General features: G+C 43.4%; 4 protein-coding genes across 4 annotated transcripts; all 4 read left to right on the forward strand.

The window, feature by feature from the left end:
* The first annotated feature begins 17331 nt into the window (after window positions 1-17331).
* foxl2l (forkhead box L2-like) lies at window positions 17332-18090 on the forward strand. Its single transcript, XM_068752517.1, has one exon. It carries the CDS (start codon window positions 17332-17334, stop codon window positions 18088-18090), a length of 759 nt encoding a protein of 252 aa, XP_068608618.1.
* Window positions 18091-19413: 1323 nt separating this feature from the next.
* On the forward strand, window positions 19414-26851 carry tmem201 (transmembrane protein 201). Its single transcript, XM_068751837.1, has 11 exons — window positions 19414-19523; window positions 19923-20043; window positions 20176-20370; window positions 20458-20637; window positions 21559-21923; window positions 22034-22234; window positions 25562-25782; window positions 25897-25959; window positions 26059-26334; window positions 26493-26618; window positions 26754-26851. The coding sequence occupies exons 1-11, from the start codon at window positions 19414-19416 to the stop codon at window positions 26849-26851; spliced, it is 1956 nt and encodes a 651-aa protein (XP_068607938.1).
* A 3604-nt stretch (window positions 26852-30455) lies between these two features.
* On the forward strand, window positions 30456-44777 carry pik3cd (phosphatidylinositol-4,5-bisphosphate 3-kinase, catalytic subunit delta). The gene is made up of 22 exons (XM_068743659.1): window positions 30456-30596; window positions 30913-31141; window positions 31406-31638; window positions 31849-32025; window positions 33957-34112; window positions 34585-34674; window positions 35675-35896; window positions 37501-37597; window positions 37872-38002; window positions 38083-38133; window positions 38277-38444; window positions 39464-39585; window positions 39691-39834; window positions 39911-40010; window positions 40092-40258; window positions 40717-40826; window positions 41071-41149; window positions 41248-41415; window positions 41919-42042; window positions 42176-42321; window positions 42418-42550; window positions 42647-44777. The coding sequence occupies exons 1-22, from the start codon at window positions 30456-30458 to the stop codon at window positions 42782-42784; spliced, it is 3126 nt and encodes a 1041-aa protein (XP_068599760.1). The 3' UTR covers window positions 42785-44777.
* A 786-nt stretch (window positions 44778-45563) lies between these two features.
* On the forward strand, window positions 45564-59408 carry ctnnbip1 (catenin, beta interacting protein 1). The gene is made up of 4 exons (XM_068752296.1): window positions 45564-45605; window positions 52268-52382; window positions 53250-53340; window positions 59350-59408. Exons 2-4 carry the CDS (start codon window positions 52287-52289, stop codon window positions 59406-59408), a joined length of 246 nt encoding a protein of 81 aa, XP_068608397.1. The 5' UTR covers window positions 45564-45605; window positions 52268-52286.
* The last annotated feature ends 11510 nt before the right edge of the window (window positions 59409-70918 follow it).

A 70918-nucleotide genomic window follows, 5' to 3' on the forward strand; every position in this document is an offset into this window, starting at 1 on the left:
GCTGTCCGACAAAGTTGGCGTCGGACCCCTCCCCATAGGAGGGGTTGCCATCGCCATGGCAACAGCGTAAAAACAACATGGTTACGATTGTGTTTTTTGATCGGGACCACACGAGGGACTTTTCTGGTAAGTTTCAATCATTTCTGGCAAAGTATTTTTTTAATTCCCATTCAATTTTTGTTATCGTTCTCTAGGGGGCGCTGTAAGGCTGATTGTCAAAGTTTCCCTAGTGTCCAGGTAGGAAGGGTCAATAAGTGTTTAATGTCTGGTTTGGATTGGAGTGTGTGTGTGCAAACGCTGACTCAGCAGTTTTTAAGTTTCAATCCAATATGGCCGCCTTCCTGTGTGTTTCGGGGCGTGGCCATAATATTATTTTTTTTTTGCACCGACTTGACGCATGTGTGTACCAAATTTCGTGTCTGTCCGACAAAGTTGGCGTCGGACCCCCCATAGGCACAATGCATTGTGATTTTTGTAGGTGGCGCTAGCGCGCCACTTTTTCATGCCCAATTTCAAAACACATAAAATAATTAATTTTTCGCCGGTTCTGAGCTTGGTTCAAAGTTTGGTGAGTTTTCGAGCATGTTCAGGGGGTCAAATTGCCGTTTAAACAGCAGAACAAAGAAGAAAAAGAAAAAGAAAAATAAAGAAGAATAAAGAATTTTTGCAAAAACAATATAACTTTTTTTCTGAGTGTGCGATTTCTACACAAAATACATTTTCGGAATGGTCTCGACGAGGGCTACGCGTCTGTGGGGGCACACAAACACGAGTTGACGAGCTTCGCTCGTCAACTCGTGTTTGTGTGTGTGTGTGTGTGTCTGTGTGTCTGTGTTGTTTAGTGTCGGGGTGTGTGTGTGTGTGCTGTTGAGTGTCGTGGGTGTGGGCGTGGGTGTGTTGGTCGCCCGATGGTTGACTCGCTGCGCTCGTCAACCATCGGAAGACAGTTACAAACACGAGTTGACTCGCTGCGCTCGTCAACTCGTGTTTGTGGATCTCTGTGTGTGTGCATTTGTGTTGTTTAGTGTCGGGGTGTGTGTGTGTGCTGTTGAGTGTCGGTGTGTGTGTGCGTGAGTGTGTTGGTCGTCCTCAACAGCATGGCAAAGTTGGATGCCGAGGGTTGACGAGCTGCGCTCGTCAACTTTGTCGAGGGTTGACTCGCTACGCTCGTCAACTTGTCTTCTGCGTTGCAAAAGCAATAGCCCCTTACGCCTAGAATAGGCGCTCGGGCCTAATTAAAGCCGCAAGCGGCGTTGTAGGCCCTCGCCGGCCGACAGGCCGTTGAGCTGACCCGCCGACGCACGCCGCTTTTGTCCTGAGTGCTTCGCAAGTGTTTAGATTTTAGCTGCATTAGTAGCTCACAGTTTAGTCAAATCGTTATTTGGATTATATGGCCATCTGCCGTCAGGAGTTTTTAAGTTTCAATCCAATATGGCCGCCTTCCTGTGTGTCTGGGGGCGTGGCCATAATACTTTTTTTTTTTGCCCTGACATGACGCACGTCTGTACCGAATTTCGTGGCTGTCCGACAAAGTTGGCGTCGGACCCCTCCCCATAGGAGGGGTTGCCATCGCCACGGCAACACCGTAAAAACAACAACGTGGTTACGATTGTGTTTTTTGATCGGGACCACATGAGGGACTTTTCTGGTAAGTTTCAATCATTTCTGGCAAAGTATTTTTTTAATTCCCGTTCAATTTTTGTTATTGTTCTCTAGGGGGCGCTGTAAGGCTGATTGTCAAAGTTTCCCTTTTAAAGTGTCCAGGTAGGAAGGGTCAATAAGTGTTTAAAATTTGGTTTGGATTGGAGTGTGTGTGCAAACGCTGACTCTGCAGTTTTTAAAATTATATCCAATATGGCCGCCTTCCTGTGTGTTTGGGGGCGTGGCCATAATTTTTTTTTTTTTTTGCCCTGACTTGACGCATGTGTGTACCGAATTTCGTGGCTGTCCGACAAAGTTGGCGTCGGACCCCCCATAGGCACAATGCATTGTGATTTTTGTAGGTGGCGCTAGCGCGCCACTTTTTCATGCCCAATTTTAAAACACATAAAATAATTAATTTTTCGCCGGTTCTGAGCTTGGTTCAAAGTTTGGTGAGTTTTCGAGCATGTTCAGGGGGTCAAATTGCCGTTTAAACAGCAGAACAAAGAAAAAGAAAAAGAATTAAAGCCGCAAGCGGCGTTGTAGGCCCTCGCCGGCCGACAGGCCGTTGAGCTGACCCGCCGACGCACGCCGCTTTTGTCCTGAGTGCTTCGCAAGTGTTTAGATTTGAGCTGCATGAGTAGCTCACAGTTTAGTCAAATCGTTATTTGGATTATATGGCCATCTGCCATCAGGAGTTTCAATCCAATATGGCCGCCTTCCTGTGTGTCTGGGGGCGTGGCCACAATACATTTTTTTTTTGCCCTGACATGACGCATGTCTGTACCGAATTTCGTGGCTGTCCGACAAAGTTGGCGTCGGACCCTTCCCCATAGGAGGGGTTTCCATCGCCATGGCAACAGCGTAAAAACAACAACGTGGTTACGATTGTGTTTTTTGATCGGGACCACATGAGGGACTTTTCTGGTAAGTTTCAATCATTTCTGGCAAAGTGTTTTTTTAATTCCCATTCAATTTTTGTTATCGTTCTCTAGGGGGCGCTGTAAGGCTGATTGTCAAAGTTTCCCTTTTAAAGTGTCCAGGTAGGAAGGGTCAATAAGTGTTTAAAATTTGGTTTGGATTGGAGTGTGTGTGTGTGCAAACGCTGACTCAGCAGTTTTTAAAATTATATCCAATATGGCCGCCTTCCTGTGTGTCTGGGGGCGTGGCCATAATACTTTTTTTTTTTGCCCTGACTTGACGCATGTGTGTACCGAATTTCGTGGCTGTCCGACAAAGTTGGCGTCGGACCCCCCATAGGCACAATGCATTGTGATTTTTGTAGGTGGCGCTAGCGCGCCACTTTTTCATGCCCAATTTCAAAACACATAAAATAATTAATTTTTCGCCGGTTCTGAGCTTGGTTCAAAGTTTGGTGAGTTTTCGAGCATGTTCAGGGGGTCAAATTGCCGTTTAAACAGCAGAACAAAGAAAAAGAAAAAGAAAAAGAAAAAGAATTAAAGCCGCAAGCGGCGTTGTAGGCCCTCGCCGGCCGACAGGCCGTTGAGCTGACCCGCCGATGCACGCCGCTTTTGTCCTGAGTGCTTTGCAAGTGTTTAGATTTGAGCTGCATGAGTAGCTCACAGTTTAGTCAAATCGTTATTTGGATTATATGGCCATCTGCCATCAGGAGTTTCAATCCAATATGGCCGCCTTCCTGTGTGTCTGGGGGCGTGGCCATAATACTTTATTTTTTTGCCCTGACATGACGCACGTCTGTACCGAATTTCGTGGCTGTCCGACAAAGTTGGCGTCGGACCCCTCCCCATAGGAGGGGTTGCCATCGCCACGGCAACACCGTAAAAACAACAACATGATTATGATTGTGTTTTTTGATCGGGACCACATGAGGGACTTTTCTGGTAAGTTTCAATCATTTCTGGCAAAGTATTTTTTAAATTCCCATTCAATTTTTGTTATCGTTCTCTAGGGGGCGCTGTAAGGCTGATTGTCAAAGTTTCCCTTTTAAAGTGTCCAGGTAGGAAGGGTCAATAAGTGTTTAAAATTTGGTTTGGATTGGAGTGTGTGTGTGTGCAAACGCTGACTCTGCAGTTTTTAAAATTATATCCAATATGGCCGCCTTCCTGTGTGTTTGGGGGCGTGGCCATAATTTTATTTTTTTTTTGCCCTGACTTGACGCATGTGTGTACCGAATTTCGTGGCTGTCCGACAAAGTTGGCGTCGGACCCCCCATAGGCACAATGCATTGTGATTTTTGTAGGTGGCGCTAGCGCGCCACTTTTTCATGCCCAATTTTAAAACACATAAAATAATTAATTTTTCGCCGGTTCTGAGCTTGGTTCAAAGTTTGGTGAGTTTTCGAGCATGTTCAGGGGGTCAAATTGCCGTTTAAACAGCAGAACAAAGAAGAATTAAAGCCGCAAGCGGCGTTGTAGGCCCTCGCCGGCCGACAGGCCGTTGAGCTGACCCGCCGACGCACGCCGCGTTTGTCCTGAGTGCTTCGCAAGTGTTTAGATTTAAGCTGCATTGGTAGCTCACAGTTTAGTCCAATCGTTATTTGGATTATATGGCCATCTGCCATCAGGAGTTTCAATCCAATATGGCCGCCTTCCTGTGTGTCTGGGGGCGTGGCCATAATATATATATTTTTTGCCCTGACATGACGCATGTCTGTACCGAATTTCGTGGCTGTCCAACAAAGTTGCCGTCGGACCGCTCCCCATAGGAGGGGTTGCCATCGCCACGGCAACACCGTAAAAACAACAACATGGTTACGATTGTGTTTTTTGATCGGTACCACATGAGGGACTTTTCTGGTAAATTTCAATCATTTCTGGCAAAGTATTTTTTTAATTCCCTTTCAATTTTTGTTATCGTTCTCTAGGGGGCGCTGTAAGGCTGATTGTCAAAGTTTCCCTTTTAAAGTGTCCAGGTAGAAAGGGTCAATAAGTGTTTAAAATTTGGTTTGGATTGGAGTGTGTGTGTGTGCAAACGCTGACTCTGCAGTTTTTAAAATTATATCCAATATGGCCGCCTTCCTGTGTGTTTGGGGGCGTGGCCATAATATTTTTTTTTTTTTGCCCTGACTTGACGCATGTGTGTACCGAATTTCGTGGCTGTCCGACAATGTTGGCGTCGGACCCCCCATAGGCACAATGCATTGTGATTTTTGTAGGTGGCGCTAGCGCGCCACTTTTTCATGCCCAATTTTAAAACACATAAAATAATTAATTTTTCGCCGGTTCTGAGCTTGGTTCAAAGTTTGGTGAGTTTTCGAGCATGTTCAGGGGGTCAAATTGCCGTTTAAACAGCAGAACAAAGAAAAAGAAAAAGAAAAAGAAAAAGAAAAAGAAAAAGAATAAAGAATTTTTGCAAAAACAATATAACTTTTTTTCTGAGTGTGCGATTTCTACACAAAATACGTTTTTGGAATGGTCTCGACGAGGGCTACGCGCCTGTGGGGGCACACAAACACGAGTTGACGAGCTTCGCTCGTCAACTCGTGTTTGTGTGTGTCTGTGTGTCTGTGTGTCTGTGTTGTTTAGTGTCGGGGTGTGTGTGTGTGTGCTGTTGAGTGTCGTGGGTGTGGGCGTGGGTGTGTTGGTCGCCCGATGGTTGACTCGCTGCGCTCGTCAACCATCGGAAGACAGTTACAAACACGAGTTGACTCGCTGCGCTCGTCAACTCGTGTTTGTGGATCTCTGTGTGTGTGCGTTTGTGTTGTTTAGTGTCGGTGTGTGTGTGTGTGCTGTTGAGTGTCGGTGTGTGTGTGCGTGAGTGTGTTGGATGCCGAGGGTTGACGAGCTGCGCTCGTCAACTTTGTCGAGGGTTGACGAGCTGCGCTCGTCAACTTTGTCGAGAGTTGACGAGCTGCGCTCGTCAACTTGTCATCTTCTGCGTTGCAAAAGCAATAGCCCCTTACGCCTAGAATAGGCGCTCGGGCCTAATTAAAGCCGCAAGCGGCGTTGTAGGCCCTCGCCGGCCGACAGGCCGTTGAGCTGACCCGCCGATGCACGCCGCTTTTGTCCTGAGTGCTTTGCAAGTGTTTAGATTTGAGCTGCATGAGTAGCTCACAGTTTAGTCAAATCGTTATTTGGATTATATGGCCATCTGCCATCAGGAGTTTCAATCCAATATGGCCGCCTTCCTGTGTGTCTGGGGGCGTGGCCATAATACTTTATTTTTTTGCCCTGACATGACGCACGTCTGTACCGAATTTCGTGGCTGTCCGACAAAGTTGGCGTCGGACCCCTCCCCATAGGAGGGGTTGCCATCGCCACGGCAACACCGTAAAAACAACAACATGATTATGATTGTGTTTTTTGATCGGGACCACATGAGGGACTTTTCTGGTAAGTTTCAATCATTTCTGGCAAAGTATTTTTTAAATTCCCATTCAATTTTTGTTATCGTTCTCTAGGGGGCGCTGTAAGGCTGATTGTCAAAGTTTCCCTTTTAAAGTGTCCAGGTAGGAAGGGTCAATAAGTGTTTAAAATTTGGTTTGGATTGGAGTGTGTGTGTGTGCAAACGCTGACTCTGCAGTTTTTAAAATTATATCCAATATGGCCGCCTTCCTGTGTGTTTGGGGGCGTGGCCATAATTTTATTTTTTTTTTGCCCTGACTTGACGCATGTGTGTACCGAATTTCGTGGCTGTCCGACAAAGTTGGCGTCGGACCCCCCATAGGCACAATGCATTGTGATTTTTGTAGGTGGCGCTAGCGCGCCACTTTTTCATGCCCAATTTTAAAACACATAAAATAATTAATTTTTCGCCGGTTCTGAGCTTGGTTCAAAGTTTGGTGAGTTTTCGAGCATGTTCAGGGGGTCAAATTGCCGTTTAAACAGCAGAACAAAGAAGAATTAAAGCCGCAAGCGGCGTTGTAGGCCCTCGCCGGCCGACAGGCCGTTGAGCTGACCCGCCGACGCACGCCGCGTTTGTCCTGAGTGCTTCGCAAGTGTTTAGATTTAAGCTGCATTGGTAGCTCACAGTTTAGTCCAATCGTTATTTGGATTATATGGCCATCTGCCATCAGGAGTTTCAATCCAATATGGCCGCCTTCCTGTGTGTCTGGGGGCGTGGCCATAATATATATATTTTTTGCCCTGACATGACGCATGTCTGTACCGAATTTCGTGGCTGTCCAACAAAGTTGCCGTCGGACCGCTCCCCATAGGAGGGGTTGCCATCGCCACGGCAACACCGTAAAAACAACAACATGGTTACGATTGTGTTTTTTGATCGGTACCACATGAGGGACTTTTCTGGTAAATTTCAATCATTTCTGGCAAAGTATTTTTTTAATTCCCTTTCAATTTTTGTTATCGTTCTCTAGGGGGCGCTGTAAGGCTGATTGTCAAAGTTTCCCTTTTAAAGTGTCCAGGTAGAAAGGGTCAATAAGTGTTTAAAATTTGGTTTGGATTGGAGTGTGTGTGTGTGCAAACGCTGACTCTGCAGTTTTTAAAATTATATCCAATATGGCCGCCTTCCTGTGTGTTTGGGGGCGTGGCCATAATATTTTTTTTTTTTTGCCCTGACTTGACGCATGTGTGTACCGAATTTCGTGGCTGTCCGACAATGTTGGCGTCGGACCCCCCATAGGCACAATGCATTGTGATTTTTGTAGGTGGCGCTAGCGCGCCACTTTTTCATGCCCAATTTTAAAACACATAAAATAATTAATTTTTCGCCGGTTCTGAGCTTGGTTCAAAGTTTGGTGAGTTTTCGAGCATGTTCAGGGGGTCAAATTGCCGTTTAAACAGCAGAACAAAGAAAAAGAAAAAGAAAAAGAAAAAGAAAAAGAAAAAGAATAAAGAATTTTTGCAAAAACAATATAACTTTTTTTCTGAGTGTGCGATTTCTACACAAAATACGTTTTTGGAATGGTCTCGACGAGGGCTACGCGCCTGTGGGGGCACACAAACACGAGTTGACGAGCTTCGCTCGTCAACTCGTGTTTGTGTGTGTCTGTGTGTCTGTGTGTCTGTGTTGTTTAGTGTCGGGGTGTGTGTGTGTGTGCTGTTGAGTGTCGTGGGTGTGGGCGTGGGTGTGTTGGTCGCCCGATGGTTGACTCGCTGCGCTCGTCAACCATCGGAAGACAGTTACAAACACGAGTTGACTCGCTGCGCTCGTCAACTCGTGTTTGTGGATCTCTGTGTGTGTGCGTTTGTGTTGTTTAGTGTCGGTGTGTGTGTGTGTGCTGTTGAGTGTCGGTGTGTGTGTGCGTGAGTGTGTTGGATGCCGAGGGTTGACGAGCTGCGCTCGTCAACTTTGTCGAGGGTTGACGAGCTGCGCTCGTCAACTTTGTCGAGAGTTGACGAGCTGCGCTCGTCAACTTGTCATCTTCTGCGTTGCAAAAGCAATAGCCCCTTACGCCTAGAATAGGCGCTCGGGCCTAATAAAGAATTTTTGCAAAAACAATATAACTTTTTTTCTGAGTGTGCGATTTCTACACAAAATACGTTTTTGGAATGGTCTCGACGAGGGCTACGCGCCTGTGGGGGCACACAAACACGAGTTGACGAGCTTCGCTCGTCAACTCGTGTTTGTGTGTGTCTGTGTGTCTGTGTGTCTGTGTTGTTTAGTGTCGGGGTGTGTGTGTGTGTGCTGTTGAGTGTCGTGGGTGTGGGCGTGGGTGTGTTGGTCGCCCGATGGTTGACTCGCTGCGCTCGTCAACCATCGGAAGACAGTTACAAACACGAGTTGACTCGCTGCGCTCGTCAACTCGTGTTTGTGGATCTCTGTGTGTGTGCGTTTGTGTTGTTTAGTGTCGGTGTGTGTGTGTGTGCTGTTGAGTGTCGGTGTGTGTGTGCGTGAGTGTGTTGGATGCCGAGGGTTGACGAGCTGCGCTCGTCAACTTTGTCGAGGGTTGACGAGCTGCGCTCGTCAACTTTGTCGAGAGTTGACGAGCTGCGCTCGTCAACTTGTCATCTTCTGCGTTGCAAAAGCAATAGCCCCTTACGCCTAGAATAGGCGCTCGGGCCTAAAAAGAATAAAGAATTTTTGCAAAAACAATATAACTTTTTTTCTGAGTGTGCGATTTCTACACAAAATACGTTTTTGGAATGGTCTCGACGAGGGCTACGCGCCTGTGGGGGCACACAAACACGAGTTGACGAGCTTCGCTCGTCAACTCGTGTTTGTGTGTGTGTCTGTGTGTCTGTGTGTCTGTGTGTCTGTGTTGTTTAGTGTCGGGGTGTGTGTGTGTGTGCTGTTGAGTGTCGTGGGTGTGGGCGTGGGTGTGTTGGTCGCCCGATGGTTGACTCGCTGCGCTCGTCAACCATCGGAAGACAGTTACAAACACGAGTTGACTCGCTGCGCTCGTCAACTCGTGTTTGTGGATCTCTGTGTGTGTGCGTTTGTGTTGTTTAGTGTCGGTGTGTGTGTGCGTGAGTGTGTTGGATGCCGAGGGTTGACGAGCTGCGCTCGTCAACTTTGTCGAGGGTTGACGAGCTGCGCTCGTCAACTTTGTCGAGAGTTGACGAGCTGCGCTCGTCAACTTGTCATCTTCTGCGTTGCAAAAGCAATAGCCCCTTACGCCTAGAATAGGCGCTCGGGCCTAATTAAAGCCGCAAGCGGCGTTGTAGGCCCTCGCCGGCCGACAGACCGTTGAGCTGACCCGCCGACGCACGCCGCTTTTGTCCTGAGTGCTTCGCAAGTGTTTAGATTTGAGCTGCATTAGTAGCTTACAGTTTAGTCAAATCGTTATTTGGATTATCTGCCATCAGGAGTTTCAATCCAATATGGCCGCCTTCCTGTGTGTCTGGGGGCGTGGCCACAATACATTTTTTTTTTGCCCTGACATGACGCATGTCTGTACCGAATTTCGTGGCTGTCCGACAAAGTTGGCGTCGGACCCCTCCCCATAGGAGGGGTTGCCATCGCCATGGCAACAGCGTAAAAACAACAACGTGGTTACAATTGTGTTTTTTGATCGGGACCACATGAGGGACTTTTCTGGTAAGTTTCAATCATTTCTGGCAAAGTATTTTTTTAATTCCCATTCAATTTTTGTTAATGTTCGCTAGGGGGCGCTGTAAGGCTGATTGTCAAAGTTTCACTTTTAAAATGTCCAGGTAGGAAGGGTCAAAAAGTGTTTAAAATTTGGTTTGGATTGGAGTGTGTGTGTGTGCAAACGCTGACTCAGCAGTTTTTAAGTTTCAACCCAATATGGCCGCCTTCCTGTGTGTTTGGGGGCGTGGCCATATTTTTTTTTTTTTTTTGCCCTGACTTGACGCATGTGTGTACCGAATTTCGTGGCTGTCCGACAAAGTTGGCGTCGGACCCCCCATAGGCACAATGCATTGTGATTTTTGTAGGTGGCGCTAGCGCGCCACTTTTTCATGCCCAATTTCAAAACACATAAAATAATTAATTTTTCGCCGGTTCTGAGCTTGGTTCAAAGTTTGGTGAGTTTTCGAGCATGTTCAGGGGGTCAAATTGCCGTTTAAACAGCAGAACAAAGAAAAAGAAAAAGAAAAAGAAAAAGAAAAAGAAAAAGAATAAAGAATTTTTGCAAAAACAATATAACTTTTTTTCTGAGTGTGCGATTTCTACACAAAATACATTTTCGGAATGGTCTCGACGAGGGCTACGCGTCTGTGGGGGCACACAAACACGAGTTGACGAGCTTCGCTCGTCAACTCGTGTTTGTGTGTGTCTGTGTTGTTTAGTGTCGGGGTGTGTGTGTGTGTGCTGTTGAGTGTCGTGGGTGTGGGCGTGGGTGTGTTGGTCGCCCGATGGTTGACTCGCTGCGCTCGTCAACCATCGGAAGACAGTTACAAACACAGTTGACTCGCTGCGCTCGTCAACTGTGTTTGTCGATGTCTGTGTGTGTGCGTGTGTGTTGTTTAGTGTCGGTGTGTGTGTGTGTGTGCTGTTGAGTGTCGGTGTGTGTGTGTGCGTGAGTGTGTTGGATGCCGAGGGTTGACGAGCTGCGCTCGTCAACTTTGTCGAGGGTTGACGAGCTGCGCTCGTCAACTTTGTCGAGAGTTGACGAGCTGCGCTCGTCAACTTGTCGTCTTCTGCGTTGCAAAAGCAATAGCCCCTTACGCCTAGAATAGGCGCTCGGGCCTAATTAAAGCCGCAAGCGGCGTTGTAGGCCCTCGCCGGCCGACAGGCCGTTGAGCTGACCCGCCGACGCACGCCGCTTTTGTCCTGAGTGCTTCGCAAGTGTTTAGATTTGAGCTGCATGAGTAGCTCACAGTTTAGTCAGATCGTTATTTGGATTATATGGCCATCTGCCGTCAGGAGTTTCAATCCAATATGGCCGCCTTCCTGTGTGTCTGGGGGCGTGGCCACAATACATTTTTTTTTCCCCCTGACATGACGCATGTCTGTACCGAATTTCGTGGCTGTCCGACAAAGTTGGCGTAGGACCCCTCCCCATAGGAGGGGTCGCCATCGCCACGGCAACACCGTAAAACCAACAACATGGTTACGATTGTGTTTTTTGATCGGGACAACATTAGGGACTTTTCTGGTAAGTTTCAATCATTTCTGGCAAAGTATTTTTTTAATTCCCTTTCAATTTTTGTTATCGTTCTCTAGGGGGCGCTGTAAGGCTGATTGTCAAAGTTTCCCTTTTAAAGTGTCCAGGTAGGAAGGGTCAATTAGTGTTTAAAATTTGGTTTGGATTGGAGTGTGTGTGTGTGCAAACGCTGACTCAGCAGTTTTTAAAATTCAATCCAATATGGCCGCCTTCCTGTGTGTCTGGGGGCGTGGCCTTAATTTTTTTTTTTTTTTGCCCTGACTTGACGCATGTGTGTACCGAATTTCGTGGCTGTCCGACAAAGTTGGCGTCGGACCCCCCATAGGCACAATGCATTGTGATTTTTGTAGGTGGCGCTAGCGCGCCACTTTTTCATGCCCAATTTTAAAACACATAAAATAATTAATTTTTCGCCGGTTCTGAGCTTGGTTCAAAGTTTGGTGAGTTTTCGAGCATGTTCAGGGGGTCAAATTGCCGTTTAAACAGCAGAACAAAGAAGAATAAAGAAGATTAAAGAATAAAGAATAAAGAATTAAAGCCGCAAGCGGCGTTGTAGGCCCTCGCCGGCCGACAGGCCGTTGAGCTGACCCGCCGACGCGCGCCGCTTTTGTCCTGAGTGCTTCGCAAGTGTTTAGATTTGAGCTGCATGAGTAGCTCACAGTTTAGTCAAATCGTTATTTGGATTATATGGCCATCTGCCGTCAGGAGTTTCAATCCAATATGGCCGCCTTCCTGTGTGTCTGGGGGCGTGGCCACAATACATTTTTTTTTTGCCCTGACATGACGCATGTCTGTACCGAATTTCGTGGCTGTCCGACAAAGTTGGCGTCGGACCCCTCACCATAGGCGGGGTTGCCATCGCCACGGCAACACCGTAAAAACAACAACATGGTTACGGCTGTGTTTTTTGATCGGGACCACATGAGGGACTTTTCTGGTAAGTTTCAATCATTTCTGGCAAAGTATTTTTTTAATTCCCATTCAATTTTTGTTATCGTTCTCTAGGGGGCGCTGTAAGGCCGATTGTCAAAGTTTCACTTTTAAAATGTCCAGGTAGGAAGGGTCAATAAGTGTTTAAAATTTGGTTTGGATTGGAGTGTGTGTGTGTGCAAACGCTGACTCAGCAGTTTTTAAAATTCAATCCAATATGGCCGCCTTCCTGTGTGTTTGGGGGCGTGGCCATAATTTTTTTTTTTTTTTGCCCTGACTTGACGCATGTGTGTACCGAATTTCGTGGCTGTCCGACAAAGTTGGCGTCGGACCCCCCATAGGCACAATGCATTGTGATTTTTGTAGGTGGCGCTAGCGCGCCACTTTTTCATGCCCAATTTTAAAACACATAAAATAATTAATTTTTCGCCGGTTCTGAGCTTGGTTCAAAGTTTGGTGAGTTTTCGAGCATGTTCAGGGGGTCAAATTGCCGTTTAAACAGCAGAACAAAGAAGAAAAATAAAGAATAAAGAAGAATAAAGAATTTTTGCAAAAACAATATAACTTTTTTTCTGAGTGTGCGATTTCTACACAAAATACATTTTCGGAATGGTCTCGACGAGGGCTACGCGTCTGTGGGGGCACACAAACACGAGTTGACGAGCTTCGCTCGTCAACTCGTGTTTGTGTGTGTGTGTGTGTGTGTGTGTCTGTGTGTCTGTGTTGTTTAGTGTCGGGGTGTGTGTGTGTGTGCTGTTGAGTGTCGTGGGTGTGGGCGTGGGTGTGTTGGTCGCCCGATGGTTGACTCGCTGCGCTCGTCAACCATCGGAAGACAGTTACAAACACGAGTTGACTCGCTGCGCTCGTCAACTCGTGTTTGTGGATCTCTGTGTGTGTGCATTTGTGTTGTTTAGTGTCGGTGTGTGTGTGTGTGTGCTGTTGAGTGTCGGTGTGTGTGTGCGTGAGTGTGTTGGTCGTCCTCAACAGCATGGCAAAGTTGGATGCCGAGGGTTGACGAGCTGCGCTCGTCAACTTTGTCGAGGGTTGACTCGCTACGCTCGTCAACTTGTCTTCTGCGTTGCAAAAGCAATAGCCCCTTACGCCTAGGATAGGCGCTCGGGCCTAATAAAGAAGAATAAAGAATTTTTGCAAAAACAATATAACTTTTTTTCTGAGTGTGCGATTTCTACACAAAATACATTTTCGGAATGGTCTCGACGAGGGCTACGCGTCTGTGGGGGCACACAAACACGAGTTGACGAGCTTCGCTCGTCAACTCGTGTTTGTGTGTGTGTGTGTGTGTCTGTGTGTCTGTGTTGTTTAGTGTCGGGGTGTGTGTGTGTGTGCTGTTGAGTGTCGTGGGTGTGGGCGTGGGTGTGTTGGTCGCCCGATGGTTGACTCGCTGCGCTCGTCAACCATCGGAAGACAGTTACAAACACGAGTTGACTCGCTGCGCTCGTCAACTCGTGTTTGTGGATCTCTGTGTGTGTGCATTTGTGTTGTTTAGTGTCGGTGTGTGTGTGTGTGTGCTGTTGAGTGTCGTGGGTGTGGGCGTGGGTGTGTTGGTCGCCCGATGGTTGACTCGCTGCGCTCGTCAACCATCGGAAGACAGTTACAAACACAGTTGACTCGCTGCGCTCGTCAACTGTGTTTGTCGATTCTGTGTGTGTGCGTGTGTGTTGTTGAGTGTCGGTGTGTGTGTGTGTGTGCTGTTGAGTGTCGGTGTGTGTGTGCGTGAGTGTGTTGGATGCCGAGGGTTGACGAGCTGCGCTCGTCAACTTTGTCGAGGGTTGACGAGCTGCGCTCGTCAACTTTGTCGAGAGTTGACGAGCTGCGCTCGTCAACTTGTCGTCTTCTGCGTTGCAAAAGCAATAGCCCCTTACGCCTAGTATAGGCGCTCGGGCCTAAAAAGAAAAAAGAATAAAGAATTTTTGCAAAAACAATATAACTTTTTTTCTGAGTGTGCGATTTCTACACAAAATACGTTTTTGGAATGGTCTCGACGAGGGCTACGCGTCTGTGGGGGCACACAAACACGAGTTGACGAGCTTCGCTCGTCAACTCGTGTTTGTGTGTGTGTCCGTGCGTCTGTGTGTCTGTGTTGTTTAGTGTCGGGGTGTGTGTGTGTGTGCTGTTGAGTGTCGTGGGTGTGGGCGTGGGTGTGTTGGTCGCCCGATGGTTGACTCGCTGCGCTCGTCAACCATCGGAAGACAGTTACAAACACAGTTGACTCGCTGCGCTCGTCAACTGTGTTTGTCGATGTCTGTGTGTGTGCGTGTGTGTTGTTGAGTGTCGGTGTGTGTGTGTGTGTGCTGTTGAGTGTCGGTGTGTGTGTGTGTGAGTGTGTTGGATGCCGAGGGTTGACGAGCTGCGCTCGTCAACTTTGTCGAGGGTTGACGAGCTGCGCTCGTCAACTTTGTCGAGAGTTGACGAGCTGCGCTCGTCAACTTGTCGTCTTCTGCGTTGCAAAAGCAATAGCCCCTTACGCCTAGAATAGGCGCTCGGGCCTAAAAAGAAAAAGAATAAAGAATTTTTGCAAAAACAATATAACTTTTTTTCTGAGTATGCGATTTCTACACAAAATACGTTTTTGGAATGGTCTCGACGAGGGCTACGCGTCTGTGGGGGCACACAAACACGAGTTGACGAGCTTCGCTCGTCAACTCGTGTTTGTGTGTGTGTGTGTGTGTCTGTGTGTCTGTGTTGTTTAGTGTCGGGGTGTGTGTGTGTGTGCTGTTGAGTGTCGTGGGTGTGGGCGTGGGTGTGTTGGTCGCCCGATGGTTGACTCGCTGCGCTCGTCAACCATCGGAAGACAGTTACAAACACAGTTGACTCGCTGCGCTCGTCAACTGTGTTTGTCGATGTCTGTGTGTGTGCGTGTGTGTTGTTGAGTGTCGGGGTGTGTGTGTGTGTGCTGTTGAGTGTCGTGGGTGTGGGCGTGGGTGTGTTGGTCGCCCGATGGTTGACTCGCTGCGCTCGTCAACCATCGGAAGACAGTTACAAACACAGTTGACTCGCTGCGCTCGTCAACTGTGTTTGTCGATGTCTGTGTGTGTGCGTGTGTGTTGTTGAGTGTCAGTGTGTGTGTGTGTGTGCTGTTGAGTGTCGGTGTGTGTGTGCGTGAGTGTGTTGGATGCCGAGGGTTGACGAGCTGCGCTCGTCAACTTTGTCGAGGGTTGACGAGCTGCGCTCGTCAACTTTGTCGAGAGTTGACGAGCTGCGCTCGTCAACTTGTCGTCTTCTGCGTTGCAAAAGCAATAGCCCCTTACGCCTAGAATAGGCGCTCGGGCCTAAATATGGAGACACTAGTTAAATATTTTTTATTTATGCATCTTAGTGGAACAAAGAAATTGTACTAAATATTTCAGTATTTAAATAAATGTACCAAGTTATACTTTCTGTATCTACCAGGAGACATGATAAATGAATGTTCTCAAATAAATTAGGATATATATATATTAATGCACACACACAGGCACCCCACTTTCTTCATATGACAAGAGATAAATCTACCTTTCTCTGTGAGGAAGAGACAGAGGGTTTATTTAGCATTTTCATTAGTTATTAAAGAGAAATAAAAGATGGGAGTTCATGAGGGCAGATAGAATGAATGAGCCCATTCTCATTACCCCCCAGTGAAAGTGGATCGTTGAGCCCAGAGAAAGCAACTCCTTGACCGTCCCTGCAGGCCAAGAAGATTGGATTCTCTATGAAGTCCTGAACACGGAGACGATAAATCCGGTGACTGACTGATTTCGAGTTGATTTACATTCACAAGTCAGGCTGCACATTGTCATTTATTTAGATTTGAAGTTCAGGATTGTCTGAAATGTTCTTACACTGACATTATTTAGCATACAGAATCCTTAATTTATTCATCATGCCTAAACTTAAGTCGTTGTTATTACATAAAAATGTGCCATTGATGTGTTTTCACCCATTTTTTAAAAACATAGTAGTGTTTTATATATATATATATTTATATAAGTTGATGGTGTATAAATGTAATTACATTTATGGAAGATGGGGTGAAATATTTAAATCTTATGACACATTTAATACACATTTCTCTGTAATGTGATATTAGAAGGGTCCTGTTATGTTGGACACTATGAGATTTACAATCAAATAATTTGTATTAAAATGTGATGCAATTGCAATTTCTTTATAAAATATATATACGCCTACCTAACTCCAACTGATAACAACGCAGCGATTACAAAGAGCCACATGATATGTCCTCTATCTTTTGCCAAAGCTGTCTTTCCCTATCAGCTCGTGGGAGACAGACTGTCTGGTGAGCACAGGTGATCGTTATCTGGCCACAGCAGGTCTGCTGTTCTGTTCATTCCCCGCTGCATGTGGGTTCTGGTACCTGCAAACCTTAAGGATGGCTGGATATACTACAGGCAATCTGCAAATCCCCTCCCAGGAAATCCCTCCCCATCAGTGTAATAAACTATTTAAAAAAACACACACACACACACACACAGAGCACAGGGGTAGAAATAATTTGAGGTATTTGGGGTGGGTTTTTTCCAAGTGCCTGCATGGATTGAGTGCTTTAAAATACTGTTACTCCTGTGTCGAATACTTTGTTTAAGTTTCTTAAATATTAAGCCATGCAAGTCAAAGTAAAATATGAGTGAGTGATTTATTTAAAAAGTGATTGGTATAAAGAAATGCACAAAAATACACGGAATAACTTGTTGGGTTTGTTATCAACACAGAAAAAAAACATTTTTAAGGATTGTGTGGTCGCTGACGATTAAAACGGTTTTTATTTTCGTGTAAACAAAACAAGCGTCACTTTTTCAATGCTTAAAGTGGAATCTAATTTCTAAGGGTGAAATAATCGCGCATATACGCACAACAAAACGCAGATGTAACCCGTCTGTGTTTGATTCCCTCTGCGTTGCGTTCCACGTTCTGCATCTGCTACACAGACCATCACCACCACCAATAATAATAAATGATTTGTATAAGAATCAAACGCCGTGGACGCACCTGAACATTAAACACGATGTATTGTGGGGGGGGGGAACTTTTGACTTTGATCGGCCGCCTCAAAGAGGAATATTACAGCTATCTCTGAAACACAGTCGTGTGACCCCTGATTCAACTTCATTACACTCACGGAGAGTGGATTTAACTGCGTGGGAAAACCGAGCAGATGAAAGAAGGCTCTTTGCACCTGTGGGTGGAGTGTGCGCGCACCTGCGGGACAAAGTCAAGTCTGCCCCGACTCTGCGGCAGACTGTCTTTCACTGTCCCAGCAGGACAAGCACGCAGATCCACCTGGAGCCCGCATGGACGCAGAAGCGAAGACCCGCAGCGGCGAGCAGGGGCTGCAGCTCCGGGGCATCAGCTCCAACTCCCCGCCCGCGGAGCCCGCGGAGCCCGACCCCCCGGGGGGGAAGCCGCCCTACTCCTACGTGGCTCTCATCGCCATGGCCATCAAAGAGAGCCACGACAAGAGGCTCGCCCTGAGAGGAATATACCGCTACATCGTCTCCAAGTTCCCGTACTACGAGAAGAACCAGAAAGGCTGGCAGAACAGCATCAGGCACAACCTGTCGCTCAACGAGTGCTTCGTCAAGGTGCCCCGGCAGGACGGCGGGGACAAGAAGGGCAACTACTGGACGCTCGACCCGGCGTTCGAGGACATGTTCGACAAGGGGAACTACCGGCGGCGGAGGAGGGTGAGGAGGCCGCGCAGAGAGCATCCCGAGCCGCTGTTCCCGCAGCCGTGCGTGAACCCCTGGGGAGCAGCGGGCCAGCCCGGCTCGTCCCCGGGGGGTGGATACCCAGCAGCATACCCAGCAGTGACCCCCAGCGGCCCGGTGAGCTCCTACTACGCCCCGCCTCGCTTCCACCACCCTGCCTACGGCGTCTACCACCGCCAGGCGCCAGTGGTCGTCTCCCACGCCCACGACGGGTGTCCCTACGGCGGGGGGACGCAGCCCATGAGCGCCGAGGGAGGCGCCGCGTCTCTGGGCTGCAGCTACGCGCAGCTGGGCTCCTTTTACGCATCTACTGCGCTGCTCGGTCACTCGTTTGACCAGTAAGCGTTTTAAAGGATATACTCTTGACCTTTGGAACCAGTTCTCGGACTCAATGTTCGTCTGTTTAACCATTTCAGTTCGACTGTTTTTTTGTTTTACAAGTTATATAGTTCCTGAAAGAACAATAATGGTTCTTGTTGTTGGTTTTATTTGATAGATTACTGTGTAAAATGCATATTGCTGTATCTTATTATTATAAGCATTATTTGAAGCGTTTTGCTTGAGAAACCGGACCGATGAAATGCGAACTTACATGAAGACAAGCGGATTGAAGTGTGAAGATTATTTTTTTTGCCTCATTTGTTGGACAATTATATTGAAACCAAATCATCTTATTTTTCTTGGTGTTTTTTTTAAAATATTTTCTACAATTACTTATTGTATTATTTTTGATAAGCTTGTGCTTTTGTATTTCTGTTATTTATTTTTTATTCTCTCTTGTCTTTTCCCCGAGCTGCTACATGCAAAAGATGCTTATACGGATACGTTTTCTTATTCGATTCTGAATGTTTACATGATGTAAAATACATCATATTTGTTCAAATAAAATTGTATTTTTACAACAACTGCTGTCATTAATTTTTATTTTATTCACTAACTGTCGGGTCTGTAGTCAAAGATCTCACAATAAATCAGTTATCCCAAGCTAATGATGCCTCCAGAAGGCTGAGCGGAGCAGTGCATAGGAGAGAAACTCTTCACTGATCAGGTGATCAGCTGGGTGAGAGCAGCTGCCTGCAGCATGCACTCCTAGGATTCGAACCCAGTACCTTCTTGCAGTAAGACGACAATGCTTTTGTCATGGTTATGATATTGAGTGTGATAAATAGATGGATATTTCTTAAAGTAATAATACATTAATGTGATGAGATTAAAATATGGTTCATGATTGTCCACGTTATATAATTCATTTATACAATTGATAAAGATGAATAGTGGTTAATTGTCCTTATGTGTTTGAGTGAGAAGTTAAAATGATGATTGATCATTTGTTCTGTGTTTGACAGCTTTTATTTGGCAGGTAGGTGAATAACAACAGAAACAGTTACAGATCAAATAGTTTTAGTTTATATTATATTTTGCTATCTCATATTTATGAGATAGTAAGTCAAAATTATGAGTTTGTATTTCATAATTATGAATAAAGATTGGAATGCGTCCTAACTCCAACGTCACTTCCGTTTCCGGCACATGGGCGTAAACAAAAGGAGCACATTTACCCGCGTGCGGCTTTCTGGTCGTGTCATGACTTACATTCATAATATTAGCTAAATTTGCCTGTTTGTTTTGGGGTTTTTTGCGCATTTGCTGCTAGATTCTGTGGAAATGGAGATGTTCAACCAGCTCGTATCGGGGTATCCCGCTTTAATATACAGAGGAGTGGGAGCAACGGCGTTAGTCGCCGGTGGGGCGCTAATATACAAATGTGCTACCAGGTAACTCCATGTTTTTAGCTAAAGCTAGTTCGGCGTTCCGCATGTTGGCAAACTCTTTAATATTTCCATGTGGTGTTTCGGAATTATGACATTCATATGTGTCGTAATTCTTAAGTGCGGTTTATTTATTCAAAGTCATTTTATTTATTGACGCTAGTCCTGCTGTTAGCTAGCTAGCCGTGGTGCTAACTAACGCGATGCTAAATAGTTTCGTTATTGTGAATGAGTATTGTTGCTGTATGAATACACGTTTGTGTTTGTTTTGTCTGCTGTCTGCGCGCGTATCTAAATTGTTTAGTGCTCATATCCCATATCTAAATAACCCCAAAGTTTTGCCCAAGGACTTCAAATCTCAGTGTTTTCCTTTTGCGTCTTGTAAAGATTCCCTTTCATTCACAGAAGAAAGCCTTCCCATGCAAAGGTAAACTGCTGGTTCTGCAGTGAGAACACTGTGGTTCCTTATGGGAACAGAAACTGCTGGGACTGTCCCAACTGTGATCAGTACAATGGTTTTCAGGAGGTAAGCTTCCAAAAGTGCTTGAGTCTAGTTCTTCTCTCTTTTTTGCCGTTCAGTGAACTTGAGCTTGTTTTTTTTTTTTTAGTACTGTATGATATGTATGTTGTTCTTATGGTTGATCTGTCTTGTCTTCAGAATGGAGATTACAACAAACCTATCCCGGCTCAGTATATGGAGCATTTAAACCATGGAGTATCTGGTGGCCTTACTTTATCCGAGGCACCAAAGACACTGCAGTGGGTCAATTGTCAGATGCTGTTGTGCAGGAAATGCAATAACAACCAGACTGTAAAGATCAAACAGTTGGCCTCATTTATTGCGAGGGATGATGTATGTACCCAGTTCTCTTTCATTCTGCTAGCAAGCTATACTGTTTCCTTGACTGATGACCTTAAAGGCAGGTTTCTTTTTTTGCAGGACAATTTTGATAAAGAAATTGAAGCCTACAAACACCACGTGGAGCAGACCTATAAGTTATGCAGGCCGTGTCAGACCGCGGTGGAGTGCTACATAAAGTATCAAAACCGACAGCTTCGAATGGAGCTCCTAAACCATCAGCTTCGACGCAGCAGAGAATCCGACAAGGCCTTTGTAAAGGTCGGTGCAAATTAAACTGCAGCCATATAATAAGTGAAGTGTGTGAAGTTAAAACGTAATTATTTGACACGTAACACAGCTCGATACCGTTGTTTCTGTATAAAAAGCTTCTGCATTTCAGTCAAAGTGCAAATCAGATTATTAAATCCCAAATAAATAAATGCATTTGTCACACAATTCATGTTTTGGTGAAAAATGGACCATGTCGAGGAGTGGCCTGTAATATAAATTAAACTTCTGTCAGATTATTGCTGTCACTGTGGAACTAAAACTTATATTTAGTTCATTTGAAGTGCTCAGTTTGGGTGTCAACTTGCAGGCAGTTATGTACCGCATCCTTCCATTACTAATAAGGACTTTGAATATTTAAAATACTTATGACCAGGTTACATTGTTGTCTCCATCACTCTCTGCTGCTTTGTGAGTTGAAGGCCTTGGTAGAAACACACACACAGAGTTATGGTGGACTGGATGTACACACAATCCACACCTTGCAGCAAATGTTGCATCTTGTGTAGGTTTATTCAAAGGTGTGGTGATGTTTCAATATGAAACGTCCAGAAAACAGTTTCCTTATTTAAATTTAGTGGTTTAACTTTAATGCTTCTTCCTCTTTCCCTTCACTAGTGTGCTCACTCGACTGTCACTGCTCTAGTAACGGCAAATGACCTGTTATTGACCTTTTATTATTATAGTTTCATGGAATGCTAGAATGCGTTTGATTCGGATTTTCAGTCAGACCAGTGACTGGTTTAATTGGGTTTTGCTCCCATGATGCCATCTTTTGAACGAAGTGAAACTGTCTACTGTGCTTTGTTCCCTGCTGTTATCATATAAGAAATATCTTTTCATAGCTTATCAGTGTTCATGTTGTAAATATAATGGGATATACATTGAAAATGTTTTCTCTCTCTCTCACAGACCTCCAATTCTGTGCCCTCTTCCATGACTGTCATCCTCTTAAGGGCCCTTGCCTTTTTGATATGCGCTTTCCTACTTGCTACATCTTTCTTTATACTGCCAGACCGGCTCACTTCTCCCAGTGGCTCTCAGACAATAAGTGTTGGAGTGATTCCGTCAAATCCAAAACCGTCCAACAAATCTACCCTCAACAATGAAAGCGGTGGAGTCATGCATCTATGGCAGGGCCTGCTGGAGATGATCCCAGACGAGGTCTTTGCGCACAGCACGTTGGCGTGGCAACATGGAAGGGACAACCAGCTTGCTGTAGTCTCCGCGGGTCTGTTGACTTGTCTCACTGGTGTCTTCTTAGCCGGACGTGTGAGGTAACCACTCACCAGTTTTAGTTTTTTTTCACGTTTCCACGTGAAAAGCAATATTGGACGAGATTAATTCGAGCCAAATCAAACTGGACTCACCGTTGCTGAATTTTCAGGTTGAGGAGGATCGACGCTGTGGCCTCTGTCTTGTGGTTTGTCGTCCTTTGCCTCCACCTGGTTGAGCACTACGTGACGGACGCCCCGGACTGGATCGACACAGCCAAGCTCTGCACCATCTCCCTCTGTTGCCTCGTCAACTTTGCTGCTGCCGTGGCAACTCGAAAATCACTCGGTCCAAGAAGAGCCAGATATCGAAGGTCAGAGTGCGAGTAGTATTGTTGAAATTATTCCAACGTCAGACTTTCTGAACTTTCCAGAAGCATGTTATCAAAAAAGGAATTAAGTGACCATCACAAATGTTTATTAACACTTTAATATTCAAGTACACAACGCGTGCACATTTTGCATCCAACTTTGCACCCGAGTGCTTCACTGTGTTTTGAAGGCACTAATGTGTTTATTAACACCTATTGTAGCTGCTTTTTATTTTAGAATTGTTTACTACAGCTCCATTAAATACAAATTTCTGACATCTCTGCACACCATACCATAATATGAGCATCACATCTGTTTCTCCTGCATTCCTTTTGTACAATATTAAATCAAAGCTTGACCCAGGATATTTTCTAAAGTGTGTTCATCACTCCTCTGAAGCAATTTTATATAAATAGCTACAGTCTGACTGAAAACAGAATTAGTGCTGAGGACAGCTGATCAATGGGAAGAGGAGGGATTTGTTTGATGTGCGGTTATGATTGGAGTGAAGTAAATGCCATTGCCCTTTTGTCTTGGCGGCCCATTATTGCATGAATTACGTTGCGCAAATCTTGATCGGTATATCTATTGGCTTTAGTGTTTCCTGTTGAGTGTTGGACTGATTCATGTTCGAGTGTCTGGGAAAAGCCGTCACCAGTTATCCGCTCAAGCATTTTGCTTTGCAGTTCTGTTGTTTTTCATTTCATGCCTCGGTTGTTCCCCCTCTGGCGTGAAACAATGTAAGACCTTCAGTCAAAGCCTGTAATCCCCGAAACACGCCTTTTACTTTATATAATGAAGTTGTATAATGATTTAGGAGTAATCCATAATCTAAACCCTTTCTCTCAATTTTTAAAATGCCTTATTATTGGCAAACCTGAAATAACCAATGATTATTTTTCTTTTTGTGCCATTTAAATGAAATATACTATTAAGGCTATTTTGTTTTAAACACATGGCCCTCATCTGTTCTTGTACCCTGTGTTACGATGTTGGGAACCATCTGTCCAAATTGCCTGAGGTGATTTGATCTGGCGGGCTAAACGTTCTATACTTCTGCTCTTGTTGTAAAGATCTGCATGTCGGGTGAGGATTTGTAAGGACATTGAATAAACACTAAATTTACGTGTAGTAATGATTATGAAAGTGGTGCATGGCCTATCGTAACATTTATTTCAGGTCATTATATGTGACTTTTACTTTTCTGTGTCTTCACCGTATCAGAGCTTGAACACATGAATCTTTTGAACTGTTCTAATCGCCTATTGAATATGAACCTTGGTTGATAAGGTTGAAAGTTAGTGCACTGCTGAGCACCAGAATCTGGGTCTTGAGGGGAGTTTTCCTCCTGGTACTTGTACTACTAATGGCACTACTCCCTCCTGCCATAGTAGCAGATCACACTCCACCAGTCACCCACTGTGTGTAATTGTTCCCATTGTTCTCGAGGTATCTAATCGTCTGTTTCACGACACTAAATCCTATTACTACCATTTTTAGCTCAAATATTCTTAAGTCCATCTGTCCTGCATTTTAATAGAGATGTTTGATGTGAAAACACATTTCCAGTGTTTTTAGATTTGAAATGTTGCTTTAACATTTACAGCTGAATAGTTGCTGTCCCGTCTGCCCCCCCCCCCTGGTCAACTGTAGTAATATTGCATTTTCTTTCATTGAAAGTCTGACATGAATGCATTTAACACACTGGATGTACTCATTATATGCTCTTTACATTGCATTACTTACTGCTAAAATGTTTGTTTTTATAGAATGTATTTATTGAAGGCGCATATTGTTTGCCGTTAATGTAAAATGATATTCCAAACTAGTGGCTTTGGAGTTTTTACAAGTAGTTTTACTGTATTTGGTGTGGACATTTTAAATTGCTTGTTGTGCTGTTCTGAAGGTTGTAAGTTGCTTGAAATCATGAATTTTAAATTAAAGATGACATTTGTAGGTTATGAGGAAAATATAAACTTTCTATTTTATTTATTTAATCGTATAATGATTCCATAGTGGTTCCAAATGTGGCTCTAAAACAATCCTGCAAACATAACGGCTACGCTATATAGTGCATTAAGGTTAATCAATAGTAACTGATAGTAAATGATAGAATTGCCAGCATCTTTACCTTTTGTGTGACAAACTGCATCATATAGTCTTTACAAAGGTTGTATTTAAAATAAAACTCTCCTCCAGGAGACCCTGTAGCCGAATTTACTGGAGAAAATTTGTTGAACAGATTTGAATTTTGCTTGATCTGTATTTGAACTATTAGTCTGGACCTTGCTGTGTATTTGATCACTTATCAATATTTAGTTTTTCTTGGTTTGCACATGTAAGCTGCATCTTGTACTGTATTTCCTGTAGCCTGTGTGGGTTTGGAAGAATTCCTGTCTCAACCCAATCCGTCGGTCGGGCTTCCTTTGTGTCGACCATTTAACCCATGTTAGCTTTATTATCGCTACAGAAATATGAACTTTGTCCAGTGTTTAATAGTGATAGCTGTGAAACCTCTTCTAGCTTAAAATGACATGTTATTCACTCGCTGTTACTAAGGAAGTCTAGTCTATAGTATCCAAATGTGATTGTTGAATATGTTACAGGTCACGTGTGTGTTTTTATTGTAAAATTCTGACACAGCCTCAAAAGTGCAGCTCTGTCCACGTGTCCTGCAGCTTGAAGGAGCGGACATTTATTGTTTTGGGTGTTCTGAATTGCATGCGTTTTGGTTTTTAATGCGAGGCTCCGGTTTGAAGACTTTTTGTAGGAATGCTTGTCGTACATGGAATGTAATAAACAACTCATGAAAGGAACCACCTGCTTGTTTGTTTTCAACATAAACACGCAATCTTGTTTTCTTGTGTGTTTGCTCTTCTGAGTTTTTATTTTGAAAGAGCCACTGAAAAAGGAAAGCTGCATAATGCTAGCAAGTTTCTAGCCGGGACTGTTTCTGCTGAAAGGTTGCTTTGATAGCTGCTGAACAGAAACGGCATGCGTCTGTGTTGCTGGTCTTTGTGCCTTGTGGGTCCTCACAGCTGTTGGGTTTTGTCCCGACAGTTGTGAGGACGGCCTTATCTGAGCTGCCATTATTAAATAGTTCCAATGGACAGTTTGCGCACTGGTTTAATTTCAAACACTATATATATAAATAAATAATGAAAGGTAACTATTTACCAGTTGTGGATCAGATGTCACACTGAAAACTTGCATATTAAACCAGAAATTGTTTTTTATGTCATTGTGCAGTAATTCTATGTAACGATTCTTCCACGATTTTGTTTCAGGCTCTGGACGTTCAGTCGTGTCACGTTGCTCTTGTGTTGCAGATACCTTTCAGGTAGTTCTGCGGCCCCGCCCCTCGGCAGCCAGCCCCCTTTGCTCTGTCCTGAAATGTCAGACTCATTCATCCCCACCCCGCCCCCCAACCTTTCCAAGTTCCTCAAACGCACACAAGGCGCTCATGAGCGCAATGCGTCCCCCTCCTCTCTGCCTGGTCGACTCAGCAGGGTCCTCTCTCTCGGCACCATCCCACCCCTCAGCAAAACAGGTAACATTAGTACAAATAGTTTCTTGTTACAAGTTACATTTTAATAGGGGTTGCAACTGTTCCATTAATCAATCAGTTGACCGGATTTATATATTGTATTTATCACTTGTCCAGGTTCTGGTTACCTGTTCAGTGGAAGCAGGCCTTCCTCAGAATACAAAGACTCTCCTCCTTCAGGTATTAAAACGTTCAGGTAGTGTCATGTCAATGCAGGCCTTTATTTTGTTCAACTCTTCATTTTACATTTTCCTGCTTTTTTTTGCCCCCCCCCCACAGACTATTTTTCACTGAAATCCACAAGCCGCCCTTCATCCCCAGGCCCCTCTCCACCCCCTTCAGTTGCAGGGTCGGTTGCATCCAGTTCAGGCTCTGCCAGACACCGGCGGCCCCTCATCAGCCCCGCCCGCCTCAACATCAGCGGCCGGAAACTCTGCCTGTTTTCACCGGAGCAAGAAGCCACGCCGCTCATGTCCCCACCCGTGTCTCCGTCACGCTGCCTCGTGGAGCAGAACTGCAGCATTTACACTGGCTGCTTTTCTCACAGCCAGAATGGTTAGTGCAGCGAGTCCGTTTTAGTTGACCCCTGTGCGATTATTGAAGCGGCCACTAGATGGCGAAGTTAAACGTTCTCAAAGGAGAAGAGATTTCACATTCCTTAGCATCGTAGTTTTGTTTATGGCTTCCTGAGCTGCCTGCCTCTCTTGTTGCAGATGTGAGTTCTCTGTTAAAGGACGGCTCTTTGATCGAGGAGGAAGAGAAGCGCGTCAGCTCTTCGGGGTCTTCCACGTGCTTGGTGGGCACCACCACGCAGGGGCTGGAGAGCAGCCCTCCGAAAGGTTAGGCCGTGCCTACTATCTGTCAGACGTATTGAAATGTGTGCTCCCGCGCTTTGAACCCTGTTTGTGCCATTATCAATGATGCACAGTGATGCCGACGAGGTCGTTTATTTGCCTTCTCTGTGACGTCTGCAGGTTTTGTGAGGCGTCTCATCTGGCCGGGTCTTTTATTAGCCAGCCTGACTGCCAACCTGTTGTTCGCTGGCCTCTATACGTACCACAGATGGGGTTGAACTGCTGGAGAGTCTGCTGCTATTCGCTTCGTGACGGAGTGAGTCGGCTTCAGTTTCGCCTGGAGGTGATTCTGCAACGCCAGAAATGATCTTCCAGACACCTGGCTCTGTGGGAACGCATGCCAGCTGACAGATATTCTGCAGCGCACTTCCCGTCTGATTGGAGTTTTGAAACAGTTGTGCGGTGACATATAAGTGATTCATGACTACTTGTTATAATTTGGCTTGAGTGATCTGGGCTAGTTGATGTTTTGCTTGTCAGTGTTCCACCTACACGGACGAACAGGTCTATGTCTGATCCATTTGAAAGTTATGCTTGACGACTTGAGAAAAACGTTCATGTAGCAGTTGATGCAAACGCGGCCTGGGAGCAGGATCACGTCGTTTCTGTTTGGAGCGATTGGAGGGAGTCATTTCTTATCCTGACTGAAGAGCCCGTTTCTCTACGGTTGCCAAATATCTGAAACCAGCAGAAAGTTATTGCTCTGCTGTATTCTTCAAACTTGTACAGATTTTAGATTTACTTTAGCGTCATGTTTTTTACTGCAGCCGTGGTTTCCATTGTCTTTGCTTGTATATTTTATTGGGGGGATGAGTGTATCAAACTCTTGTCAGATTGTTTTGTTATGCAAGTCAAATTGATTTCATTTGGGAATTTCTATCTTATGTAAGTGGCGCGTGCCGTAACCGTGCACTACAGGAAGCGTTGGTTCACCAACATTTACTTTTATGTCAATCTTATCGACTCATAAAAGGATTAACAGTACTCAAGTTTAAGTGCAATATGAAACTAATTCTCAAGACTCTTCATAAACCCTTCAATTGAATATCTGCATGTGAAGTTGATTTTGCACTCATTGTTTTTTTGTAGTTGAATGTGAGATTTATATTGTAGAGCACAGATGATTCCTAGTGTGCATGTTGTTACAACACGAGTATCAACGTTGGTGGCGGGGGGGTTTTATGTATAAGATGTGCTGGCAGTTTACAGTTTTCTTGTTTTGCTTCTCAAGTTAAGGTTTTATTTTGGGTTTTTGGATGTTTATTTTCACCTTAAATTGTTGTGCACGTTCAAAGTGCATATTCCAGTTTGTTTGAAGTTGATATTTTAAGCGGAAGTCATGAACAAATGTAAAGAAAAAAATAACTAAAATGCTGAAAGTGTTAAGATGAATTCGAACCGTCTGATTCTCTACAAAAATATAAAACGAAGGAATAATTTTTAAAACTAGTGTAGCACTTCGACATGCTGTGAATACATCTCTGCAGTTTTACTAAACACATCTGGGGTGTGTTAAATCATGAGTTTTTGGTTGAATGAGATAAACCCATGTACATTTTCAGTTTAAACACATTTTTTTGTATTTAAAATGTAAGTAAAAATACTTTATTTCTTTGGTCTGGTCATTTCAGATTGTTTGACAAGAAGCACTTTTTTTAATAAAGTGTTTTTTCTCTCCAGTTATTCTTTGAGTTATTAAATATCATTCAGCAGCTTCCTCTTTATTCATCTGATGATTCCACATTACGGTTTTGTTGTAAGTGTATGATAAGAAATTTCCCAACATCCACAAATTTGACCATCAATACATTTTAGTTATTTTTTTGTACATTCTCTTCAGTATGTAGGTCAAGTATCTGGAAAACTTCTAAAGAATTCAGTTACACTCGCGTTAATTACGTCTTAATCAATGCAGCCCTTGATCTCAAAAATATGTGAACCACGAGGGAATTTGAACGCCTCTCAATGACATAAATCGTATCAGTCATACCGCAGCCGAGAAATGGAAACCGTGTATTTCCGAGTACCAGTAAGAGTTTCCAAAACGAGGAAACAGTCCTGGTCTATTTTTGGGACGAGCAATGTTCACATGTCAAACCTGATTATAGAAGGAAAATCGAGAGACAGCGCAGCTACTTGAATTATCGGAATTTTTTTTCAACTATTGTCAGTAAATATCAATGTTCAATCGATGAAGGAAAGTTTTTTCATAATGATGAAGATAAATAGATCAATTTCGAAGTACCTTTGCCCATACTGGTCCCAAAATATAATGTGCAAGTAAGTATATATAATAACTGCGTGCTGTAAATGAGTTATTGAATAAAACTTTGATAGTAATGTATATTCAGTATTTGTTTATAGCAAAGGCACGAATCTCCAAAGTTATGGATCTGACGAGGCCAATTATTTTTTATATGCGTTTTTATCTTGTATCAGCTCTAAGAATATGAAACATGCTCAATACTACTAAGAAGTATTCGAATTGCGAGGGAGGCGAAAGGCAGAGAGAGAGAACCTTTTACTTTCACTTCACGCTGAAGTTTTTGGGGGACGGTCCCTTGGCGTGCGCGCACGGAGCGCCGCCGGAGAGAGCCAGAGCGCAGCCGCTCCGGAGGAGGTCAGTCGGTGCGCAGACATCCCCGCAGGAGTGACGGCGCACTCGACCCACGCAGGGAAACGCGCCATTTGAAACGCCTCGACTCACGGATAGATCTGCCTGCGCGGAGTCTCCAGATCGCGACGTGTCACCATGACGATACAGCCTCCATCTTCGCAGGGATCGAATCCGTGACGAGATAACCGTCTTGAAGGGCTCAAAGTGTCTGCGCTGACAGGTTTGCAAGGCTTTGCCATCGATTGATTCTGTTTGGCTCACAGTTTGAAGTCTGGGGGGGAAGAATCACGATTGGAAGGTGGCTGCAGGTGCACCTAATCTGTTCTTCATCATTACTGACTTCACTCATTCATTCATTCATTCATCTTGTGATACATCAGTATTTATAAATAAACAACAAGTACTCTACATTCAAATACATGTTATTGGCCTGTTAGCCCACATCTGGCAGACACTAGTTTCTTCTTACAAAAAATCGATAGTGTAGAATTACTTAATGACAAATTACTGGAGATGACACAAAATGTGCAGCGTCGTGGTAACACGACATATCTTTAGTGTGTCTAATTCAGTGGATTTCACTTCCTCTATAATGTTTCTTTACCTTAGTTGACCTCTGAACGCATCTTTCTGAAGATGAATCTATTAGGCTGGAGCTTTGAATTAACTCTGTGTACTGCATGCATTCTGCTGCAAACTATAGAAACACTCTGGCAACAACACTCAGGGAATTGGCTTCATTTTCCATTTTATATCTTTTATTTTTATTTATTTTTTATTGCACTTTGATGGAGGCAACACTCGGGTGCCAACAAGAGAGAGAGAGAACAGCCTTCATTTGAATCTGTTTTAGATGCAAAACATTATTTTGTGTTTTTGTTGGAGAGACATAAAAAAACTATTGATATATATTAATTCAACATCTGGAAAATGATCAACAATTTCCCCTTGATATAAGCAATTAATTACTTAGTCATGAAAATAAGTGTGCATTATTGGGTAATCGTTAGCTGCAGATCTATATATATAATTATAATTTAGGGTTTTAGTTACAGCACCCGACGCAGCACACACGTAGCATATGTTAATAGTAGACTTATTAACCATGGCTGTGTTTCCTGTGTGTGTGTGTGTGTGTGTGTGCATGGCTGGCTTGTGTTCCGGTGACCAGCAGAGGAGCTGACGGTAAATGAGAGGTCATCACCATGCCCCCAGGGAAGTATGGGATGCAAGAGGAGTGGGAGAAGGAGGGGGATCACCGGATCATGATGGATTTCTTGCTGCCTACTGGGATCTTACTCAAATTCCCAGTGTCTCGAAATGACACCATCATAAGCATCAAAAGAGTATATCCCCCCCCCCCCCCTACACGTTCACGTTTAATTATCAGGAACTGCTTAGAAAGATAGAAAATGGAATGTATCTATCATTTATATATTTTGTGCTGTATAATGTGATCATATGTTGATGTGATCATTTATAAAAAAAAACCAAGCTGGATTTGTAATAGATTTTTATTCACTCCAGCAGAACTTGCTTGCAAAATGCTTTTCCTTCTTTACAATATTTACTCAGTAAGGCTTTTAGACTAATTGATTGACTTACTATTTCCATCATTCACGTGCTCTGGTTGTTGGGGGTTTTTTTTGCCTCTTGTTTCAGATGGTTTGGAAGAATGCCAGAAACGAGGCGCTGTTCTGTGCACTGGGCGACCCCGACGCGCACGTCTTCACCTGCATCAACCAGACAGCAGAGAGGGAGGAGCTGGAGGAGGAGTCGAGGCGGATCAGCGACGTGCAGCCCTTCATGTGCGTTCTAAAGCTGGTAGCGAGGGAGGGCGACCGAGTGGAGAAACTCACCAACGCCCAGATCAGCCTGTTAATTGGCAAAGGTCAGCGTCCTCCTCCTCAGATAAAGCCAAAAGCTGCTAGCGGAGTCAGGGCGGCCAAGTGTAAGATCAGAAGCAGACTTCTATCATAATCAACAAGAAGGCGGGGCCACTTTCCTTGTTTATTTAGCCAAACAAATGTCATGATCAATGACTAAATTGAAATCAGCAATTAGTTAAAACAGAAGTGTGACATCTTTACACTTACACAGGAACAGCGCCCCTCTTTGGTTTGTTTTCTTGACAACTCAATCATGCTTTTCACAGGACTGCATGAATTTGAAGCCCAGAAGAACCAGGAGGTGAATGAGTTTCGAGCTAAGATGCGGACATTCTGTGAAAACAAGGTTCAAGAGAGGCAGCTGTTGCCATGGCAGCAATGGATGGCATACAGCTTCCCGTGTGACCTGGAGCCGTGCTGTTCTCGGCCACAGTGTGGGAGCGCCAAGTCAAAAAGCACCAAGAAAATCTTCATTAACGTCAAGTTTGAGGCCTGCGAGGTGAGCCGACCTGCTGCTCGAGCTTTTATGAGTCACTCATTTAAAAGTTGTTAAATCAAATGTTATGGTAAAAAAAAAACTGTGGTTCTGCTTCGTGTGGACAAATTGTAGAGGTTTGATTTTAAGTAAATGTGAGCACCTTTGGAAATCACACACACACACACACACTTACCTAGTTTCCTGTTTTGAATTGATGTGTGACTCCCACAGGAAAGCTTCATGCTGCAGCAGGACCCCCAGGAGTTCCCACTGGCTCTGATGAGGAGCGCCCTAAAGAAGAAGGCTACGGTCTTCCGCTCAGTGCGACAAGAGCCTGAAGACTACACCTTACAGGTCAACGGGAGGTGGGAGTTCATCTATGGGAAGCACCCCATGTGCCAGTTCAAAGTGAGTGACCTCGGCGCCGTCTTCTTCCAGTGTGTGTGTGATCCTTCCCTTTACCTGCTGCAGCTGAATAATGTAAACGCCACCAGCTCCTCAAGTTCATATTCTTGATTTTTAATTCAAGTCTGTGGAGCTTTGTCTTTATGTTTAAGGTTAGTTGGTTGAATACAAAATATTTCCTCAAGGCGTGACTCTCGTTCACTCTGAAACCGGTTTTCCTTCATGATATTTGCAGAAAGAGACATGACGCTGTTTCCAGCTGTGCTTGCTGATCCTGGGCATCGTGACATACCAAAGAGCAAATTCTTTTTTATTCTGGTCTAATAAAATAGTTTTGTCTGAGGTTTTTTCACAGGATCCATCATGCTTCCGTTTTCCAAAAGTCACTGCTTTGTGACAAAGCTGTTGGCTAAACACTAAACACTTTTTATTGATTCTGTCCCTCGGAGGGCAATTTGGTTTACAGCAGTTACAGTCTGACTGTAGTCTGCTGCTGGTCACCGCATGCGCCCGACGTGGGTGAAGTGTCTCGCCTAAGGACACAACGACAGCGTACACGTGTGCCTGAGCCTGGAATCAAACCGCCAACCTCTCGGTCATAGGACAACCCTCTCAACCACTGCGCCACCATCGCACTGCTTGCTGAGGTCTTACTATTTAATCGCTGGCGTTTGTCTGTCTGAACGTCCATCCGTCTGTTAGCAAGATAACTCAAACATTTCTGGATGGATCTGGGTGAAATTTTCAGGAAATGATGGCAATGTTACCAGGAACAGATAAATACATTTTGGCGATGATCCAGAAGAGATCTTGAATTCTGAAAGTCAGTAAACAATATTGCATTTTAACATTGAAAGCCCCATTTACGGATTAAAAAATCTGTTACAAATGCAAATCAACTCAGATTCACTTTTGCTTTTCATGGTTGGTGTATAAAGATACCAAGAACAATCTAGAACCTTTTGGTGATGATCCAGATCACCATGTGGACGGTGTAAATCTAATCATGAGGGGAATGAGCTGCTCCGGAGGTCTGAGCTCTCTGAGTGCTTTTCTAGTTGTCCATATTTTTCCAAAGCTCAGTTCAGTTTCACTATTCCGAACAACATCTAAAGGTGACTGTTCATGACTCCACACTAAGAAAGAGGCTCGTCAAAAATGGTATCCATGGATTCCACCCCAGCCAGTTACAGCAAATATTTGATTGCAGTTGTTGTGGCCAAGGGTGCCACAACCAGATATGAAATTTAGGTGCCAATGACTTTTTCACATTGTTGTAACTTTTATTTAATCGAATAATCTTTTTTTAATCGTTTGTGTTCACTCGCTTGTATATTTACAATATTGGATTTTTGATGGCCACATTTAAGTGTGCGATACGGGCAAAAACCAAAGAAAACCACGATGAAACGCCGTATTTGATTTAGATACAACAGTAGAAAACCTCTAACTGTAATTGTTAGTTGATCACTGGAAAGAAAAGACACATCAGTAATGATTGCATATATTCTGCTTTTTTTTCTCAGGTTGTATTTAGCACTTTGTGGATGTTGATGACTTTTCTTTTCTGTGTTATCTGTCTGTCATTTTCCTGTAAGTTTTGCCCTTTGCTTCTAATGAAATGATTGTCAAATCAAGAGTCGGGTGAGTCAAGAATTTAGAGGCAGGAGACCCCGCTGTTGACTCTGAAACTCCTTCTACCAGCGGTGACTCATATCTGTCTAGCAGCCCTGCAGAAAGGAGCTGCATCCATCCACGCATAATGAGATTTCAGCTGCATTAACCTCCAGCAAACGAACAGCCTGCAGGAGTTAACTGGTTCTATCAGAACACTGGGAAATATCTGTGGGTGATCTGATTGATGGCTGTACAGTAAACAGAAAAACATTTCCCTGTCCCGTCCTGTTTTCTATCTCTGCCTTTTGCTCTCACAGTACATTTTCTCATGTTTGAGGGATGGTGAAAACCCTCATCTGACTATGGTGCACCGCTCCACCATCTGCAAGTATCAGGAGGAGCAGGGCCAAATGTACAGCCAGGTGCACAAGAGCATCTCCTCGTCCAGGCCTCCTCCACTGCCGATGAAGAAGGTACGAGTTCAGCAGAGGGCTGTCCTCTTTCTTCATCACTCTCTCCTCTTCACAGACACTCTGCAGTCAGACTGGACTTTGAACAGACGGTGCAACACGTTGCTGACGATTTACATCTTTAGTTACATTTGCTGCCGGTTTGTTGTTGTTGTTGTTGTTGCCTACTACTTTAGAAATAAACTGGCAAAATAAATACTGTTGTGTGTGTTACAGATTTTTAAACAGAAGAGCAGTAAAATTGATTATTTATATTTATTTCTTGTCAGATTCCATCAATGAACTTTGAAGATTTTTGTATTTATTTACTAGATTCAAAGATTGTTCCTTGTCGTTGATTTGATTTTGAAACGTTACACTGGACGTGCTGCCAAACAGGAAATCGTAGCAAGAGTTACATGACTTGAAATTTCAGCATAAGGTATGAAGGCCGTTTTAATGGCAAGAATTTCCTGTCTTCTGCTCTTTCCCACAGCAGAACACCTCGTCTCTGTGGTCCATCAATGAGCCTTTCTACATTCAGCTGGTGGACGGCATCCGAGTCAACGCGGATGAAGGGATGAAGGTCGGCGGGGTTTTATTCTGCTGAAGTGTGGCCTTCACTTGTTTACCAGTGTCTCAATTTCAGTTGTACGAGCAGCAATGTTGGCATGTAAATGACAGAGAAGTCACATGGTCCAAACCGCACGTTTCCCATAATTCATCAAGGCGGTTGGTTAAAACTTCAAAACAGGAAGTGGGGAGGACCTATCAAATTTGTACATCTCATTCCAAACCCAAGATTCTAAGAAAGAAGACAGAGTTCAGTTTATGCCGTCTCGCCCTCGTTCGCTTTCACGTCACTCTTTTTTTCTTTTGCAAATTTTAACAAGGCCCTCACCTAACCTGACCTGTTGAAATTAATGGAAGTACTTTTTTTAAAAATTAGTATTATTAAATATGATTCTCTGTAAATGATTCACCAAATCATGCAGAAATAACGGACAAGATCGCATATTCTGCTTTTCCTATATCCAAGAAAAGCAAAGAAAAAAAAGTTTAAAAAAAAAAAAGTAGAATAACACAAACACATCTATAACTGTTAATGTGTGTCTGTGTTTGTGATTGGTTTTCAGAACAATATCACTGCTTAAGTGGGTTATTAAGCGTAAGTGCATTTCCGGCTTCTGCCTTAGAGAGCGTCATGAACGATGACAAATTTGTCCTGCCAAATATTTATCAGTCACGTCGGCAGTTGGTGAGTAAAGGTTTAATCGCACGGCCTGGAGGCGAGTTGTCAGTCGTCGCTGCAGGAAATGTGGACTCACACTATCTTGATTTGCCACAAGGCATGCAGGATCTTAGTGGTCTCATAATGTTGAATTTACTCTGCTTGTCATTGCTGATGGACAGGCGTCACAGCCTGCTCCCGTTACGCGTGCGGACCCTTTGACCCACAGGACGCTCTGAATCATTTAATGAATATCTGTAAATGTTCCACAAACAAATCCCTCTCACACAAATGCATAATCTGTGGCTTTCAGACACACCTTCTTGACTAACATGCATGCCGTCCGTCTGTCCAGCTCGTGGTGCAGGCTGGTCTGTTCCACGGCAGCGAACTGCTGTGTAAGGTGGTGACGAGCTCGGAGGTGGCTGTGTGCACTGAGCCGCGCTGGGATCAAAGACTGGAGTTTGACATGAACGTGGCCGACCTGCCTCGCATGAGCCGTCTGTGCTTCGCTCTCTACGCTGTCCTCGAGAAAACAAAGAAACCCAGAGGCACCAAAAAGAAGAATAAAAAAGCAGTGAGTGTGTCAGGAACTTAAGGCCTTTCGGTCTTTGTGCCGTACGTCTGAGTGAGCGGGGTCGTGAGTTTGTTGGCAAACACAAACAGATGTGTTTCCTCTCAGTGTGTGCTGCGTGGGTGTGTTCTGCTGCTCTGCTGCTCCGTCTGGTTGTGCAAGTGTGTTCAGTGGCAAGGCATGTGGTTGGCGTTTCATCCGCTTCAGCTCTTTTATCTGTGCATCACACAAAAGGAAGCGTGAAGTTGGGAAACATTTTCTAGGAATTCTAAATTCTTTTTTTTTTTTACAGTGGCTGTTTCTATTTACAAGACTCCACCCACTGCGCAGCCCACCTTTTAATTCATTTGATTTTTATAAATGAAGCAGCCGGGCTCCATCCCACAGTGCTCACGCAAAACAAACAAGCAAATACAATTAGTCATTTATTCATGGTTTTATTCCAAAATATTCCAAAGGACACTGAAGGATGCGTCGCTGTCCAAGGTGCTGATTGTGCAGCTGAGAGCGACAGTTCACTTTCCTGTCTCTCCATCTACCCTGATCACAAGAGTGGGAGGATCAAGGCTAAGGAAACGGAGACATTGTTCCAAATTGTGGGGTTTTTTTTGTTATTGATTGGCAGAAATTTGTGATGTGAAGTGTGTCTCTAGCTCAAACACACTCATTGTTGAGATAGCGACAGAGTGGGAAGAGAAGGTGGAGGTTGTAGTTTCACACGCAACATTTCTCTGGACAGCATTCCCGTCACTCAGAATGCTGTTCTTTCATTAAGTGACTTAACCATGTAAACACATAATCATTATTTTTCTAGATGCAGATATTATTTTCCCGATGTAAAAAAAACATCTGACATCAGTATAAAGTATGTTAAAATTGTATAGTCATATTATTGGAGATTAAGAATATTGTACTTATGTTGTACATCTTGTCACTAAAAATCATGTGTTAAGCACAGAAATAGGACAGCAGTGCTTTTAATACTTTCAGTAGTAGCACACAGAGATTGCCTTAGAAAACACACACACACACTCACACACACACACAGTATATACACAGTACACATTGATGAACCCCTCTTTATTCAGGGTACAGTAACAGGTGGGGCATCAAGGCCACTTCTGCTTTCTGAGCAACTTCTCTGTTCTTGTGCCTGAAAGAGAAGTCCTGCAGACAGAGCTTGTACTATTTTAACCAATTGTAATTGTATGGTTTCTGTTTCTTGTTGGTTACATTCAGCCAAAATGTGCTTTTGATGGTTTTATTGTACAAGTTAAAAACACTTAAGTCCGTACACATATTGCCTCACCGTCGTTTTTGATTTTGAACAGAAGCCACAAAGTCCTTTAATCCACATTTTGTTATTTTAAATGTTAAACCTGACATAAAAAGTATTCTTTTTTTTTAAATGTTACTATTTCTTAAATAGAATAATGGATTTCAAAAATAAATTAAATCTTATCTTACATCAGACAAATTTGTGAATTTGTTTGTGTTTTGTTGAAAGATTGAGCACATTTTTCCCTTCAACTTTCTTTTGGATGATTTTAATGCTTGCAGATGGTTGTCACAGCAACAGACCTAATCCTCTGTGTCCCTCTCCTCAGGATTGTCCAATCGCCTGGGTGAACACCATGGTGTTTGACTATAAGGACCAGCTAAAGACTGGCAAGTTCCTCTTGTCCACTTGGCCATCTGTTCCTGGTACTTTCAGCTTTGCCTCCTTTTGCATTTCCAACACTTCACACAAACAGCCTCCTCCCCAATATCTGGCAGCACACAACCCCAAAAAGTGTGGCACCATTATAAATCCCATATGTCTTCATTATGTGTTTGTGGATGCAGACTGTAGCCTTTTCATGACGTGTTAGAGATCAGTTCTAAAAGCAGAGTCTTTCTCCGTTACTGCTCGAGATGTGGAACTGGAGTGAATAAAAGCGTACAGCAAAATAATGCAGTGCATATATGAAACTCACAGATGACAAAGGTGACCTGTTGAATCCAATGGGAACCGTTGAGAAGAATCCCAACGTGGACAGCGCTGCAGGGCTTCTCATCTGCTTCCACAGCATCCGGCCACATCCTCTCTATTACCCCCCACTTGACAAGGTATACTTATTCCCAAATAGTTTGCTTTGAGGATGTCGTGAAGTTTGGATTTTGATTTGTCACTGAATTTCTCTTTTCAGATTGTTGATGGGGAGAAGAACGGCGACACGGCCATTTCCTCTAAAGAAGAGGTGACGCTTTCCAAATCTTACGTTTCACAATCCTCAAACAGTTTGAGTTAAACTAACAGTGGCCGTGCTTTGCAGACAACACACTTTCATTGGTGTGCCTTTGTTTGTTGTTGATTTTATTTTTATTCTTTTTATGCCTGTAGCACATGAAGCTAAAGGAAATCATGGACAACAAAAACTATACTGAGTTTTTCGAGCACGAGAAGGAGCTTTTGTGGAAGCTTCGCGCTGACGTCTGCAGCCAATATCCTGATAATCTGTCCAAGCTGCTCCTCATCACCAAGTGGAATAAACGTGAGGATGTAGTCCAGGTATTGACAGAGTTGGACACACAATTTATTTATTTTTGCTCTAGATTTGCCGAACACATAAATCTTGAGAATTGTCAATCATCATATTGTTGAGAAATACATTACTACTTTTGTTCCTTCTAAATGACATAGCATGCTTATTGACCTTATAATTACAAATAATACTTGGTCAAGCTGACCAAATAAGCATCAGGTACATCGAAATCAGTTCTCCTTGTTTCTTTATTTTTGTTTGTTTGCTAGACTTAAACTGCTTGGTAGATTTTGAGTGAACTCATTGGGAGTATTTGGCGTGTAGCGGGAAGAAACCATTAAAATTAGGAGTTAATCAGCATAAAGGTTCTTACCAAGTTAACACAGTTCCCAGACACTTATATGAAATATCTGTGGCAGTCTTTGGTCAAAATAGCAAACAGATGCTGCAGGACAGCGTCCCTCTTTTCCGTCTCAAACAGCTCTGTCAGAAACGTTTCTGAAAACGAAAACAAAACTAAAATGTGCATGCTTGTGCACACACACATCTTGTGCACGTTCTTTGTACTGTGACATCACAGTAAGTTAGATTTCTTCAAGAAGCATTTCTGTACTTGATTACAGAACTATGCAAACTATGAAGGATAGACTGGATGGTTTATTGAGCTGTTTTTGGGTTGATAATGACCCAAACCCACCAAATTAGTGTAGAAACATGGGAAAAGTGAGTTTTTCATTGTATGTTCCCTTTAATACTAGTGGGGAAAGACTATACTGACTATACTGTTCTTTCTTTGGCATTCCCCCAAAGAAAGAACAGTAAATTGAGAAAAAGGAATGAAGTCACATTTCTTTAACTTTGCCAGAACTTTGAGGATGGCCACCTCACTTCAAAAGCTCTACAGGTGTACAGTACAATTCATGCTGGTGATTGATTGATTGATTTGAATTTATTTAATGTCAATACGACATTGTGCCCTCAGTTCTAGCAGTAAAACTGGACTATTTTCATTCATGATCAAAAAAAGGATTTTGTTTCTCCTCAGTTGGTGAGTTTACTGAGAAACTGGCCCGACCTTCCTGCCATCCAAGCCTTGGAGCTCCTCGACTACAGTTTTCCTGAACCAGAAGTCCGTTCCTTCACTATCAGGTGCCTCAGGAAGCTCAGGTACACTTAGTTAGGATAATGTTTTGCTCACATTCAAGCAGCATAACAACAGCATCTGTTATAGTAGTAGTGTAAGAATTTATGGGACTTTTTCTTTGCACACAGTGATGATGAACTGCTACAGTACTTAATCCAGCTGGTGCAAGTCCTGAAGTACGAGTCCTATCTAGACTGTGACCTCGCCACGTTTTTATTGGAGAGGGCTTTGTCCAACAGGAAGATAGGACACTTTCTGTTTTGGCATCTCAGGTGGGAGACAGTCGAGCAGAAACAACTACAAGATGCTGTGCATCCGCAGTCACTGAAGAATCTGTATTTATTGCAGGTCAGAGATTCACGTGGCGTCTGTGAGTTTGCGTTTTGGCCTGATTCTGGAGGCTTACTGCAGAGGAAGCATTTGTCACATCAAGCTTTTAACCAAACAGGTAGATCCATGCATGTATTTACTTCAAGCTCTGAAAGGTGTATTTGTTTGTTTGCTTTCTAACCTCTCTCCTTCTGCACAGAATGAGGCTGTGGGCAAAATGAAGGCCCTGAGTGACTTTGTGAAGTCAGGCTCCCAGAAGATCACAGTCGACGACCTGAAGCTGTGTATCAGACAGGAGTCCTACCTGGAGGCGCTGTCAGACCTGCTGTCACCACTCAACCCCAGCATCATCCTCACAGAGATCTGGTTAGAGGCACGCACACACACACACACACACACACACACACACACACATATGTACAGAGCACACTGCACTTAATTGGATTTTCAGGGCCAGTTTTTGTTCTTTCTGGCTTTATTGAATTGCAGAATATTACGTTTGTTGCATATAGAGAAATTAAACTTGACTTATTTTAACCAGTAGATTTTGTTTTACTTCATATTATACGATATTTTAGTTTATTACACTTTTTTTTACAACCTTCACAGAAGAGGAATGTGCTAATTGTTTTCTGCTCTGTTCCCAGCTTTTCCATTATCATCCAATTGAGCAGTGTTTTTAAACACTTAACTTGCTTGTCTCAGTGAAAATGTCCCATATCTTAGAGTAGAACTTAATAGTTATTAATGCATAAATATTTAACTCTTAAAAAAAATTTTAATGTCACATCATGTGTTTCTGATGAGTGCGTTTGCCATTGCAGTGCAGATAAGTGCAGATTCATGGACTCCAAGATGAAGCCTCTCTGGCTGATGTACAAGAACCCCTGGGCTCAAGGAGACATGGTGGGCGTCATCTTCAAGAATGGAGATGGTGAGAGCACAACGCTGCACACATTATCATGCAGCAGACACTCATTATCAGGATCTAAGCTGTAAATGACTTTAATGACTTTAACATTACAGATATTTTACTGGGTCAAAATGCAGGCCTCGACATTAAAGTGCTCCAGAAAGACTCACTGCATGTGTGGACAAGCATGTCTCGGAAAAACTGAAAAAAAGATATGAATGATGCTTAATTTTATTCATTCATTTCCCCCACTCACCGACCTCAGACCTTCGACAAGACATGCTGACCCTACAGATGATCCGGTTGATGGAGAGTTTATGGAAAAAAGAAGGCCTGGATCTGAGGTCGAGTTGGAGCAGCGGCTATACAAATGGATTTACTTAAGGAGCTCTTCTGCTCTTCTTTGCCACCCTAATGCTATTTGTCACCTCCAAACTCACAGGATGATCCCATATGGCTGCTTGTCCACTGGGAACAAGATGGGCCTCATTGAGGTGGTGAAGAACTCAGACACCATTGCCAATATTCAGCGAAACAACAGCAACAGTGCCGCCACTGCTGCCTTCAACAAGGACGCCCTGCTTAACTGGCTCATATCGAAGAATCCTGAGTGAGTACGGCATTTTAGAAGTGTGTGTGTGTGTGAGCAGAGAGCTTCAGAAACATAAAGTGAGTGTAGATTATTGAGTGCCAGACAGTCTGAAGGCTGAAGGTCTTGTCAGTTCTAAAAGCTCCTCGAGGAGAGCGAGCCATTCACCGTAATGAATGAGCCTCCATACATCACACTGAAAGGAGAGGCCCAGCTCACTGTGTTAAAGAACAAAAAGGTAATTAGCTTGAAATGCCGCAGTGCACAAAATGGAACAGAGAGTTTCCACACAGGAAACTTTCCACGAGCCTAAACTGTAAAAGGATGTGATTTTCAATTATTGATCTGTGACAGGAACTCTTCTGTTAATATTTTATATAGCGATGAGGGGGGGGGGGGGGTGTTTAATGACTATATGTGCTACACGACAGGTTACATGATGATGTCAAGAGAAGTGTAAATGTGTCATTAGAACAAAATCTACTCATGCTTTGCGTAATTATTTATTTATTTATGGTCATCAGGGACAAACTTGAGCAAGCAATAGAAGAATTCACGCTGTCCTGCGCCGGCTACTGTGTAGCTACTTACGTTCTGGGCATTGGAGATCGTCACAATGATAATATCATGATCAGGGAAACTGGGCAGGTACTGTGAGGTTTTTAAATCACAGAAATAATTTTGAAACTGAAATGTTCTGCAAAGGACACGAGGGTTTGCTATCAGAAATGTTGTTGCCGTGAGGTTCACTAGCCAATAGTCATCCAACTTTGCTCCTCAGCTCTTCCACATTGACTTTGGACACTTCTTGGGCAACTTTAAGCGGAAACTGGGCATCAACAGGGAGCGTGTGCCTTTTATCTTGACTTACGACTTTGTCCATGTGATCCAGCAAGGACAAACGAACAACAGCGAGAAGTTTGAGAGGTACAGCATTTCTGCATCAATCCGTTCGTTACCTGATGTTGGATTCTGTTCACCTATCTTATACCCGATGTCTGGTTACTGCGTGAATGCCGTCAGGTTCAGGGAGTACTGCGAGCAAGCTTATAAGATCCTGTGCCGGAATGGGACGCTGTTCGTCAACCTCTTTGCTATGATGAAGGCAGCAGGACTGCCAGAGCTCATGTCCTTCAAAGACATCCAGTATCTAAAGGTATGAATCAATGCACCGATGGCCGTGCTGCTGCTAATGCTGAGGATCAGGGTAATATTAATGTTGACAATGTTTTTGGCTTTTTGTTTCCAAAAGGATTCTTTGGCTTTGGGCAAATCTGAGGAAGTGGCGCTGAAGAATTTCAAAGTAAAGTTCAATGAAGCTCTGCGGGAAAGCTGGAAAACAAAGATCAACTGGATGATGCACTCCTTGGCCAAAGATAATAGACCTTAAATAACACTGAACTCACGGAAGAGGGACAATGATCAAAGTTTGTGCATTTTAACTTATGGAGGTAAAAGGGAAGAACAGACAATCAAATATTTTACTGTATTAATCACATTCAAATACACTCAACTCATGTTTACATCTATCTGGCCTGGCTGTGGAACATTAACAGGCAGTACTGGCATCCAAAGGCAGGATATGACCATGAAAAAACAAAATAGAAGCATTTTCACAATGAAGGAAACCCATCACAGCCATCTCTCTGCAGTCACACAATGAAATGCCTTTGCCTTGGAAGTCATATTATCATCATCATCATCAAAAAAAAAAAAAAAACATCTGGTCATGCAAAAGTGTCAAGAATCTCTGATACAGAAGCAGAGATTGAAAGTTGATCTCATGGACTTCGTTTAAGGGCAGTCAGTATGCTGCAAAAGAACTTCATGATGATGAGCAGAGTTCTATAACAGGATGGCAGCGTCATCGCAAATCTTTTCTAATGTTTTCAAGCCTCAATGACTGTCATTTCCTCCCATTGTAACAGCCTCTTTGCAATTGTGTTTGTTCTGTTTTATTTTCTTTGTTAAATCTGAATTACTTGTGCAAAGTGAAGGATATTTTTTTAAAGATTACTGCTGTATCTCTTTTTATGTCTAATATTGCCTTGAAGAACAGTTAGTTTTACCTTTTAAAGTGCCAGTAGACAGGAAGCATTGTTTGTGACGTATGGAAATTATTGCCAGATGAGACATTACCTTTAAATGGAGCCTTTATCTTGTGACTAATCCGATGCTTACTGAACAGCTACAGTACGCATTAAAGAAATAGATCGACATTTTAATTCACTTAATTACTCTCACTGAGACTTGAATGAGCTTTTCAATGCCTCTTTCACATCGTCCATTAAATGTGAAACGGGAGCCAACAACTTTTAGTATAGCTTAGCAAACGTGGAAACAGGAAGACAAGTGTGGAATCGCCAGAGTGTAACAAATTCTACCCAGCAGCCCCTTTTAATTTACTCGTGTCTTGTTTTAATCTGTGGAAAAATAAAAAATGTCTTGCTGTTTTACAAGGTGTGGAAGGCACTAGAGGTGCTGATGGGTATATGGCTTTTACGTGACGTTAAACCAGACAAGACATTCCCTCTGTCTGTCTGGCACTAGCTTCAATCAGTCAGAGTGGAATCGTTTCTCTCATCTAAATCTCAGCAAGAAAGGGAGTGGAGTTTGCCCATCATGTCAAAGTAGTCCTATAATGACACCTACCATTAGAGAATGAGAAATTGTTTCTGGTGAAGATTTCATGTAAGCCTTTGGTGAAAGGATCAAGAAAAAGAAAAAAAACAGGCATTCCTACATCCAAGCTAATTTCAAAGTGGGGACCACACACACGACATCAGATGATGCAGGATCTTTGTGTTATTTTTCTTTATAATATCTGTGTAATTCCCTTTTGACGTCATAGCCAGCATGTCAGGTGCTCATGATAGAGATGTCACACTTGTCGTGTCAAACACCACCATATTTTAACATATCTAATATATCAATGGTGTTTGTCTGTTGAAGACAGCCTGTGTAACTTGTGATTTGGTTTATGGTTGATGCAGACGTTTTCCAGCCTGTAAGTCTTGCTGTCATTTCTCCAAGAATAGGATGAACTATTTAGACTTTATACTTTGCTTCATCGTTAAAATGATCTACTGTGTGAATGAGTATCTGTATAATGATTAAAATTCACAGTAGAGCAAAATAAGTTGTTGAATAAATGACAAGATGATTCAGAAGCTAAAGATAGAAATATGCACTGTGGAATAAACCTTGAATATGGTCATCCATGGGCTCAGCCAAATGCTGCTGAGTGAAACTGCTTTAGCCAGATGTAATGAGTGGACTCCTTTTGCAAATTGCAACATGCACTGCTGTTACCATTGGGGTGATTGTAATTGAGTTTTGTTTTACTTGCTGTTGTTAAGGAAACATGCACTTAATAAACACTTTGCAACAATAGGGCACACTGAGTTTTAACCTGGTTGGAGAAATAACACAGTTAACAAACTGCCAAATAGTGGAAAAGGGCAGGTAATGCACAAAAAATAATGATAATGAGTGTCTGATATATTTTTTATTTGTTTGACACGCTGTTACTATCCAAAACATTTGATATATTAGCTTTTCCTACCTATTTTTAATTTAAAGAAGCCTGGTGACTTTTTCCCCATTTGAGAGCACTAGCTATGTCATTTGTAGTTGCACACAAATATGTGTTTTTGACCTACTGTCGCTTTGTGCAGAATATCAAACAACCTTATTTTTAGAGTATAATATCTGGAAAGGCAGAGGTATTATTTATAAGTATCATTCAGGGTAAAATAAGTCTATCTGTGTCCCTGTTATTTGAAAGGAGCAGACTCAGTATTATGTCTTTCTAAAACTAGGGTGAATTTAGCAAATGTGATTGTGATTGTTTTATCAATAATATTAATATAGAAATATATACTTTGTCGATCGAATTAGATATGCATTTGTTATAGACTGGATAATGCTGTTTGTATACTACATACAGTTTAGTATTAGAACATTACAATTCATAATGAAAATAGTTTCCTTGCTTTACAGTAGGGTTGGCCGAAAATTGTAGCTGTGCCGATAGCGACCCCTGTGGCCGGCGGCGGTACTGAACGTCCAGCAGGACTCGCTGCGTGCGTTGAATCAGTCCGCCGGAGCTCTGCCGACTGGGAGGGATGTGACCCCGGAACAGGACGCCCTCCGACAACAACACACCATTCAAACATAGCGCTGAAGAAAGAAAAGCTGGACCAGGAGGGGTATGTATAAGCGCTTATGCCCCGTTATCTGACGGGACGTTCATTGTCGGGGGGGTTATTGATCCGACATACGTGTTAGTGCCGGCGCTTACCTTCTGTCAGCGCAGCGGCACCTGGATGGGGTTTGCACCCGCAGGAACTTCATTCAGGGCTTTTGTCTTGGGCATGCTAGCCAGCTAGCTTGGCTAGTTAGCAATTACTGCTTTGCCATTCGCAACTTGGGTTTGCAGGGACTAAATTAAACGTTTTCGGGTTTAAATTAATGCGAGTCACAAGTTACTGGGTATGCTACCCGTATTTATTAATTTTTCTTTCCAAGACGGGTCTTTCTTTGGATTTGTCTCGGAAATACGTGGTAGCTGCTTGCTAGCAAGAGCGCTGCTACAGTTTCAACAGTCTGTATCTCTCAACGTGATTTCAAGAGACATGTGTAACCTGACCCACTTCTTAGAAAGCAAACTTCCGTATTATTATTTCGTCATTGTTTTGTTTTTGTTTGTTTGTTTATTGTTCAGAGTTTTGTATTTGAAGAAAAGGTCCAACATTAATAAGTAGCTCACAGTGAAAACTGTAAAGCGCAGCTAACGTTGGTGTAGTGTGGAGCGTCAAAGCCTCGTTTGGGGGCATTTTAACAATATTGTTCTATTTAACTAATTTACCTGTTTCCTACTGTGGGGGGGGCAGGCATCAATCAGCCTGTAAAATACTTAGGTTTTAATGCTTCTCCAATCACAAAGCTTCTCCCATTTGTTCACTGTGTCTCAAATGTTTATGTCATTAGTTGTTTGTTCGTTTTTTACATTTGCTTGCTTTCGACATAGCTCCCTCATTGGGTTTCTATTCTTGGATCATGCCACCATTTGATGCATTGTGCCACCGTGCCTTTTACAGTGCTTGTTCCCCCCCCCCCCCCCCCCCCACTTGTCGGATGGTTGCCAGCCCTGTGAGTGGTGAAGCTGGCACCCTGCCGGCAGCAGGGCAGAGCATTGATGAGCTCTACAGCCAGTGGGGTATTAGAGCTTGGCTGCTCGGGAGGTGCTCAGAATCCTACTGGCAACCAGCAGAGTTGCTCATGGATTCTAGTGTCAAACTTGTCACAGATTGCACATTCCCCCCCGGTTGACTGGGTTTTGGGGAGAAATTAAAACCGCATAGCGCTTTAGATATTTATTTTTTATACCGCTTGCTCAACCCCGTTTAGCCACAAAGGGAACTTCAAGCACATCGGGGAGGGCGGATTGATTTGTCTCACAATTTTCCCACACAGTAGCCTGTTGTGACTCACTGGACACTGAGCCGCTTGCATCGATTTGTGGCTACGACCTCCAGGAGACCACAGAGACTTGTAATCGTTTAAAAGACACATTCTTTTCAGTTTGAGGCCTTTCTTTGTTGTGTCAGCGTTCCATCACATCAGCCCGTGGATCCGATACTGTTCAGAATTTTATGGCGTGACATTCATGTAGTTAAATCTTGACTCCCCACTTCCTGAAGGGACCGGTTTCAGTTAGCTGCTTCTATTTCGGTTCCTTCGAGAAACACTGAGGATTGTGCTTAAAAGTTCTGAGATGATAGCCAAGATTGAATTATATTTCATTTTCTGTTAATAAAAAACAGGATGGATCATATTGTATCTTAGAAAAAGAATAATCAGGTTGCCTCAACAAATCGCTCAATTGGTTTGTTTGGTGCAGAAATGACCACAGAACAGTTATACAAAACCAAACATGCAGCTACACAAGCCTGTACCCTGGGTGGGATTGTTGAGTTCATGCCTCGCATAGTGGCAACAAGACATGACCTAAATATCAATCATGTTTTCACAATCAAGTTCATCACCATTGTCCCCAAATACTGTAGCCATTGTTGCGATCGCTGTGTAAGTGGGGGCATGGCTTCCCACGAAGGCAGCGTGCCAGACATTTGGTAGGTCCAAGCCAGAACCTTTTTTGGCCTACAGTGTCTGGCTCATGCTGTTTTAGGGCCTTACGCCGCCCCGACCCATGGGGGGGGGGGAGGGGGGAGGGGTCATGCTTCTGGGTTTGTGGCTGCTTAAACTGTTTTCATAAAGTTTCCTGGAAATCTGGATGTTTTATTTGGTCATCAGACTGACTTCACTTTGCCAGTCAAATTGCTGCAGTGTTAACTGATATGTCAAATATCTAAAATATTTGAATATAAATGCAAGAATAAGTTATCAAGCGTTTTGACCATCAATAAATCAGTAGAAATTATTTATCAAGCTTTTGCTTGATCACTGTTCCAGCTTATAAAATGTGTATACAGTATTTCGCGTTTGGACAATTAGGCTACCTACTTTGTTTTTGGCTAATTCTTTTCATACATTTTATAAACTGAATTACTGAATAATTGACTGACTAAGACATTCATTTGCAGCCGGTTTCTGCAGTTGATTTCTAATCAGACCGATGCTTGTTTCTGTTGCTCTTCCCCGATGAATGACAGGATTGCTCTGTCCTAATTTCAGGATCAGCAACTAGTTGTTTTATTAGTTTTTGTGACATCGTTAAAGTGTGCGTGAGTGTGTGCGTGAGTGTGTGCGTGAGTGAGTGTGTGCATGTGTGTGTGTGTACCTGCAGGGACACAGCTGCTCTACAGATCCAGGCCAGGTTGTTGGCAGCCCAGCTGGCCGCCTCCCCAAGCTTCTAGCCTTCTTGAGTTTCTCACACAACTTGCTTGGCATGTCGGAGAAGCTGGTGTTGAGATTCTAGCTATTTCTCCTGCCCCGGCTGCTGACCCCTCCGGGTCTCGTAGACCTTTTACATTTATGTTAAGTCAAACTCCACTGAGTTGCAGTTTTCAAAGTCTGTTTGTTGCTTTTCTGCTGGCTGTAATTTGATTTCTAAAACAATCAGACATCATGCGTCAACAGACGCAGAAGCTCGATATTTGAAGTGGGCTCCGTCTGACTGGGCTGATGATCTGTGGTGGCGTCTGCCTTTTTACCAGCACATACAAAGGCCCATCACATGCATGCTGCGGTCTCACTGTGCTACAAGGCCCTGTCACCATGTTGAAATCATCTTGGGACGCCGTCTTTACGGGATAGTTTCTCAAGGACACACAATGGATCCTGAATGCTGATGTTTTGTTCTGCATACATGGAATGTAACAAAATGCACATCAGAAGAAAATTATAATACTATTAAGGCCAACCATATGGCAGATATGCTGCCGTGTGTTTACTTGGCTTAAGACAGATGCTTCCTCTTTAGGTGCCTCCATTACCTGCTCGTGCAAAAAAGAAACCATTGTCTTAGATTATTTGTGACGACATGCCTAATTGGTGAGTGTGTTGCTACTTTTATTGCCCTTTGGAGGCATTTAATGTGCTCAGGGTAAACACTGGGTTGGGGCTCAGCTAGCCATAAATGCTGCATTGCCAGACAAGAGAACTGAGTTCACCCAATTCATAGAAATCATGTGTCCAGCCTCCACAATCTGCACGTCAATCGTGTTGTGTTTTCTCTTTCTTTATTAATTACATCCAACAATACTGTAGTTTAGCTTGGCAACATCACAGCATGGACAGAGAGGGGGATTAGCTCCAGATCTGCATTAAAGAAAGCCCTTGATTGTGCCTGAAATATTGTCCGCATGTGTCTGAGACCGGCTGAGGATCCCCTGTGGGATTAGTGTTGAGCCAGCCCACCTCAAGATCTCAGCATCACGCACAGACAAAAGGAGCCCGACAGAATCCTTATTGTGATCCTTGAAATCATGTAACGTGTGTTTCACTGCAGGGCAGACGCACACAAATAATGCTCCAAGTAGGGTAGAGATTACAAGGTTAATATTCAAAAAACACTATTTAGCAGCACAAAATGAATCTTGTTTTATATCTGATAATTATGTGGAGGTGTCTGTATTGTTCATAAATCAGATTAGGTTTAAAAATGGCAGGATTTAGTGACAGATTAAAATACAGCATGGCTAAAACTGCTAATTACATAATCACACTCACAGGCGTGCACACAAAGCAAAACTAGCAACGCATTAGCTCAGTATTCCAGCTAGCTCTGTTGCTGGCGAGCGGCTTTCTCCTCTGCTGGTGGTGATGTCACGGCAACCAGATATGCTTTTTTGATGTGGATAAGTTCATCTTTCTAGCGAAACCCTTTAAGCTTGAATAGCTTGTAGTGGTAGTTACATTTGTCATATTCAAGCTGTTCAAGTGTTCAAAGTTGACAGTTTTTCAACTTATTTATAATTTTATTAAGATTTTTAAATTGTTACAATACAATACTTTTAAAAACTCAGTCTAATTTATTTGGAAAATCACCCAAATGGGTCGCTTTTATTTATTTTTACAATTTTTTTAAAATAAAAGCATTTTAAGTCACTTTTTTCTGCCTTTTTTGGACCGAAAATTAACCGAACCGAGCACCTCAGGAAACCGTAATTTACCCACAATTCCACGTTATTTCAGTATTTGATGTTCGCATGTCAGGTGATAATTGGTGAAAATACGAAGTGCCAGCAGATAGTAATAAATAAGGACTTCAATAGCAAATATCAGAGGATCAGAACTATCTTGGCCATGAAAGCAGCAGGCCTATTTATATAGACGACTGCAGGATTGTGTGGCCTTTTGTTCTGTACCAGACATGAAAATTGTTAAATTGTCAAGTCTGAAAGCATCCCCGAATATTAATGGCGGTTTGCTGCATCATCCTTGTTTTTAAGACGCCTTTTGAATTATGTTTTCCTGTCATTGTCTCCATCCTCTACTTTGCAGTGAGTGATGTGCTCGCGCTGTCTGCAGCGGGCAGACCGATCTTCCACGGTTTATGTCAGATCACTCATTCTCAGTACGGAATCGTCTCTGGGAGGTTTCGCTGCCCAGATTCCCAGCGTCTTCAATTATTTTACATTTTTTGAAGCGAGGAGCTTGGAGACGTGATCAAACGTGTCACTGCAGTCACTACTCTCTATACACCCTCCACCAACATCCTCTGTGCATCACTACCCCCACCCAAATATATTCACACACTCCTACCTCCCTGAAGTGTGCGTTGAGCGGCTGACACCAGAAGGCGCTCTCCAGCGTTTCATCTCTGTCCAGCTTTGAGACGATGCACTGGCTCTCAAATTAAACCGTACCTGATGTTAAATTAAAGTGAATGTTTAACGCATTCATTCCTGTCATTCAGCGTCCTGCCACTGCTTTGTGTGGTTAAACAGCACAAATAGACAAAGTCACGTGTTGTTGCCATAAGCAGCCCCCAAAGGTAAAAGTCTTCAGCTGCTCTGTTCCACACGAGTCCACATGCGTACAGTAGCACCCGAACCCCAGCCAATGGCCAACAGCACCCCATTCAACCCCCCCCCCCCCCCCCTGGCTCTGAGAAGAGGGGACGGGGAGCCAGCTCCTCAATTAGATATAACCCCACATCAAACAGCCTGTCGGCATGCATTAGTGGTGCTTTGTACAGATGAGAGGCCAGAACGATTGTTTCAGAACGATTGTAGCCGCTGTGGCTGTGTATGACAGATTCTTAGGAAAGAACAAGTCCTGACTTAGATCCTGAAATTCCTCGCCATTAAATTTCATTTGTTTTTGCTGCCGGATTGATCCTTTCCAGCATTCACTCTGGTCCTTTTTAGTAAGATCCAGCTACATTTTTAGACACTTTAATTAGCTGTAAGCCAAAATTTGTTGCCGCATTACAGCAGTGATATAATGCAAAGCAACCGACCCTGATGTGTGTGCGCTACCACTGCAGAACCATCCCATTTCTGTCATCTGCATTAGCTTTGGCAGTTCTTTTTATCGACTTATTTCCCCCCCCCCCCCCCTTTTTGCCTGTATTTTGTATCTCTGCAGACTGACAGTGAAAATAGGTCATTAGTTAGACGGAGAATAAGAGCTGGAAGGAGCAGGCAGGGGCCGAGAGCCTTGTGAAAACCCATGAAATATTAATGGCAGCCAATAACGCTGTGAAATGCCAAACCTGCGCTGTGTCAAGCCCCTGATTTCTGGATTGGAATGTTTATCGCCAGGACAACCACATTATTGGCGTTACCTACTTTTACTTAGCCTATTGATTCATTGATGCATGTGAGTGATCATTTTTTACCATTCTCATGTTTGTCTGTGTTTTGTAATTTTGATTGCTTGTGAGAGACAATTTCCTTGATTTGGCATCTGGTTTTTGTTTGTTATATTTTTTTATATTTCAACTCCATTTCACATACTACTTCAGTCAGAAAATGGTTGTCATTATTTATTTTTCAGGATAAAACGTTCACTTTAAAGAATGCCGTTTATTCTATTACATGAATTGCATATAATGATTGTAAAATAGTAATACATCTGTTTGTGAGTGTAAACAGGCCTGTATTATTTACCCCCAGAGTAAATTACTTAGATTCATATTTGCTGTATATCTGAGACAGCATGTTAGAAAACATACAGAACAACAATGGCAGTAAAAAAAAAAAAAAAATAGACTCATAAGAACAAAACAAATTTATGTGTAATTTTCAGTCACTTTGTTGAGGGAGTTTGAACTGGTCCTCAATAAACCGTCGTGTAGCTGAAACTATTTAGTGCGTGACTCGTATTTATTTCTAACAATGCTTGCGTCGCTGTGATTTTTCACGTGATTTGTGTAACGTGCATTTCTTCGTGTGTCCAGAGCCACGGGAGAAGGGGGGATGAACCGCGAAGAGGCCCCGGGTAAGTCTCCTGAAGACATGTACGTCCAACAGAAAGTACGAGTTTTGCTCATGCTCAAGAAAATGGGATCAAATGTAAGTATATTTTCTTTCTTCATAAAATGATAGCAATAAGTTTTCCCCATTGAAATCATGTTAATGTGGCTGTTACTACGGCACCTGAATGCCCCTCCCCCCCACTCCAAATATATTCAAGCTAAATTTATTTCTAATTTTGTACAAGTACAGGTAGAAATCTACAACCCCCACCGTTGTGTGTACAGATACGCACTATTTGACAATCTAGCACCATTCTGCAGAAGTACCTGTACAATATGCTATATTTACAGGTTTCATTTTTAAATCAGTGTGGAGAAAAAGCCAGTCATTCAGTCATTACCTTCTCACAGTCGTCACTCTGCTGGATTTCTTTTAACTTAATCCACGTCCCGGCTCCGGCATGTTGACGACATAGAAACCAGACCACAGATTACAGTTTTCATTTTGTGGTTTTGACAGATGTTGGCTAACTTGAGAACTCTTTTTAGATATAAGATCTGGTGTTTGCAGTACTCTCAATACTGTTACTCAAATTTTAAAGAATAAATTATAGCCAAAGAAATGTTTTAACTATTGAGGTAATTTCTGATCTGCTTATTATAAAATGATGTTGAGTGTTTGAAACCTGCCGTCGTTATCAACTATTGCCAAACTTGGTTCTGTCCCAAACAGAAGTTCTCTTTTCTTGGGAGTCTGAAGCTATAAATCCAGAAGTTATTCAGGTTCTGATAAAAAAAAAAAACAATGTGCAAAAACTATTTTGTGTCCCTGATGTCACATGCATACCTCTGTGAAGATTTCACTTCACTCAGTGTGGTGAAAACATCCTCAGCTGCTTCTTCAAAAAGTGATTTCTGTCTCAGTTTTATAACTTAATCTGTCACTGTGTCTATTCTTCCTCAGCTTACACCTAGTGAAGAGGCTTTTCTCCGGAATTACGCAGGTGTTGTCCACAGTCAGATGAGTCAGCTACCACAGCACAACATAGACCAGGGTAAGTCGATGTCTGTTTCCTCTGGGCTGCAGGCAGATGTAGAGGCCTTCCACCCTGCAGCAGTCCCTGATTTTGGACACTTGGTTGACTCTTAGAACATCTGGCTTACTGGCAGAAAGATGTGCATTCTTGAAGAATGAGTGAGAGACAGCGCGATCAGTGAAGGAGGGAGATGCAGGTTTCGGCAGTCCGGTGCTGTTGATACTGAAAATCAATGCGGCTTGCCTTTTTTAGCAGGTGTCTTGATCTGGGTGATTTATTATAGCTTTTATCTGTTTAGACCAGACATGGGCAAACCCAGGCCCGGGGGCCATATGCGGCCCGTTGGTCTTTTTGATGCGGCCCGCCAAACTTATCCAAATTATATCATTAAATAAAATTGTATTATAATTAAACCTCATTCATTTGACCTTTTCCTTGTAATGCTGCCTGTAAAAGGCCAAATCCTTTAATGCGATAGCTTTCATGTGTCATTTATATTAGTTCACACAAATACTCCATCCATCTGTTCTTGGTCCGGCCCCTCTGCCAAATTTTTAGAACCTATTGTGGCCCGCGAGTCAAAAAGTTTGCCCACCCCTGGTTTAGACTCAAGATTGGTTGAATCTCAGACCAAACTGCAAATCCAGTAGCATGGGTGTTGAGTTTCCACCAGGAAAATGGCCAGCGGTTCCTCTCGGCTCCTTGGAATCATGAACACGAAGGTTCAAGCAGCCCAACATTTTGTTGTCCATTATTCAGCATATTCCGAAGAATGGAATAGAGCCATGTTCGTAGAGATGAGATTACCTGAGATTAGCTGGACATCACTCAATTAACCTTGTTATTGAGGGACACGTCTGATAGTAATTATATTCATGCATTTTATTTTTCAAAAAAGGTTATGAAGGGCTTTGGAACCTTACAATAAATTAATAAAACACTGTACTTTAATTCAAGGCTTTTCCTCCCGAGAGAAATATTTTGAGAAGTGATTTAAGAAATGATACCGATTCTGAAAACCTCAGATTGTTGGACAGGAAGTTACAGAAAGGATAATTGTATAGGAGGGTCATTTTTGGCCTGAGTCGGGATTAAACTGCAGAAAGCCTCGGCCTGTGATCTGGGATTATAAATCTGACTCAAAGGTGAGCAAAAACTTTACATTTGAAAGCTGTTGTGAGTCCTATGAAAAGCTTCTGAAACAGGATTGTTATGATCATGTCTTCTTGTTTTTAATTAAACGTTTAACAGCTGAATTTTGGCCCAACTGAAGACGAGATAGCTTCACAATGTAAAGAGGATCCAGGAGTCTTGATATGAAGATCTAAAGATCGGAGATTTAAAGACCTGGTTTTTGAGATGTTCTTGAGTTGATGCAGACAAGAACAAATAACTATTTGTTTTTTTAAAGAAATGTCTTTGCTAATTATAACCCAGAAACCTTCCAGCTGCAGATTTCCCTTTTTCAATGCGACCTTAGACATACTAGTTGTACTTTTGTGGGCCACCAGATGGTAATCTTGAGCTTTCTGGTGTCGTCTTAGTTTTCAAAGTCTCAAACCACGAGAGGGTGCCATGGCGCACAAGATGGTGTCCCTGCAGAGACCCGAGGCAGCAGCAAATGGATTTTTCTTTAAGGAGATTCGTCAGCAGGCTCAGCCCAGACATGGCGGTCAGATAGGAGCCCCGCTGGGCTCAGCCTGCTGGGGCCCAGGCCTTGCGTTGTCTCTCATGATGTTAGACTCTCAGTGGCGCTGCAAGCTGTGGAAAATGTTTTGCGCTTATTGACGTGTTGTGTCTCCTTGTCTGTGTCCTTCCCCTGCAAGAAACAATCAGCAGCATTGTTTGAATGGAGGGATTAGGTTCGTTGTTTGGCTGTAGATTACGGAGGCAAGTCAATCGCATGTTGACTGTCTTTTCATCCTGGCGTTCATTGTTGTCCATGTTTTAATCTTAAACCGTATCCTGTATTATTCTGTTGTATTTAATGGATGATCAAAATGTGATGCTGGTCATGGCGCAGTTTAGATTACTCATATCTCTGTCACAGCAGAGCTCTAAGTTCAGGTCTTATTAAAGCAGTTCTTTTCTGTATTTTTAAACATCTGCAGACAGGCAGCATGCAGTTTTTCCTCTTTCTTCGTGGCCTTTAGTCAATAAAGGACTCACTGTCTTTGTTCCGTCAATACTGCTAAGAAGAGCCTCATTAATTATGAACGCATGTGCCCAGAATGTGCATAAATATCAGACACCTCTGGTGTGATTTGGCTCCCTTCCACCTTCTCGGTGCACCGATAAATTATTTGTGCTTCGCATCTTATCTGTGATGGGGCATGATGAAAGAGAGTTAATCACTTTTAACCGCTGACGGGAGGCACTGCCGTTTCTAGGCGGCGGCTTTTGAGGCGGCGTGAAGATGTTCGGATTTAGACGTGCTAACTGGGGGAAATGGATGGCGGGTAACATTTCATTGCTCAGTAAAAATGTGACGTACCTGTACCAAGAGATAAACATTAAACTGACAAATGACCTGCGAGGAGACGTTCACAATCAGAGTAATCTGTTACTCACTGCTCCACTGCGGTGAACAGCAGAAACCCTCGTTTGTTAAACTGAAGTTTTACAATTCAATTACTTATTGGCACAATCTGCACTGAGATGTTTCTAACCGTATGTTCTGTGCAGGTGTATTTACAGAATGAAAATCCTGTTGTAATAGTAACAATAAGTTAAGCTCTCCACTTAAATTAAGGCAGGGTGGATCCTTAAGACGAAACAAAGAACCAGGCTCAGCCGGCCCCACACAGGCTGCTCTGAATAATGACTCTGTGCCTCATATTGTTGTTTTCTCTTTATTCAGATCACCGGACAAATCCAAACAATCTTTCTTTTGATCCATTTCATTGGGCTCTTTGTCACAGTTGAATTTTTCCTCTTTGGTTCTAAAGCCCTGCATGAACATTTTCAAAGCGGTTTGATATGGAATCACTCGGCGGACCGAATCGGTAACGACTCGGTTATCACGCTTGACCGTTCCCATCGAGCCGATAAATGTAGTTCACCCAGACATTCCTGTTTCACAACGAAGGAAATGCTCTCTGCCCATTGACATATTTCAAGGCCTTAATAAAGCGAAACATTTTGTTTTGCGATTGCTGGAAGAGATAATGACCGAAACGTCAGCAGGAGCAAATCCAGACAAGGCCTCGTACGAGACTCCTTTAGCGTGTTTCGCATGTTTTACTCCAACCCTCTCTCAGTGAAGATCTTTCTGTGGATGACTAAACACAAGGAAGAACCACATCGGGCTCGTTTGCTGTGGGGCGCTGCCCAAAATGTAGCTGCTTCGTGGGATGAAACTCGGGCTGCACTCGGGCTGCTTTCATTTACAACTCATCAAACATTTTGTTTGTTAAATGTAGTTTTCAAATCGATTGCTTTCTGACCCGCGGAATAAAAACCAAGTTAGATTTGTCAGCTCATTGCAATTACCCAAATATAAGATGAAGCACATGTCATATTTTTGATGGTTATTTACTCTCTTTTACGGAGCAATTCTTACTTTAAAAGTATTTATTGACAATGAATCAGAATATTTGTTGTTGAGATCATTTATTCCGGGGTCGCATCGGGTCTGGTAACGGTGGGGTCAGTGCAGAGCGCAAGGATGCACCAGAGAGCCTAACCCAAACTATCTGGAAGACGTTGCTGATAGTCTATATCTGTCACTAGGCAACAGCTCTGAAAGATGTGTTTGTGCGTGTGGGTGCCACATTGTGTTTGTGTTTGGGGTGAGGTCCAAACATGGCTCTCGAGCACAGTAAAACAGATATAGCGCACTCGTTCGGCTATGTGGGTGTATTTTGAGAGCATTTCTGTCCGTCATGGGGTTCCGGTCACACAGTCCTCCCCCTGAACTGTTACACAAGGTCGAACTCGTTCACGCAACCACAGAATGATTCGTGTTGCAGTTTATTGTGATGAATGTTGTGTTGTTGCAACCTCATGAACTAAAGCGTTGTCTCTAAAGCAGCTAAAGCAGCTCGTACTTCCCATAATGTGCTATTACATAATTATCTGCTGCTCGAGGAGCGTAGTCTCTATGTGGCACCCCGAGCAGGTGAGATTCGTATTATCATCCAAAGTCGAGCAGTTTATCCCGAGGCCGAGCCGGAGGTCATGTGATCACCGCCATTTATTTGTCCGTCCGTCTGTTAGCACGATAACTCAAAAGGTTCTGGATGGATCGTGACGACATTTTCAGGAAATGTTAGCAGGAACAGATGATTTTGGTGATGATCCAGGAGAGATCCTGGATTCTGGATCACTTTGAAATTATCGGTAACATTGCAGTCAATGGAGCTTCAAAATGTGTTCCTCAATATCTCGGTTGATTATTGACCGATGTTTGTGGAGTTTGACACAGTCATGTAGGGCGGGGGTCTCTACCTCACCACCGAATTTCATCTGGATCGGATCCAGAATGACGTTAGGAAAAAATAATGGCATTTTAACGTTAAAACCTCATTTACGGATTCAAAAATCAGTTAAAAATACACATCAACGCCGATTCACATTTACTTTTCATAGTTGGTGTATAAAGACAACAAGAACAATTTGTAACCTTTTAGTGATAATCCAGATCACCATGTGGACGGTGTAAATCTAATTAGGAGTAGAATGAGCTGCTTGGCGGAGGTCTGCGCTCTCTCAGTGCTCTTCTAGCTTTAAGTCACTCTTTATTTTTCCCCTGTGAAAGCCAATTTGGAAAAGTCTTCACCAACTGGCTTCCTGTTTTCCATTGCATCACTAAGCCGGTTAACTCCCGCACAAAAAGGAGCCTAAAGGTTCATATTAAAATCGGCCCTTCCCTAAATTCTTGATGTTAGCAGGCTCATGGAGACCTGCATGGAACATGCTAAGTATTGCCTTGCTGATATAGCAAATTGAAAGAAGTATTCTGTTGTTGGAGTCTGAGCTGTCTGGTGGATGGGGGTCAGTCAAAAGTCTCCTCTCTTATCTCTACAATAATTAACTGGAGGCGCGCAGCACACAGAACCACAGACGGTGCTGCTCATTTTAACTGCAAAGGTGAACTGGTGTGAAAGATATTTGAGGTCAAAGCCTGCCAACAGGTTTTACCTGGCATCTCTGCATAGCAAGGATAGCAAATATACAATATAGAAAATAAGGCCTATATGAAAGAACAGATTATATGTATATCAGGAGAGGAGGAAACATTTAGTATTTTGTTGAATCGTTCTCAAATTAAATATCAAGGCGCGTGTTTGTTTATCAGTGAAAGTCTGTCTGAGTTGGTTTTAGTAGGCACCAAATATTTGCATGAATTTGGCAACTGATTGATTCCTTGTTGAACAACAGCTGTACGGCGAGTCTCATTCGGGAACCTGGCAGTATCCACGAGTTGAGAAATTCATTTTGTTCGAAATGAAGTGCTAAAAGCGGAACTTGTTTACGATGCGTGGTTTCTTTTACCTCTTTTCTTTGATTCCTCTCCTCAGAGCTTCGTATCACTCGCAGTAATCTAACATGGATTACTCACTCGGTACTGAAGTGTAAAAGCAGACGCAGGAGTTTTGACGGGAGCGAATCCTCCGATTTAAGTGTGTCAGAGGCCCACTCCGTCTCCGACAGTCTCCCATCAGGACGCTGCCGTGGCCGGAGGTGAAAATGAGCCGACAGTGTTTTCTGGCCGTGTATTTTCTTCCAGTTTTCTATTCCCAGCTGAAAGGCTCTGCAGTAACTGACAGGATTCTATATTTGGCAACATCTCTGTTCTCTATGAAGCTGTCAATTAGTCCTTAACAGAGTCGACAGTCACTGCTGAAGTCGTGCATGACGGAACAAACGCCTGTTTTTCGTGAGCGGAAACAGATCCTAAATCCTACTGCAGGATATTTTAGCGCCTGACATCAGACGCTTATGAACATAACTGAATGCACGGTGTCACTTTACCTTAACATTCACGCTAATATCTTCATACATGTCATTCTGTGGCGATTGCAGGTGCAGAGGACGTAGTGATGGCGTTCTCACGGTCAGAGACGGAAGATCGGCGCCAGTGACCTTTGCCCCTTTCAGCCTCATTCCACCCCGTCGCAACCCACAACTCCTCCCACACAGAATCCGCAACAACCCAAACTCCACACCTACGGCACTGACGAGTTCAGGAGTTGGAGGGGTGTACGTCATCAGGGACAGAAGAGGAAGGGAAGAGATAGAAGAAGGTGGCTGCCTCGCGCTCTCCCACCTCACACCCCTGACTCCTCCCCACACAAGCTGGCACGCCATTCCCCGAGAAGCTCTCGAGTGTTTCAGCGTGGGCTGAAGCCTCGGCAGCAAGAAAGTCCGTGAAAACACTCTCAGATTGTGTGTTTTTTTGCTGTCGTTGCTGTTGTTGGGTTGGTTTGGTTTGGTTTCGTGTTACTTTGTCTCGGTTGAGCCTTTCCGCAGTGTTACGTGATGTATCTGCTGTGGTCACTCGAGGGAATTGACCCGTCATCAGGTGAAGAAATGAGAAATCTAGTTTTGCTTTAGCAGCCAGTGTGACGATAATTGGTCGCGTTCGGGGGGAGATCTAACTTATTTCTGCTTACCGCGACGGGCTGAAATTGTTTCTGTGTTAAAAATAGACTTTTGTATTCTGTCACACAAGGGGCCTCATTTATAAATAAAGAAGCATGATAGGTGCGTACGTCGCCCCCAACACAACACAAGGTGGAATGTATGCTCAGATAACAGCCGCTTTGCAGGAGGGAGTCGGTTTGAAGGTGAGTGTGCAGCATCGTCTTCTAACGCCGGGTCTATGCAGCTTTATAAATGAGGCCCCCGTTTGTTCTGCTGCTTTATGTTACACCGCAGGATGTCGAGAGCGCAACCAGGCTTTTCTTTTCAGGAAAGAATGAAGGCTTCTAGCAGGTTTATTAAACATTGAAACGCAGGTGTACCCATACTCCCCAAACCAATTCATTTTGGGTTATTGTGACTTGTATGATGTTTTTATTAATTGTAAAAATAGATGTGGGGGTGGGGGGGGGGGATACAATAATGAATTGATTGTGCAAATTTTATTTTTTTTGTTCTCTTTTATCTGAAAGATAAAATTAACCTGATTAAGAAAATGGATTAGAAACCAACTGTATTTGTAATTTATTGTTTACTGAATTGACTCCCAGTTCCTTCAACGCATCACTGAAGCTGGAGAAGCCATAGCGGGCGGGATCCCAGCGTGAATCCTGTCACCAGCGAACGTTTGGTCACACTAAACCACACAAACTGTCATTTTTAACTACCTGTAACTAAACAAGGAGGCCAAACATAAGAACTGTGTGCTATTTCTGACTGTACTGTATCTCTTGCACTATTATCAATGAGATATTTGCAAAAAATACATTTTGATATTTAGCACAGAGATTCTTTGTTTGTTTCGATGGATAAAAGAAAAAAAAACTTTTCTGATGTTTTTATTCCTTCAATGATTTAAAAAAAACAAACTATTAATTGACTCAACTGGAATAGCGCAAATAAATATTTGTTAGCAGCCGACGTGGTTTTCCAGTGACATGCTAAATATTTAATGTGTTTTAAGTGCTGTTTGTCAACTTGTATAACTTAAAGTAATTGTAAGGAAATGTTTTGACGCTTACGTATGTCTGCCTCACGGTTTATAACGTTTGTTCAAGTCGAGGATTTTGCCACAATGTCCATTGTTGTACGTTGTTGAGGTTTGTGGAAGCGACTTGATCTTACGATGTTCCAGAAAAAAACAAACAAATGCATTTCAGTGGGTAAAAATGTTTTCTCTCCTTGGCAATAACTTCTGTTTGAATGTCCTCAGCAATCATTGCGCCTGCAAATCCGTCACGCTGTCTGCCTACGACAAAGACGTTTGTCTTATGTTTACTTTTGTTTTAGAACATTCTTCTTTTGTCTATGCATTTGTTTTTCTCTAAAAGGCGTCTTACTGTACATTTTTGACCTATCAGGGTTGTGCTACAGCCTTTGTTGGTGTGTGTGTGTGTGTGCGTGCGTGTGTGTGTGGGTGAGATCATCATTGACCTTGCTACCGGTTTTGATTTTCAGCATGCTGTGGAGTTCGACTAAGATCGATGTATCAGTTTACTGTGCTGACCCGACGCTTCCTAATCGTTGTTTGTTTGTTCTTTTTAGTTTTTCCGTGTGTTGCCTTTGTATTTTAGTTTTCGCTCTGTCGACATTGATTGGTTGTATTTGTTTTTTTGTATGGCTGCTGACGATGTCTTGACTTAATGCTTCCAAATCCTATACCAACTGAACCATTAAAGATATTTTAAACGGTGAGGAGTTGCTCTGTTTTTTTGTTTCTTCATAATGATCTCAATGTTTATTTCAACCAAGAATAGTGCAAGAGAAGTCCCTAAATTTAAATCTCACTCTTTATAGATTTATAAAAGCTGACCAAAGCCACTCAAGGTGATTTATTTGCCTTTTTTGGAGGCTTTCACGCTTTTAATGTCGTTTGTTCAGTTAAAAACTGCTTTCATCCACAGCCTGATCTGTCAGATGTTTTATCTGGAAGCATTCTGGTGATGAGCTCAGGAACGAGGCTCCATGTTGTTCCTGCGCTCATGATCGGCGTCTGTTCTCACACTGTTCTTCACAGACGCATGCGAATCCTGTGTTTTAGCGACAGCAACCTCTGGGAATAACACGCCACCTGTTAGCAAAATGTCTACACCAACTTTAGAGTGGAAATTAAAACTTCTGTTTCCTTCTTGATGAAAATACTGCACTGGATTCAAACTCCCAATAATCGCAAATAGATCCCAGTGGGAGGGAGAATGTCTATCTCTGGACAATGGTATACAGCCTTCATCCGTCTGCTGCTCGCTGAGAGGGACGATGTATACTTCCTTCCATCCTCATAAGCTGCCTCTCTGTTTATCCATTGTCAGATCAGAGCAGCAGCATCTGCACCGGACAGCTGATAACCGCCAGCAGCACTATCGCATCACATTATGCAACTCTGTGTGTGTGTGTGTGTGTGTGTGCGTGTGTGTCCACATACTGAGGACGACTGGATTTCCTCATGTCTATCATGCTCTGAGAGTCTGAGTTTAAATCACACTTTGTGTTTTACATTCTGGGGTGCAAGTTTTAGGTGTCAAATAATTGCTCCTGCAAAACAGGAAAAAGGGGACTTATATCCCAGGATGACATCCGAGTAAGATCTAACACACATGAAATTATGACCTGGAAGCCACGTAGCATGCCAGATGTGTTAATCCGGGATAGATAACTCGAACGTAAGACAATGCTGAAACTGATTCACCACTATAAGAGAGAGAGAGATTGTTATTCTCGGATACGCAATAAGGCACCAAAGTGACTGTCAGCCCCGGGGGAAGCTTTTCAAACCAATGTGCAGCTGTTGCTTTTAGGTGTGGTGACATAAAGGGAAAGATGCACTGCCTTGTTGGAGCTTTATGGATCTGATCTGATTATTTTCAGTGGGTTCTATAATTCCATGGATATTGTGACACAGTTCCCAAATTTCACCAGATAACCTTTTCACAGATTCTGGTGAATTCATTTTTTTTTTAAATGTGCACATTTTAATTCTGTTGGCTGGTCCTTGGTGAACTTGCAGGGGTTTACTGCAAAACGTTCCAGCATTCACTGATGAGAAGTTGTTGTTGTTGTTGTTTTTAATCTCTTGTCCCTAGTTTTAATTTATGTCTATGAAGGGTGGAGTCTTATCCTGCATATTAACACACATTAGCATTCATATACGGCCAATTTCACATGTTTTCCTCTCTTCCTTACTCCTTATGACCTACATATCGGTGTAATGAACCCATGCAAATAAAAACGAGGTCATACATGTAAGGATGAGGGGAATTCAAGCTGCTGTGCCTCAGAATGAGTTAAATTAACATGATGCACATGAAGTGAGCTTGGCTAAATCAATCCAAAGAACAGCCAGTCCTATAAGGTCTCACTGAGGGGAAAATCAGCATCACTAAAGACAGGGAGTCTGCGTGTCACACCAAAACACAGAGAGAAGCAAATCAACTTCAGTTCATCCTGCAAATAGATCTGTATTCTCATTTCATTCTGTGCATTTATAAAATAATCGTCTCATGTCTTTAAGTGTTTCCTTTTGTTTTCAGTATTTTTGGCATATTGAGTTCAAAATCAACTCGATGGGAGGCCTTAGTTTGTAACCTCATGATTCTCCAGACCTCACATTAACATAATTCCTCCTCATTAATTCCAGAGGACGGGTTTAACATTTAATGCGCAAAGCGAAAATGATCAGCTCCACCTTTCATCTTCAAAGCAGAAAAAAAAAACCAAAAAACCGAGTGTGCAGCAGCTGCAGAAGTGAGGAAGGTGATTCTCCGCCCCGCCCCCCCACCAGCCTCCCACCTCATGACTTACCATTATGAAGAAGACCAGAAAGAATCCAGAGAGAAGGAGGTAGAAGCATGCAGGGAAATGCAACACTGCACAGCCCTGCACAAAGTGCCGCATGATGCAGTCTTCTCCACGCCAGACCTCATGACTAATAGATGAGATTTGAGTCCAAAGTCTTCGCAGACAGAAAACCTCCCTTTACGCATCAGACGCTAAGCTTTTTTTTCTCTCTCTCTACCCCTCTCTGATCTGCGCTCCCTGAGGCACAACCATGATCAGTCATTGCTTGCGCACAGTCTGACGCCTACATTGAGGTGTTTATATATCAAAAGGGAGATACAGGAGAATATAGGTGCCCATACTGACAAGTGAGAGATATTCTATGTTGGTTTCTGGATAGTGTATCTGAGGCTCCTCATTAGTGAGGATCGAGAATGGAGGCTGGCCTCGGTTACGCCACAATGGTCTGTTTCAAATGCAAATATGCAGTGTAATAAAAAGTTATTTCATGTAGTGGTTTGTCTAAAAACTGTTTTTCAATGGAGCTGGAATGCTAAATGTCACTTGTTTGTTTGTGGTTGCTCCCTCACCACAGAATACATACCATGACAAATGTTGGATGGAGTAAACGTGTCTAGTGGCTTTCATGTTGCTGCCTTTACATTTGTCATTTTACATTTCCGTTCTCAGGTTAACTGAAAGCTGATTGCAGCCGACACGAAGGCGTCATCACCCATGATCACCCTGTAAGTATTTATTGTTCTGTAATTGTGTTTATATGCCGGTATTTTGAGTTCAGTTTGTGGTTTTAATTTACAGAAATAAATCCGTCAATTTTCAAACCCATCAACGGCTGTTGGAAAGGAAATGTATTCATTGCAGCTAAAATAAAGTTCCACTTCCAGTTTCCCACCTGATTATTATCGCACCTCGTCCTCTAGAGGTCTGCTGACTCCGGCCATCTGCTTCCAGCGCTTTCTAGCCGTGATATTGTTTTGACAGAACTTTATTTCTCACGGGATCAGCAAACCTGTCCACCTCCAGAATTCCCACTCTAGTGTTCTTACTGTGTGAGATTAGCTTCCTGCGGATGATAAAGTGTGTGGGCAAAACGTATGGAGATGTCATCTCTGCTTTTTCCATATGACACATGTGAAGAGGAGAACATTTTGGGAATGTGAGACTAGTGAGGCCACAGTGAGATTTGAGAAGTTCTCATGCATGCTCAGACAGAATGGTACGTGCATAATGATTCTGGTGACGCGTCTTAAAAAGAGCAATTTAGCTGCTCTGCTAAAGTCACAAGTCCGTTATGAGGAAATGAGAACTCATCAGATGGTATATGTGCATGTTTGCTCTTTATAGATATACAGTACATGCACGTTTAGCTTCCCTGTCAGAGCAGCCCCGCAGCAGATTGTGTCTGTGCCATCAGGCCTGAAGTATGTGTCATGTTGACTGAAATAAGCATGAGTGAGTGCTGTTGCTGCAGGAACGGCATATACTTAGACCGTGTTTTGAGCAGATCAAGCTACAACAAAACAGAAGCGCTGCAGCCAGCTGTGAAGGCGATTCAAACGTCAAACTCGACATGAAGTCAGAGTAGGAATTCAGTTTCATATCTGGCAAATCATTTCGGAAAAAATTGCTTCTCATTTGAATTCCCCTGTTGCGGCAGGAATGTCCAAAAGCTGAAAATTAAAGACGTAAAATTCCTCCCTGAGGAGGTTGAGCAGCGACGTTAGGATTCATTAGTGAAACAGACATGCTCTCAGGCTTAAAGTTGCGTTTGTCATAACTGTTTTCTTTTCTCAAGCGATGGGGTCTGATAACCGACACTAATCTATATATGTTTTAACAGGCTGACCTGATGGTCCATTTGCACGACTCATTGTTTGCTTATCTGAAAACGTCAAATGTATTTTTATTTCTGTAGCACCAGATCATAACAGAAAGTTATCTCAAGGCACTTTACAGGTGTAGCAGGGAAAGACAGGGCCCAACTTGTCCCACAAGAGCAAGCACTTTAGCAACAGAGGCAAGGAGAAACTTCCCTTTAACAGGCAGAAACCTTGAACAGAACCTATAGTGACTGGCCAACCGGTCTGTCTTGACCGGTTGGCTTGAGAAAGAGACAGAGAGACAATGGCAGAGAGGGAGAGACAAGGACAGACAGGAGGAGAGTCACAACAAAGAGAGGGAGAGAGAGTGATAGAGAGACAGAGAGAACAGGAGCAGACAGAAACATAATGGATTTGTGGACTTTGACCTCGGATGAGCTGGTGAAGCGTCCGACTGAATGCTGGGAATGCACTGAAAGAGTCAGCATTCTCAGCAGCAGCTGGCAGAGCAGACATCTATTCCACCGCCGTGGTCTGTCGATGGCCTGTCGGAGCGTTCGCTGACGCTCTAACTGTTGGCTCAGCGTGCAGACATGGCCACTGTGGAGGAAATGCTGCCGACTGTTCAGCCCGATGGTCAAACCAATCTAAAGTGAGCTGCCGGGGAAGAAGCAATTAATTGGAATCGGACAAACTGCAAACTGAAACATTTCCAGGGACAGATTTAGTTCAGATCATTGACCTGCTGCCGGGGCCACCGGGGCAAATAATAAGCTGAGTAGCTTTAAAGTTTCATGAGCTAAAAAATCATTTATTATTGTAGTTTAGGCTCTCCAATTTACACTGATGAGGAATAATCAAAGTGATGATCCACTAAAAAAAAACGAGAAACCAGTTTCTCCTCCGGTATCAGTAAATTCACAAACCTGGAGGGAAGGGGCAGGTTTTACTGTCGCCTTCACATTTGTAGCGAAGACCTTCTCTGAGCGAATATTAGAGGAGGTTGAGGAGACTGAAGAGCCCACACCGAGAAACACTGGACAAAAAACACGTACAACCGTGCTAAAATAATGCAACTGTGGAAAGACTTCAAACTGCAACGTCACCACTGATCACTTCTGTGAATAAGATGATGATGATGATGCATTGGTTTTATATAGCGCTTTCCTAGACACTCAAAGACGCTTTACATTGTGCATTCTTCATTCACTCCATACTTAGCAAACACAAAGATAATATTCCTGACATAGTCCAAGCTACCTTTACTCTGGGAATACACCTGCACTTTCATGCTTAATGGCCCCTGAGCACTGAGCTGACTGCAGACGACCTTCATGACGTCCATAATAAGGAATGTCCAAAAGGTGCATAGGCATAAATTGAAGCGAGGCCGCACTTCCAAATTGTACAATATTAATAGGTTGATGCTGATGCGCAATAATCAGCCGAGTGAAGCTCCGTGCAACAGCATAATGAATGACTGGCACAGCACCACCCGTTATCACTAGCGACTGATGACTGTTTTACCGGCTGATTGTGGCTCATTTGACCGCGTAAAACGGTTTTCTTGTTGATTGTATTTGAAGAGAAAGCCACACATGCACACAACCTTGAATCATGCAACCACAAACACAGCGGAGGTGCGTGTGGTTTCATCTATCGGCAGGTGCCGTTGTCATGGCAACAAAAGATAAAATTCTGCGAGTGAATCGTGAGCATGCTACCCCCCCCCCCCCCCCCCGCCAGGTTCCATGGGTCCTAACCTCCATGTGGCCCAGAGTGCCAAAGAAGCCAGTGAAATGACTTGGTCACTCTGTGACACCCATATCCTCAGGCCTTCCACTTAAAATTAGAGGGCAGCTGTCCCAGGATTATCTTATCCTCAGCTAGATTCCTTGAATACCCGGGACAGAATTATCCTGAGCCTGGTGCAGATGGGAGGAATGGGACTGGGATTCATTTTGAGGGGTGGGAGTCCATAATATTTATTAGATAGAATGTTAGAGTACAAGTACAGTCACACAGTAGCATGTATTACAGTACAAATAAAGTCAAACATCCTGTCTAAGAGGAGCATTTCAAAAAAGCCCTATTCTGAACTATGTCAGTGTCCTGACAGTGGACTGGCTGGTGGACGTTTATGCTTCTTTAATGAATCTGCTCAAACACAATGCAGTAAAGGTTGAGGTTACAAGGCATTAACTCCAGGATCTGGGGGGTTAGGCCTGTTTGGATATGCATTTCTTTTCGGAAGTTATTGATGGTGTAAACCTGTCAAATCAGAGTTTAGTGACTTAAATCACATCTGTGTGATCCTCAAGGGAATAAAAAACAATTACAGGTTTGTATAATTATCCAAAACCAAGTTTGAAGATTTAAAAAAAAAACTATTCACAAAACTTTTTTCTCATTTCCTGAGGAAGTCATCTTGATTTGCGCGTGTGGATTCCTCTGTGTATGCCTGTGTGTGCGTTTATGCACCTCCACCGGTGTGTCTGTGCTGCTGAGTTTCCCTGATGGGAGCGCTGTGACAAGCTATTTACAGAAACCTCTCGCAGGGCTGGGCTGCTGCTCTGTGGAAAATAAACCCAAACCTCTAGTGGGTGTAAAAACGTCGAGGGCTTTCCACAAATCGACATCCTGGAGCTGGAATGGCATCACATCAGGAGAGCTCTTGCATAATCTCCATGATAAAATACACGTTTTGAACAAATAGTGCCATTCATTCAGTCCTTCAGGGCAGATGGATGGAGAGAGACACCCCATTCCTCTCAATCGGAGCTCCCACTGTAAATATATGGAAGCAGGAGGAGAGCTCTGAATGAGATTCCTGTTAGTGCAGGGAGCGATGCTCTATTATTGATGTCTCTGAGCTCCTCTGCTGGGCTCATTTCTGTCCGTCTCCTCGGGGGAGAGCCGTGCTCACTCACAACTGGGTATTAATGACCTTCCTCAGTCCCTCCTGCTGACACTGCAGCTAGTGGCCACCAGCCACGCATTTTAATATGGAAAAGAACAGAGAGAGACCAGGTTGGAGGCTTTGCATTCAGAAATGTATCTGCCCATGTGTGCATGCGGCTGGAGGATTTTGTGTCAGGGGGGAAAAAAAGAGCCATGGATAAAGACAGGGAGTGGAAGCGGCGGGGTGGGGGATAATGGAGGAGATGAGGCCTGGCCATTTGGAAATCAATACTTTAAAGGTCATGCGGGAAAAGACAATGAGATATAGAAGGTCCTTTAGATAAACCGTAATCCTCTATTAGCATGCATCTGCCAAGATCTGCTTCCTCAACACGTGAGATCACAGGGGGACGCCGGCACTGCTCCATGATCCATGTGCTGTATCCATGCTGAGCTAATATCCTGCTGGAGCAACACACACACACACACACACACCGTGGGTACTGGACTCTGGGCTGATGTGTGGCAGTGACGCAGAGTGAATGCTGAATAATAGTTATGTAGTGTCCCTTGGTACACGTCTTATTATACACTATATGTATCCTAATGGAGACTTTATTTATAGTCATGATTTCATCAGGACTTCTTCCATTGTGTATTTACGGATCTACCTCTCCCCGACTAAATGATAAGGGAACTGATACCACACATTTTTCGTGATTTCACGACAAGTATCAAGAGTTCTTATTTTAACAACACACACCCGTCTTTAATTATTCAAATGAACCTCTCTGCAGTACGAGGAAGCCACGAACAGATTCCATTCACATTGCCCAGGATAAAGTGGGAACTATTTTCAGCCGTGGATTAATACGCATTTGGTGCATGCAGTCTTTCGCAGCAGCAGCCAAGTGTTTGTTTTGGTTCTTGCTGGCCATGCATTGAAATGAGAGATAGACATGGGCGTGAATGAACACGAACCACGAGGAGGCTTTAGGAGCAGCTTTCTTCATTCTTTGAGTGACTAAAAGTAATATTCTCATCACGTGACTCACAACCCAAAGATGGTGCCATGTCTTATCAAAGCTCAAAGTAATTTCCAGTTGCTCTAGACTTTGCCAGCGGGGGATCGTGAACTGAGTGTGTGCCGGGGTATTTCAATTGCTCCCTGTCTGCGGGGCCGAGTTGTTTTGTTAATAAACACTGATTGTGGTTATTAGCAGGCTAACAACATAATCATTAGCATCTAGGGAGGCAGATGGACGCTAATGTGACCCGAGTTACATGTCGACCGGATGTTGGCCTGATTTGCTCCTTTAACGTCTCGATAGCTATCGGTTTTAGTTTGCCTTGACCTGGAGTGTCGTATCACAGGAAGGATCAGACGGCGGTGGGAGGAGGAGGAAGAGGACAAATTGCCACAATTAGAAACAATTAAAGTCCCGAAAGGTTTTTTCTAAGATTCGATTTGAGAGCAGGTTGAACTTTGGACAGCACAGCATTTACGCTGCATGGATACTTGAAGGAAGCGTAGGTGAATCTTTCTGTCATCCCTCGGATGAAACTTTTACCGGATTCTAATTTCCAATATTTAGGTCATGCTCCAAACTCCACTGCACACCCGGATGGCCCCATAGGAGGACATACTGGATCCATTTGCCCTCCTACTCTTTAATATCACCCAATCGCCACACGAGCTTCCTTTCGAGGGTAATGAGGGAGTCGACTGTTCAAATTTGCTGTCTGGACAGCACAGGGATGCAGATTTTAATCAGAGCATGCCTCACTGTGCGGGGGGGGGCTATTACAATGGGTGGGCAATGTGCTTTGGGTTTGCTTTATTAGCTGTATCTGGTGCGTGGGTGAGTAGAGGCAAGTACGGGTTATTGGTTTGGTCATCAGAAACGCCGACAGATTTAAAGAGATATGGTGGTTTCCATTATGTCCCATTCGTCCATCGGATAAAGCAGGATAATACTCGTCAACTGGCTGAGCAAACTCAAAAATCTTTTAACTATTGAAGCTATTTATCCACCACTTTAAGCTGCCAGCAAGCAGGTGCATTAAAACCTCGAACATGTGAGGTGAACGATTTCCAGAGAGCATCAGGAAATAGGCCCAGAACCAGACTGCATTACAGTCCTCTTTATATACCGGTAACAATATCAAACAATCAAGCCAGGGTCAAAATCAGATCAGGCAATCTAATCAAGAAGGCAGATCCATAGTGGTGCAGGCAAGAACACAAGGATCGGTTAACGTGTTGGGTCAGAAACTGAAACTAAAACAGACTGCTGAAACATCAGACATAGAGACAATCAAGAGGAAAGCACAGTCACTAAATGTACATGGAGGGGTAACCTAACCAGAAACACGTAAAACAAATTACAAAGGAATAAAAAATAAACACAAGGAGAATGACGTCGATGGGTCCA

The sequence above is a fragment of the Brachionichthys hirsutus genome, chromosome 2 (genome assembly GCF_040956055.1).
Source record: "Brachionichthys hirsutus isolate HB-005 chromosome 2, CSIRO-AGI_Bhir_v1, whole genome shotgun sequence".
Classification (NCBI taxonomy): Eukaryota; Metazoa; Chordata; class Actinopteri; order Lophiiformes; family Brachionichthyidae; genus Brachionichthys; species Brachionichthys hirsutus.

Excerpts from the sequence above, each read along its gene's own strand:
- foxl2l (XM_068752517.1), top strand. The coding sequence starts at position 17,332 with ATGGACGCAGAAGCGAAGACCCGCAGCGGCGAGCAGGGGCTGCAGCTC.
- pik3cd (XM_068743659.1), top strand. The coding sequence starts at position 30,456 with ATGCCCCCAGGGAAGTATGGGATGCAAGAGGAGTGGGAGAAGGAGGGG. Across the intron at positions 31,142-31,405 it reads CAGCCTGTTAATTGGCAAAG|GACTGCATGAATTTGAAGCC; the intron begins GTCAGCGTCCTC and ends TGCTTTTCACAG. Across the intron at positions 38,445-39,463 it reads AACGTGAGGATGTAGTCCAG|TTGGTGAGTTTACTGAGAAA; the intron begins GTATTGACAGAG and ends GTTTCTCCTCAG.
- ctnnbip1 (XM_068752296.1), top strand. The coding sequence starts at position 52,287 with ATGAACCGCGAAGAGGCCCCGGGTAAGTCTCCTGAAGACATGTACGTC. Across the intron at positions 52,383-53,249 it reads TCAAGAAAATGGGATCAAAT|CTTACACCTAGTGAAGAGGC; the intron begins GTAAGTATATTT and ends ATTCTTCCTCAG. Across the intron at positions 53,341-59,349 it reads ACAGCACAACATAGACCAGG|GTGCAGAGGACGTAGTGATG; the intron begins GTAAGTCGATGT and ends TGGCGATTGCAG.
- tmem201 (XM_068751837.1), top strand. The coding sequence starts at position 19,414 with ATGGAGATGTTCAACCAGCTCGTATCGGGGTATCCCGCTTTAATATAC. Across the intron at positions 19,524-19,922 it reads ATATACAAATGTGCTACCAG|AAGAAAGCCTTCCCATGCAA; the intron begins GTAACTCCATGT and ends TTTCATTCACAG. Across the intron at positions 25,783-25,896 it reads CCCACCCCTCAGCAAAACAG|GTTCTGGTTACCTGTTCAGT; the intron begins GTAACATTAGTA and ends TCACTTGTCCAG.